The 72,089-nt window shown below is 45.5% G+C and overlaps 1 protein-coding gene and 1 long non-coding RNA gene across 2 annotated transcripts; one reads left to right on the forward strand and one right to left on the reverse strand.

Moving 5' to 3' along the window:
* Positions 1 to 33,422: 33,422 nt before the first annotated feature.
* Positions 33,423 to 38,439, forward strand: LOC126546061 (putative nuclease HARBI1). The gene is made up of 4 exons (XM_050194134.3): positions 33,423 to 33,558; positions 33,632 to 33,774; positions 34,842 to 35,010; positions 37,634 to 38,439. Exons 1-4 carry the CDS (start codon positions 33,469 to 33,471, stop codon positions 38,330 to 38,332), a joined length of 1,101 nt encoding a protein of 366 aa, XP_050050091.3. The 5' UTR covers positions 33,423 to 33,468; the 3' UTR covers positions 38,333 to 38,439.
* On the reverse strand, positions 38,436 to 39,443 carry LOC140215203 (uncharacterized). Its single transcript, XR_011892144.1, has 2 exons — positions 39,371 to 39,443; positions 38,436 to 39,148 (listed from the first exon to the last, which is right to left on the reverse strand). It is a non-coding gene; the product is annotated as an uncharacterized lncRNA (long non-coding RNA).
* Positions 39,444 to 72,089: the final 32,646 nt, after the last annotated feature.

Genomic DNA, 72,089 nt, shown 5'->3' on the forward strand with positions numbered 1-72,089 from the left:
CATGTAGAAGGATAATTCGTTTTTCTCGGCAACCACTGCACCAAATTTGACAAGGTTTGCTGCATTAAAAAAAAAAAAAAAAAACTTCAATTCTACTGACTTTTTGTTTCGACTTTTTCATTTAGGTTACCAATTCTTTATGAAAAATTTTTAAAACAATCACAAATTTTCAGAAAAGGATACTATTAAGTTTAACACTGTAACTAAACAATGAAAAATAATATCGCAATTCTGTGAATTGCACCTAATAGTGCATGTATACAGCGGACAAAATTGACATGTTACACATGAATCTCAAGAAATTTAGTATCATGGAAATATGGCTTTTGTAGAACCCTTGTACACAACGTAACCAGTTCACGTAAGATACAAATTGTCATAACAAGTTTGTCTGCTTTGACTGTTATAATCGATGCCGTTTACAGAACCGCGATATCTGATCTTGATGCAGAGCTATTAGCTTTTAAACGTCGTGCTTCTATTCTTTTGCGAACTTTCGAAATTTTGAAGATATTTAAACAATATTCAGACCCTAAATAGTAATTCCGTTTACAACAGACACCAGAATTTCACTTTCTCTTTCAAGTGCAACAAATTTCAAGAAAAGTGATCGAGGAGTTATCTCAGAAAAGCGTTTCTGCGTTTTACATGTACTTGAATACGCCACGTCGGAATTAGGCCCGAGCTAAAGCTTCCTCTTAAACAATTTGTCGAGGTCTCAAATACATGAATAATAACTGCATTGCCATTGCCAAAGATGCTGCAAACAAATTCTGGGACGCTACACACTGTCAAAACAAGTAAAATGTATTTTTTCATGAAAGAATATACTCGTATGGTGCCAAAAATTGTGCCCAGAATACCTGATGTCAACGCTTCCATCTTTTCTATTTAATAAGTAAAGGAAATATCACACGAACTTTAAAACTATATCAGTTCGAAACCAGCAAGGCAGTGCATACCGCTGCTATGAAAAATGTAAAGGCCATGAAATTAAGAAGCTGAGGACAAATATTGTAATGAAACTCTGTCATTCAAGAACCTTGTTTAGATTCTTGTACAAATGCAACGGCCAGGGAAAAATCTTACTGACGCTGTTCTTTGTTCCAATGTGTTGCGCAGGAGCACCTGTCACCAGTCGTGTATTGTGAGTAATTGCACTTAAATTATAGTCGGAACAGAGAGCACATATAAAAAGCAAGAGTAGAGTTCTGCAGAATATACGAGGGTGAGTCAAATGAAAGTGAGCCGATGCGAATATATGACAAACGGCGTACTTTATTTAAAAGTAGTCTCCATGACCATTTAGACATTTGTACCACTGACTAACGAGTGGCGTGATTCACGTCGCATAGAACTCCTTAGGTTGCTGCTTCAAAAAGTCTATAACTGACTCTTTTACGTCATCGTCCGACACGAACCTTGTTCCTTTGACCTGTTTTTCGCGATTGCCCCAAAATGTGGAAGTCGCAAGGCGGCAGGTCTGGGCTGTATGGCAGATGTTGCAGCGTTTCCCACTTGAACTTTGCCAGTTCTGTGTTAACCACATCAGCGACGTGGGGCGGGAATTGTCGTGAATCAAGATGACTCCATTCGTCAAATTTCCACGTCGTTTGCTCTTGATTGCGATACGCAGCCGATCCGGCGTTTCACAATATCAGAAACTATTGATAACCTCTCTAGGTTTAGCAAATTCGATCCGTAATGGCATCTGAAAATCGAAGAAAAAAAGACAACAACACCTTTCCGGCGGAAAAGACGACCTTTGCTTTCTTTGGAGCGGTGCCAATTAGAATGTTTCCACTGTAAGCTTCGCCGTCGTGTTTCAGGCTCGTAGTAGTGGTACCATGATTCGTCCCCGGTCACAATTGCGGGCAAGAAGTCGTCACCCTCATTATGATACCGGATCAGATGAGTCAAGGCAGCGCCGAACTTCTCCGTCTTCTGGCGGTGGTTGAACATCTTGGGCATCATTTGCGGACACAAGAGCCGATAACCGAGATGTTCATGAATTATGGCGTGAACCGAACCGTGACTGATGTCCACACGCTCTGCCAGTTCATCGATGCTTATCCTCCCTTCTTCAGAGATCAGAGCATCAACTTTGGAATTTGTTGGGGGTGATTGCACGATGGCTGTGGCCCGGCCTTGGATCGCCTTTGTAACATTCACGTCCTTCTTTGAACCGTTTGCTCCAACGCTTCACAGTGGCCAATGAAATGAAATGTTCACCGAACCCGGCAGCCATACGGCGACAAATTTTTTTGGGGGAAACACCTTCAGCTGTCAAAAACCTCATGGCACCACGCTGCTCAACTTCTGGAGCACCCGTTACGTCACGCAACCATGTTCAACCTAGTGTATGAGAGCATTAAAGAACATTTATCCTCACACCTGCGTGTCACTGTTGTAAATGAGAGATACCTGTGTGCTACGCGCATGCCTCGCAGATAATGAACCGAACCATTATTGCGCGGGGTGGGTAGGCTAACTTTCATTTCACTCGCCCTCGTACATTAGAAATGCGAAGATACAATGGCATATACAGATGCGAAGATACAGCTTGATAAAGTGCAAAAAAGTGTCACTATAGAACAAAGTTCACTGCATGTATACACAAAACCTGGCAACAAGATTTTTAAGCATACGCATAAGTCTCCAATAAATTTACCTATCTAAGAAAAAGTCGCTGTATATAATGCGTCAAACAAGGCAAATAAACATGTTGCGCAATCACAGATTCACAGAATCCTAGAACCCGCCCCCATTCCATCCGCTCTCCCCGATGTATCGCGCGCGACGGAAGGCGGCGCGCTTGCTCCCCGCTTTTCTCCTTTGCGCACCCAAGACTTAGCCACCATCGTCGGCTCACCCATTCCACCCCGCTACCGCGAAATCCAGCCAGAATTCGCAATGTTCGCGGTGAAATGTCTTTTCGAGCCCGAAACGGACATTCTAGACAAAATCCAGAATGATTTCCGGCGCCGGAGATTGCTTTGGTCGGCCGTGCATGGACAGCTCGAAAAAATGTCGGGGGGGGGGGCTCAAGCCCCATAAGCCCTCCCCCCCTCCCACTGGCTACGCCCCTGGTGGTTGGGTAAAGTGTACAAGTATCTGCACCTGAAAAGCGTGGACAGAGTGGAGGAAGAAGTCAAATAAGTTGGCAGTCAAGTACAGGATAATTGAAAGTGTAAATTGACAACCAGGAGTCATGAGAAAAAAAGTGAGACAAATGAGATAGTCAATTAGATACTAATATCAACAAAAAAGACCATGGAGATTTACAAGAATGAGCAGAAAGAAATTAGAAAGGGAAGCCTGTAAGATAACAAGAAGGGAAGTGCATTGCTCTTTGACACTCGAGCTGGTTGCTTAAGCACAAAAACATACCCGAGTAAATATTCGCAACTAGATGAAGCATGTGTATGCTGCAGCAAATATCCGGAGAACACTCAGCACATTCTAATGTAATGCGAAGGGATTCACCCAGTGAGACGCGTACGTAATCTGCAACTTCCAGAAGCGCTTGGATTTAAAGTGGACGGAAGCGTCAACCGGTCAGCTGTCGAGATAAGCAAGAGACGTTTAGAATATTTAATGGGAAAAAAGCAGTATACATATCGTATACCTCAGTAGCTCAAGCAGGCTAGGTCATCGCCCCGTTTCAAAGGGGATGCCAATAAATGATCATCATCATCATAATCGTCTCGCATCCCGCAGGAAATTTGCCAAATTTTGTTACCAAAGCCGTTAATTTACTTTGTTTACAGGAACCTGCTTGTGAAATTAGACGTCAATTCGAGCATTGTGTAACGTGCTTTGCGACGTCGGCCATTTTTGGTACCATCTTTCAGTAACACCTACGGATTTTCGCGTTATGGGGCATATAATGTTCTCGCATTACTAGTGAGAACGTTACTGGCGTGTGCTCTCCTTCACTCGCGAGGGGGGATGTTCTACATGCAAACGTTGTCGCAGAGAATCGCCTCGGTGCGCTATGAAATACGATACGCAGCGGTCGCATTCATGTGAGCGCGGCTGTGAAGCTTTAACATTCGACTAGTGACGATAGTGGAGGGAGCACCGCAGGCGTGACTTGTGCGGATGGCTTGGTTGCCGCGATACATTCTATGGATAAAGGAAGCAGAGTAGGCTACTTTAAGTCTGCAGATGGAATACTGGGCTTCTTCACAATCTTATGAAATCACGCCAAGTGCGTATAGAAAGGACCTCTGAGCGTTTCCATCATTTCGTCCTACATGCTATAGATAGCTGCACAATATAGACCGCCGTCTTTTTATTCTTTAGACAGCTCCAAACTTTGTTTGACCAACCGCCCATAGACAAATGATTTTTTTCTTCATGTTAGCGGATGTCAACTCCCGCTAAGCCTTTCAAACGATACTCCCGTGACACTGTGGACGATCAAATGTACATATGCAGTCATCAGCACACGTCGGCACGCAGACGTGGCTCACACGGGTAGCCCGACAAGAGGCAACATAGTCGCCCAGAGGACAAGTGGTTTCTTGCTCTGCACTACATAACGCAACAATTAAAATGACACAGAAATATGTCCTCGCACAAGCAGTACGTTAACAGAGCTACAAAAAGAACGTATTCCGTGTATATAAGACTCAGATGCGATTGAAGCGCGTTTGCGTTGTTTCTGTAACGGCAGAAGACTAGCGGACATATAATCCGGCCTTAGCAAGGAGTGATTAAGTGTTGTGTCCCGCTTTTAGGACCGATAAATTCTCTCCTTTAATGAAAGCGAAGCACGGAACCTACGGAAGCCGCTTTATCTAGAGGTCACATTCGGCTTCCAGCAGTAATTATGAGGCAGAATTGGCCAAGAGCGTAGTTACCTCGGAAACTTGTGAATGCAGAACTATTGCCAGGGTATAATAGTCAGGTACAGTTCCCGACGCTAATGCGTAACTGCCTTTTATTACCTGCACGACGGGCTCAAATGCACGACTCACGGCGCTCGACGATAAATGACTTTCAACATCGCGTAATCGCCGGCAACTTAGACATTAGTCGTTACGTATTCATGTACTTATGTTCACATATGTTACCTCCCCCGCAATTAGTCCTTCGAAAACTACAGCGTGCGCCGGAACATCTGATCTGAAAAAAAAAAGTGTGTGTATGTGCGCGCGCGTGCGTGCGTGTGTTTTTGTGCGTGTGTACCACTGAGACTGATGGCGCTGATATCGGGGTAACGGGGTATTTTCCCCATAGTTCGCAGGCTCTCTATACATTTGCTGGAAAAAGTAACACGCGATGTGTACCTCGCTGGAAACACATCGTTTTCATGCCTTTCACGATTCTCTACAGCCCCTAATTGTCGTCTTCGCATTTAGAACAACAATTAAGCACTTAGATAACTGGTTTCATTTATGGATTTAATGCCAGTGGCTAAAATTTTACTAGTGGTTTCTCAACAAGACTAAACTACACGCACTAGATCTAGTTCGCCTAGAATGACTTATGTTTTTCTGAAACTCGATCGGTTCGTACATATTGACACGTGTACTTAATTACCTTTCTTCAATGACCACTTTTCACCGGCTAAGATATGCTAAGCGTTATCTCCCAGCGCAAGACGCTCCTTAATGTATCTGAAGTTTCTTGAATGTTATCGCTAGTTCTATCCGTAGTCTGCTGTCACCAAACCTTATGCAATCTCATTGTATGCGCGACGCGAATTGTGTAGTACTTTCTGGAAGGCACGCGGGCACAAGCGATTACGCTGCAACCTTCGGCAAGCCATGTGTAAAAGCCGCCGCCATTGACCCGCAGCTCAGAATTCCACGATTGCCAACTGTGCTCGCCGCTATCATTGTGCTTCAAGTGTCAGTTGCGTTTGTGGGCACCGGTTTTTAGGTAAACATACCTGGTGGCGAAGCTAGTTTCCATAGAAGCCCATACGTTCAAAATCTGGTGGTTCATCGGCGGTTCATAAGGCTCATTTGTGCCATCTATGTGACGTGAGAACACTTCGGAAGAAAAAATAATCTGACGCCATATCCATTTAAAACAGTAGTGACGTCTTTTTGTCTCAAAGGCGTGAAATTTGTTTTTGTGGCATGCCATTAGAGCTACAGGGTCTGTTCTGAAAGTAGTTCTGAAAAGTTCTGAAAATATATATATATATATATATATATATATATATATATATATATATATATATATATATATATTCATGAGAATAGTACAAACGATTAGAATTTTTTCAGGGTAGCACCCTTCCGCATCTACACACTGCTGCCAACGAGTTTTTCAGTTTTCGTACGCCTCCAGGAACGCCTGGACCGGAATGCTGTTTAGATCCCTCGTCACGGCCTGTTGAACCGCCTCTACCGATTCGTGATGGTTCCCCTTGAGCGTCGATTTTATTCTCGGGAATAGAAAAAATTCTGGCAGGGCCAAGTCAGGGCTGAGGTAGCGTTGCCACCTTGTGCTGGGCAAGATACTCCACGAAGCGGAACGCTATTTGGTTCGCCGCGTTGTCATGATGCAGCCGACAATTGTTGGCTATGGCTGGGTGGACACGAAAAATGGGTTTTCGCAGTCTATTCAGGACTTCCACGTAAAAAACTGCATTAACTGTTTTTCCGGGTGGTACGAACTCCTTGTGGATGACTCTATGTCGATCAAAAAAGCAAATGAGCATGGACTTTTGCTTGGATTTGCTCATTCATGCTTTCTTGGGGCGTGGGGAAGAAGGGGTGTGCCATTCTGAGATTCTGAGCTCTGCTGCTTGCTCTCCGGGTCGTAATCAGACACCCACGTCTAGTCACCGGTCACTACATTGTCCAATAAGTCGGGATCCTCATTCAAATGATGAAGACGATCCTGGCAGATCGCTTTCGGGTTGGCCTTTTGCTCCTCTGACAGTCGCTCGCGGCACGAACTTCGCGCACGCTTTCCTCACGGCTAAGTTTTCTGTCAGGATCTCAAAAAGTTCGGTTGAGGAATGCTCAAGTCATCAGCAATCATTCTGATAGTCATCCTACGATCACTATACAGTAAAATTTTCACACGGGACACATTTTCGTTGGTCTTGCTGGTCGAAGGGCGTCCGGAGCGGTCATCGTCTTCCACTCTTTCCCTACCTACTCACAAGAGCTTGTGCCACTCAAAACCACCTGATCTACCCATGGCAGCATCACCGTAGGCCTCCTTAATCATGTCGTGAGTCTCTTTGCCCATTTTACCAAGCTTTAGATAAAATTTAATCGCGTATCGCCGATCCAGTAAACGCTCCACGATTCTCCGTGACAAGGCGTTTCGACAGGGGTCCACAGTACAAGCGACCTGCTCTCTTGAACGTCGAGGGCCGACTGTCAATTTTTCCCAGCGTTCCCAATATCCCCCTTCACCGATCCTGCGCGCACAGACCGCCTCTCGTCCGCCCATTCGCCCAGGAAGAAACCAGTCCTACTACTTTCAGAACAGACCCTGTATACATTGAAATGCCCTGCCATTCGACTTGAAGGGCGTTTCAAGCTTTCAGCGCGGAAAGCATTGCAGTAAAAGGACAGCCGCACGGGTGTCGAAATCACATCTTTGTACCGATTATACTTTCTTTAGAAGCCAACGAAAGCTTTGGGTGTAGAGTGCTGGTACCATCGTCGGACGCCAAGCCCGTCGGCCAGCGCAGTCGCATGAAAACCGCTAAAGCAAACATTTCTCTGGTAGTCGTCGTAACTCAGTACTTTCGACTGAACAGGTTAAGGAACGATAAAACTACCCAAGCCACCAAATTCAGACAATCGACCCGCCATGGTTGTTTAGTGACTTTGGTGTTGCGCTGCTAAGCACGAGGTCGCGGGGTCAAATCCCGGCCACGGCTGCCGCATTTGGATGGGGGTGACGTGCGAAAACACCAGTGTACTTAGATTTAGGTCGTGGTAAAGAACCCCGGGGGTCAAAATTAATCCGGAGTCTCCCACTACGGCGTGCCTCATAATCAGATAGTGGTTTTGGCACGTAAGACCTCATTTTTATTTTAAATTCTGACAAACGTCGACGATCAAATCAGCACAACGTGTGAGGGGGGCGTTGTAATAGGTGCACTTTACGAGCGCGCCTTTCTGTATACTTCAAGAGCTGCATTGGATTGAAAATGATAGCGACGTCGATGCCCCTTCTTATGGTGGGCGCTGAAAAAAGGTTTTTATCGACAAAGTAAAATAGAACTGTAGTTCTTTTTTCTTGTCGCACATATAGAAAATTGATTAGGAAATTTATTTTCCTTGAACGAATATAACTGTGTCTCGTTTTAATTTAAAAAAACGCTGTTTTCTTTCGCAATGTTAGTTCTTTCCTCACACAGTCGCGGTTCAATCGCTCCTCCCATAACCACCCTTGCTGATATCGGTGACATCATGATGTTCTGAATCGCTTTTTGACCGAAGTTTCGCGACCTTTATGGAACGACCTTGCCAGTTCGCCCAAGAAAAATTTAGTTTCGTATTTCACAGTTTTGCTACTGTGTTCTTCACCGTCACTATAACGTTATATCTCGTGGAGGTTGCTTTTGCGTTCATGTGCCGGACGTCCCCGCAAAGCGATGCCGCAAAAATCCGATCCCGTAGCCTGAAGACAACACCGACGTCGCCGTGGACCATCGGGCTAACCGCAGACTGCAAAACCTGCCCCTGGACATGGACTTCTACCCTAGCAGACCAGAAAGACGAACACTAAGTCAGAAGGCATGATGACAGCTCCCGCGTCACCTGCCCTTCTGCAATAACCTCGGGAGCCAACGACCTTTCGTGGATCATCGGCTGAAGACCGAGAAACCTGGCTGGAGACCTAGGAAAGAGTAGCAAAAGTAACTTAAACTGCGAAGACAAACTGCACCATGTCTATTTCCCTTTAGATGACTCTGCTCGGACGTGCTTTGAGAATCTAGAGTCAACCTTAACGCCATGGGACCTGTTTCGCAGCAGCTTTCTTCAGGCCTTTACATGCGTCGTACGGAGAAAAAGAACTCAAATATTTTTAGAACGCCGAAAGCAGCTACTTAACGAAAAACCCGTCTTCGTGACGGGAGAGATGAGCCCCCCGTTTGGGCATGCTGACCCTGACATGCTACAAGAAAATAAAGGTCGTTTCCTGACGAGGGCTGTGAAGCAAGACCTGTTAGCCGGACTAATTCGGAACACACCGAAGGCCATCGCGGAATTTTCATCGGAAGCCACGGCCATTGAGAAGTCATTGGAAATGCTCACCAGATAATATAATCGCCGAATGGTTACGCGGAAGTACGAGGTCCAAGAACTTGGCACCGAAGAGTTGGGCGAGACCATGCGTGAGGAGCTACAGAGAATGTTCACGAAGTCACAGCTTTAGGTGGCCTCGATCGCTATCGTCGTGCGAGAAGAAATCCAGCGGTCATTAGGAGTTCCCGAACTGCTGCCAGAATCACCACAGCCCCAGCCTGAAGCTGGGGCTGTAGCCACCATTGCTCGACGTCAGGGTACGGCTCCATGCCCGCCCCAGGGCCCTGTCACTCCGCAATCCCATCGCCAGCCTCTGCCAGCGCCGCCTCCTATCCGCCCGCGTGTGTGCCCGCGCAACGCCCCAAGAAAGATGGACGTATGGTGCGCTCCGGACCACCGTCCGCTCTGCCACCACTGCGGAGAAGCTGTCCACATGTGCGACCAGTACCCATACCGTGAAATGGGACTACGAGGGTTCGTCGTCAAAGCGCCGCGTCCACAGCTAGGCGAACGATCACGAGACATCGCCGACTACCTCGCAGCCACTCAGTGGAGGCCTCGACGACCTTCCGGTGCGCAGTCACTAGGGCGTTACTTCTCGCCGCAGTGCTGACCATTCATGGGCCCAACCCATAGCCGGTCCATTAGTCAATATCCGAAACACTAAAAGAGCAACTGATATAGACACGGTTGCAGGTCGTCGAAATGCCGAAGATCCTCCACTACCGATAAGAACTCCGCAGGAACCATCCCGTCGACGTAGCGACGACACGCCGCCACCTGAAGGAAGCCTCATAGACAAGACAACACTGTTTAGCCAAGACTTGACGACACTAAATAGCATCACTGGAACAACGCGATGCAGCCGTGAGCCGACGCCCTAACTGCAACGCAAGACAACCAAGAAGTCACGGCCTCGCTCTTAAAACCTAGGAGTCGGCTACTGCATCATCAGTGGATTATTCGCCGCCAAGATGAAGAAAGTCAAGACTGCATGGAACGGCCCTCAAGTTCGGAGAGCTGCAGGACACCTGATATCGCCGACAAAAATCTGCACTGCAAGTATTACAGCTCATGACCGGACCTACCCTCTGAGGTCCTTGTTTTCCAACAGTGCACGTGAGACGTGATTATCGGTATGGACTTCCTGAGTGAACAGGGCACAATCATCGACCTGAAGTCCAAGTCGATGAGCTCTCTGAGTCGCCATGCCTTGAGTGTGCTGGTAGATCAAGTTAGTGTCCAGCCTCACTCCGGTATCATGATTTCTGTTGGCATCAAAACACCGCCAGACATAGAAGGCGCCGGCGCGGGCGACCAACAACTACTGGTAGACCGCAACATTTGTGTCGCAAGAGGAATCGATCGACTCCATGGAGGAAAAGCGAAAGTAATGCTGACAAACTTCAACCAGGAACATCTCAGCAAGGGCACGACGATCGCATACATCGAGGAAATTGCGCAAACCAGCGATGCGTTTGTCCTCTCGGATTCTGCCGCGTCTACCTCGACGGCCGTAATTCCCTAGTCAGCTAGGGCATCAGTCCGAGTCTCCCCATGAGCAAGCAGCAACACTTTAAAAGTCTTCTCCGATGACACAAAGGCTATTTTTCGATGCTATAGAGGATAGAACAAGCACCAGTTGCTAAGCCTCGATTAATAACCAAAAAATGCGCTCAGGCCCTCCGTCAGAGCTAGTACTGAGTTTCGACGCGGGGACGAGAAGTCATAAAGCAACAAGTCGATGAAATGCTATGCGACGAAATCATCTTTTTGAAAAGCCCCTGGGTGTCTCCTGTAATCTTGGTGATCAAGAAGGATGGAACCCTGCGCTTCTGAGTGGATTAGCGTTGGCTGTACAAGATCACGAAGAGGGACACATGCCCGGTCCAACAGTTAGACGACGCATTGCACCGGCTTTGCAACGCTAAGTATTTCTGATCGATGGATTTCAAGACTAGCTACTGGCAAATAGAAGTCGACGTGAGGGATTGCCAGAAGACCGCCTTCATCATGCCGGACGGCCTCTACGAATTCAATGTGATGCCATTCAGATTGTGCTTGGCGCCTGCAACGTTTCAGCGTGTTATAGACAGGGTGTTTGCAGGTATAAAGTGGCAGACCTGTCTTGTCTACTTGGATAAGATCGTCGTCTTCGCCGACAATTTCGACGATCACCTTAGGCGGCTTGCGGCAGTACTAGAGGCCATCAAGTCATCAGGGCTCACTCTATAGCCGGAAAAGTGCCGCTTCGTTTACGATGAGCTTCTGTTCCTGGGCCACGTCATCAGCAGATATGGAGTCCGTCCTGATGCGCAGAAGACATCTTCCATCGCTGTCTTTTCACAGCCCGCTGACAAGAAGGGAGTGAGCAGATGACACAAAGGCTACCTTGGCATGTGTGCCTATTACAGGCACATCGTCAAAGACTTAACACGCATCGCCGTGCCATTGGCATATCTCATAAAATCCGAAGTCGAGTTAAGTGGGGGAAATTCGCAAGTCGAAGCATTTGAAGAGCTCAAACGACGCCTGCATTCCCCACCAGTACTCGCACACTGCGATGAAGACACTGACAGCGAAATCCACACTGGCGCAAGTAGCCTAAGTCTCGACTCCGTCATAGTCATAAGGAAAGACGGATTTGAAAAGGTCATTGAACCGGCCGCTGTCGAAAGCGGAAGCAAATCATTCTACGACGGAAAAAAAGAATGCCTTGCCATGACTAACGTTGCCACGAAATTTCGCCCTTACGTATACGGCAGGCCCTTCAAAGTCGTAAGCGACCACCATGCCTTGTGTTGGCTGGCAAAATCAAAGGACCCTTGAGGACACTTTCGCACGGTGGTGTCTGAGACTCCAGGAATTTGACATCACCGTCGTCTACAAGTCTGGATGGAAACGCTCTGATGCCGAATGCCTACAACACGCCCACATTGACCTTCCGCCTCAAGACGACGAGGATGAGGACGCCTTCCTGGGAACAATAAGCGTGGAAGACTTCGCTGAACAGCAGCGAGTAGACCCGGAGCTAAAAAACCTCGTCGTGTATTTCGAAGGCAACACCGACAGTGTCCCTAGGACATTTAGGCTAGGATTGTCTTTGTTTTTCTTGCAAAACGATGTCCTTGTAAAGGAGAACTTCTCACCAGTCCGCGCCAACTGCCTTCTTGCTGTGCCCTCAGCCCTGCGTCTAGAGGGTCTGCACGTCGTATACATATTGATCCGACCGCTGGGCACCTGGGATTCTCCTGTATATTATCGACGATACAAGTGACGTATTACTGACCGCTCCTGACAGCCGACGTTGCCCACTACGTAAGGACATGCCGAGACTGCCAGCGACGGAAGACACCGCAAACAAGGCCAGCGGGATTGCTGCAGCCAATTGAACCACTTTCCCGACCATTCGAGTAGTTCGAAATGGACATGTTGGGGCCATTTCCGACGTCAGCATGCGGGAATAAGTGGATCGTCGTGGACAACGACTACCATTACCCGCTACGCCGAAACGAAAGCCCTACCCAAAGGTACCGCGGCCGAAGTGGCAAAATTCTATGCCGAAGAAGCGCGACAACTTGCCCGTCTGCGCACAAAGACCCAGCGCAGGACGGGCAGCCTACACTACAATCTTCTGGAATAGCAGCCCGGCGACCGTGTCTGGGTTTGGACTCCTATACACCGACGAGGACTTCGTGAGACAGTTTTGCGACGCTACTCCGGACCCTACAAGATCATCCAACGCACTGGTCAATGGGGTCGTGCCAGATAGCATTTCGCAATCACAGTGGCGCCGCGTTAGACTTGAAGTCGTCCACTTTAGGCGTTTTCGTGATTTGTATGCCCGCTGACGAACTCTGGGACTGTTTGTTGTGTTGCTGTTTTTTTTTTCTTTCTGAGGGTACTTTTATTTTTCGCTTTCGTGTTTGCTGCGTTGGGACGATTCTTTTTAAGAGGGGAATTGACACATGTACTCATTTCTATTTCACCGGTGACGGCTTTTTACCGGCTAATACATATTAAAACCGGCCGTGGTTGCTTAGTGGCTATGGTGTTCGGTTGCTAAGCACGAGGTTACGAGATCGAATCCCGGCCATAGCGGCCGCATTTCGACGGGGCCGAAAACACCCGTGTACTTAGATTTAGGTATACCTTAAAGAACCCCAGGTAGTCCAAATTTTCGGAGTCCCCCCCTACGGCGTGCCTCATAATCAGATAGTGGTTTTGGCACGTAAAACCCCATAATTTATTTTTTAATAGTTATCGCCCAGCCCACGGCGCTGCTTTATGCATCTGAAGTTTCTGGAATGTTATCGCTCGTTCTATCTGTTGTCACCGCACCTTGTGTAATCTGATTGGATGCGCGACGCAAATTGTGTAGTACTATCTGGAAGGCATGCGAGCAGCAGCGTTTACGCTAGAACCTTCGACGAGTAATATATAATAGCCGACGCGCGTTGACCCGCAGCTTAGATTTGAACGATCAGCGACTGTGATATATATATATATATATATATATATATATATATATATATATGCACCTAATAATATAAAAGAGGCTGAACTCAGCTGACAGCTAATTAGGCTTATTTTCTAACTTTGAAATTATGAGATGCTGATCCTTTCTGTTCTACTACTGCTGCTGGTCGGAACTGCCGTGTGACTCGGAGCTCGTGCCGTGTGGCTCGACCACCGGTTGTTGCACATGCACCGCTGACGCCCATTGTTGCAATCCCAGCGCTGGCACCGGTTGTTGCAATCGCGCCGCTGGCACGAGTTGTTGCATATGGGTCGCAAGCCCCAAGGGTAGCGTTGGCCTGGCGGCCTGGGGCACAACTGGAAGCATCCGAAGGTCCCGGCAAAGCATGAGTCGACTGCTAACAGAACAACTTGTTTATTCTAGCATCGCAAAAGAGCGGCCGGTCAGGTCGACCGAAGTGGAGAGACGGGAGAGCACGCTACACAACGGAAGAAATCGGAGCCTCTCTCTTGGCGTCCGGGGGCAGCTGCTCTTGTACTCTCGGAGTCGAGGGGAAGAAGGAACGCCTCGTCAGAGGCGCACGTGATGCGGGGCACGGACAGGCTGAGAGACACGTTGAGACGAGTGTAGTGACGCATCCGCCGGGCCGGCGCCGGTCAGACCTCCTTGCTTCACACTTGGGGAGCTCCTCTCCCCGGCTGCCGCGCTTTGACAAGCGTGGGCACCAACATGCACACACACACACGCACACACGAATACACGTGGCATTGAAACATGCCTGGACGCGCTTGGCAGGAGGCGTTACGGCAGCGTTGAACGGGCCAAAATGTCCGCCGCTTTGAATGAAGCCCCGGCGTCCGTTGCATCCGCGCCGGCTATACCGCGCGTCGTAGGCGAAACGTAACACGGTCGAGCTCCGTGCCAGATCAAAGTGGAGTGCGGTGCGGGGCACGCACGTGCTATCGTCGCTTACCTTACCCCTGTTTTCCATCTATTGTGGTTCTATCTTTTACTATATCGCAATATTCGCCCCATCAAGGCAAACTTCGGATATTTATTGCAGTCCATATCTTTGCGCAGGTTGTCAAGTTCCTGTTGACCTTAGCAGTTCAACACGCGGTCTTGCTGCTGGCGACACGCCGATGCTCCCATTTCCATTTCTAGAGCATGCTCACTTGTTGCGGGTTTTTGTATCTTCCTCGCTGTTTTGTTCTTTTTTTTTGTGGCCATTGCCTTTACGTCCAACGGGCCCGTCGGGCTGTCCAACGGGCCCGCGACGCGGCGGAGAGGCTCTCTGTCCCGACGTGGGAGCGGCCCGCTGCGCGCTAGTGCGCGCCCTAAAGGACCCTAATAAAGTTTTTCATCCATCCATCCATCCATTGCCTTTACGTTTCTTCAGAGTTACTGTCCTTTCTACTACTGCCATGCGGCAACTATACTATGTGGCATTTGCACATGCTCCTATTTTACGGACGTATACCCCGTAGTCTCTGTATACGGGATCAATGGTCACAGTCCCCTACGCCCACCTTTTGTTAGTTGTGTAGTCCGGTGCTGCAGAATGAGTCACCGTTGTAGACACGCTGTTCTGTGGAGGAGCTCGCGGGGCAACTGGATCCCTTCTTCCTCACCACGTGGTGCACTGCGGGTTGTAGGAGCCCGAATCTCCTGCAGAATCAGTCCTCTCATAAGTTTAAGTAGAATGCAGCTGGTGGTAATGTGAGTCATTGTTCTGCATATGCGCAGAGATTTATCGCTATGTCGCATAGGGTCATCCGAACTCTCCAGTTTGCAATGACTAAATAGTGTTCTCAGCTGCACCATTCGTCGCTGGATTACTTGATGGCGAAAAAGATAGTTCAACAATACTTCTTTGCATGAAGGTGCGAAACACACCTGAGGTGGATTGTCTTCCATTATCTTGCCTGTGTTTCAAGAAGAGTGTGCAAAACACTCTGTAGTTGCTGCTGATGTATTTGATCGCATTTGGATTGCTTGTGATTAATTTGAGTGCGCGTCGAGCACAACCTTAAATATTCTGCAGGATGGCCACGCGAAAACAGCGCGAATGTGTTACCATCTCTTTCCCTTAATACTCACAAACGAAGCGGAAGTTAAGGCTCTTGATTTTTTTTAATCTTTAGCTGGGCAATCTCTAATCGCTTCTTTAATTTCTTGATCAAGCTTCGCCTACCAAACGTAATATTTAATGAATAGTTTCATTTTGGACGCTCCAACAATGTCTTTCCTCCTGCACTAAGGAGAAGTCTTGTTCTTGGAATATATTATTTTTTTTCTTTATTTTTGCTTGACAATTCATGATTTAAGGGTCGCCTGAATGAAATCATCTTGATGGCTTCATTCTTATCATCGCCAGATCAATAACGTCCTTGTCACCACATAGGTTTTAAAATGCTTTTGATTTCATTTTGATTTCTTTTTATTTCGCAGGTAAGCTTTTTCTTCAGCTCTTGTCCTTCGCCATGTTCCCCTGCGCGGATACACGGCGTGTACGTTCGTCATATCTTGTTACTGCGCCCTGGAATGAAGACTATCCTTGAAAAGATGCAGGCTACGGACCAACAAACATAAGAATTATCACCATTAGCTCATGGAATGAATGAATGAATGAATGAATGAATTTTCAAGAACTTGGCTGTCGCCTAAGTGAACAGCGGGGTTCTTTGGGAGGCGTTGAGATGCGCGCCAGGAGGCGCCTGTCCGATTCTCTTTGTCACGTTAGATTCGCAGGCGAACCCCGGCAGGGAGAGTAACACCTCCTTGGTGCGCCTGGGCTCCGGGGGTGTTGACCATGCCTCGTATGACTGAGCAAACTTCGCGCGTTTTTCTCAAATGCCCCAACCACTGGCACGCGCTGGAAAGCTTCGGCGCGCGCCGAAGGGTCAAATGCGTCAAAGCGTCGGTCGGGAACTCGCTGAAGCGGAACGTCGCGCAGCGATTATGTCTACTGCCGATGCTAGAAGTTTGCCGGCGCGCGGCGAAGCTGCGCCGGCATGCACCAATGAGAGGCTGCGACGCCTCGCAGGCGTCAACCAATCGGAGGCTGCGGAGGCTCCGGCTGCTAGGGCTGTAATGGCCGACCGTGCGAAGGCGCCGGCACCGACGATCGTCCGAGTTTTTTGGACGCACGACGCGCGCGACAGTGTTCCTGAAAGACAGTGTTGTAATAGTAGGCCGACAACGACACGATCAACCGACCGACGACCGTGGGTTGTGGCAGTGCGACGTGGATCCGAAGCGACTTCGAACGACGCCGACTAATCCAACCTGCCCACTGGGTTCCGCCGGGCTCGGTACGATCGTCTGCTAAAACAGCCAACCGAATCACGATTGCCGCAACGTCTGTGCTTGTTGTATGTGCATATTGTTCTGCTCAAAACGAATGGAAACACGTTTACGAGCTCCGAAGTCTGGATAATCAACACTCGCCTATCGCCGATGTTGTTTACGTTACGCGTAGGCCTAGCGCGTCCATCGAGTTCGTAACTGGCGAGTGAACGAACTCACCTGAGAAACTCTGTCGAAGGAAATGAATTTTCAGGTCCGTTTGGTGCTGCAGTGATTTAAAATATGGCACTCTTGACTTCGTGTGACCTGTGATGTGGTGAATGAACCGTGTGGAAGTTGGGTTGGTCAACCGCGGCGTGTTTCGTGTGGTGTCGGTTGACTCAAGTTAAACGGGCAAGCTCTGCGCTGTTTCCAGTGGTAAAGATAACTTCCGAAAGCGAAATACACTAGTAGCCGAACTATTGGAAGTACTTACATAATCAGCCGTGCCGCCTGTTTCAGCTGACACTGCGCTCTTCTATTCGGCATGTGAATCCAGTTCAGTACAAGTTCACTGTACTCATTCACTCACTTCTTTCTAGTGCGTCCGTCTTTTGGGCTAGTTGGGCAAAAATCGCTCGTGAAGCAATCAAGAACACTGACGCACTGAAGCATACGTGACAACGCAGTCATGTTTGAGTCAGTGTGTCGTTATAGTTGAGCACTGCAAAGAGAAATTATCTGTTTGCAACGTGTGCCCTGTGTGCAGTGCATAGCAGGACCTGCATCATGCAAGACCTATGCATGTAGCAGCGTATACCACGATTGCTTCGATGCCCGCTTCAGAAGCAGCAAGTACTGAGTCAATGAAACTGTAATTGATTTTTTATCTCACTTTTTGCTTATGGAAAGTGTAGATGGTGTGAGTGCATTGTGGGGAACGTGAAAAGGTGTCATCAGTGTTTTGTGCAGTCAGTATGCTTAAACTGCTGGAATGCCTTCAGCCTCTACTAAAATGTTTCTTGCTGCGATACTATAAATTGTAGTCAGGACAAAGAACTACTCAAAACCAAGTTACTAATGCATCTGCGCAGAATGTGTTTGATTAACAAGTTAACGCTTCCACAACAACAATATGCCGATGCACAGCATACGTGCTTACAATAAATACATTCCGTAAAGGTGAACGACTGGGCCTACAATATCAAACTTTGTAGTAGCACCGTAAAAAGTGCTGCCATGCGTATCAGCTACAACGAAACTGCTGCACGTCCAACCTTCTTCCTTGGAGGCACTTCTATAAAGACTGTTCGGGCCCTTCCCGTTCTGGGTGTAGCATTTAGCTGTTCTCTCAACTTTTCCGCATATGTCACCAGCACTGTATGTAAGCACCAGCCCTTTCTTGGGTTTGTGTCCCGTGTCTCCCTTCCCTGATGACCTAAGGTTTTCCGAGCACTCTACACTTCTATCATTCTGTCATGACTTGAGTACTGCTCATCAGTATAGTTCCCGTACCAAACTCGCGACGCTAACAAGCTTAAGCTTGTACAGCGCCGGACAATACGCACCCTTTACTCCCGTCTTTTTGGTTGTCACAAGCTCATGCCAGCCTTCGAGGATTGCCTCAAACCCCTCAAGTAGCACACCCTGCAATGCCAACGCAACATTGCACTAGTCTATACTGCAGGGTGTTTGACGTCTCTCTGGACAGCACTAATCTTTCTTCAGTTCGTCTGAACAAGTGGTCAGCACATCCCAAGCCCTCATCACGCCTCTATGGCCCGACACCACAACTCCATGATTATATCTGGCATGCAGAGCTTTCTCTCCACCCCACTGGCGATTTGGATTCTCCTTCCTTGGAACCAGACTTCATTGGCACTCCTGTGTGTTGTGCACCTGTCGAATGTGTGCGTGTGTGCCGTGCTGTGTTATTGAGCAAGTGTGTGTGCACGTGGAGGGGAAGGAAGTGTCTTCTGCATCCTGCAAATTCCTGCTTTAGATGGCTGATTATCAGATGCTCTAACATACAGGCATCAGCCTTCTTTTTAGTCTAGTGTGCCAAGTTACCACTAAGATTATTATTATTATTATTATTATTATTATTATTATTAGAATCATCACTTTGACCACATTGATTGTGTTGAAGCCAGCGTGACACATAATTCAAAATATTTCTGGAGCTTTGTGGGCTCTCTCTTCTAAAAGGAGTGCCAAAGATGTACGTCTTCTTCATGAACATAGTGGTGTTGTATCGAACACTGCTGATGCCTTTGCAGAACATTTCTGTTTGCTATATGGTGTGAAATCTGCTTAAATAACCTTCCTTCTCAGTCTGGCGCAGTGTATGCTAACAGTCAATGACAAGCTCGTTTCCAAGTATATGAAGTGCCTTAAACTTTCCCTTTCTTGTGGTGTTGATGGTATTTCCTCCACAGAGCTTAACCCTTTGAGACGCTGTCTACACAATTGGGCACAGCAGGAGCGTGCATCAATAGCAAAAGCACTGATGAAAGTAATGGTATTTAAAATGTGTTTCATACATCTTGAAACACTTATTATTGGAACTGTGCTGCAATTTTGAATAATGTGCAGAATGTTTTAACAAAATGAGTGGGAAGGTAGACAGACGGCTGGGTGTTGTTACTCTGTGGCAGTATGTTGTATGTAGCGGGTTCACTTCTTTCATTGTTTTTTACAATGTCGTGCACCAGGCATAATTGTCAAGTGGCTGGATAAGTGCTTTTCAAGCTTTTCAAAACACGAAATAGTACATGTTTTCATATTTTGTGTTCCTGTAGTGAGTTTTCGCATGGAGTCAAAATTTTGTAAACTTGACAAAACTCGCTAAACAATTGAAAATTCTTAATATTTGCTGCAGCTGTACACTTTCTACGATTCTGAGGATGCAAGAGATGTGGTGAAAGCAACTTTTCAATCAACGGGATAAAGTAGTGTCTGAAAGGGTTAAGACGTATGGAAGCATACTTGTTCCTCGTTCTCACAAGCATCTTCAATAGTTCCCTAAAGTCTAGTACCTTTTCTAGCACTCGGAAGGTAGCATGAACATTGCCCATGCACAAATCAGGTGCTAGATGTGCAGTTACTAACTGCCGACCTATATCTATCCTCTTCAGTGCGTCAGGTGTTCGAATCGATATGGGATTCCTCGCTTTCTGTTAGTGCTAAGAGCATTTTAATAAATGAACAGCATGACTTTGTGTGCCGACATTTCAGACTTTCAGATTATTTCAGACTGTCAACAGTGTTCACCACTGCATCGACTTCCAAAAAGACATTTTTTCACTCTCAAACTGGTGCAGAAGCAATAAGTACTCTTAAATGCTTCCAACACTATGGCATTAAGTTATATGCACAAAACGCACCATGTGAAATTTTGATACACCCTACGTGATGCTCCACTCCTTAGGGTCGATGAAATGAAAGATCTTGGTGTGCAATTCGACAAAATGCTAAGCTTCTCTTCACATAGATAATTACACAATATGCCCTTCACGTTCTTGGAATTGCATGCCGTATATTGCATGATTTCCACTCACCTGTTGTGTTTCTGAAATTCTGCTGTGTGCCTCCAACTACTAGAGTATGCCTCTGTAGGAGGGGGGTGCAGTGAGCAAATCTAATTCTGACCTCATTGAACGCATCCAGAATAAATTGATATCTATTTTAAAGCACCACTTTTGCCATTATGGCGACCACAGTTGAGCCTTCTCAAATATACTTCAACTCGCACCTCTAGATTCAAGTCTTAATTAATCGCACCTTTTGTTCCTGTATAAGGTGGTCCATGACATTATAGATTCCTTAAAGCTTCTTGATTATATGCATTTGTTTGTGCCGCAACAGTATAACAGGTAGCATTCCACATTCGTTGCCTGGGTTTGTTACAAGATGGTGCTAATAAGACTAGACTCCAAAACATACTTCAGAGTTCATTTCCTGTGTATTGTGTATCTGTAGATAATCACATAGGATTAACTCCCTTTTACTTTTCCGCATTTCCGTTTTTCCCAATTTGTTTCTCTATCTTCCATTTTTTTGTCTACTACATTCATGTTTTCTCTACATTTTGTCTCACGTTAAGTGCACCAGTACAAAAGCTCTCTAGCTGTTCCTGGGCACTACAATAAAAATTTGAATGATTGATTATTATCGTAGTATAAAACTGTGCTTTTTAAGTATGTGCTAGTATACTATTTTTGTGCAGTAGCTTTCGTGCAATTAAAAAAAGGGCATAAATTAAGAAGAGAGTGAGAAACGTAAGCGGCACAGCACTGTTTCCTCATTTCGCAGAAGACCTGGTAACAGCCGCAGTTGCATAGAGAGATCGAGGGAATGCAATCGATGTTGAGTGAATTCACGTGTGTGCCACTTTTCCAATGTCAAAAGAGTTCGCTAGCTTGCCTAAGTGTTGGGCTGCGTCGGTCCGCGATAAAGGTATAGAAACAAGGGTTGCTCCTTCGTGGGCTTTCCTAGCAGCTTCGTCAGCGAGGTCATTGCCGGAGATACCGCAATGACCAGGCAGCCACTGAAACACGACGTCGTGTCCTTTCTTGATCACGTGATGGTGCATTTCTCGTATCTTCGACACGAGTTGTTCACATGACCCGCGACGAAGAGATGACAGAAGACATTGTAAGGCCGCCTTTGAATCGCAGAATATTGCCCACCGATTAGCCGGTTGGTTATTAATATAATCAACGGCACCTCGGAGGGCAACAAGCTCCAAACTGGTCGATGTTGTCAAGTGAGAAATCTTGTATTGGATGCTTAGTGATCATGATGGTATAACCACTGCGCTGGTGGAGCTGGTCTGAGTGGAAGAACCATCCGTATATATGTGGACTTGATCAAAGTAGAAAGTGTGCAAATAATCCAGAGCTGCTTGCTTCAAGGCCAAGGTAGGCAGGACGGTCTTCTTTCTTATCCCTGGAACCGTAAGACGCACTTGAGGTTGCTTTAAACACCACAAAGCTGAGGTTGAACGTGCTGAGGGTGTGAAGCCCGATGGTAAGGAGGCACAATGGATGCTGACCTTGTTGGAGAAGGAGCCTGTGGTCGTCGTTCTGGCATGAATTAAGAAAGTGCAATAATATGCTATGTGCCTGATCATATGCATTGTGCTATTAATTTCTTCTGAGTTTTAATAATGGCTGGCTACTGTATGCAGTGTTGTGCAAAAAAATAGTATGCCACAGCAATTATTGCGTGCCTCGCAGAACAAATTGAATATATCTTTCTCAGTCAAAACATCATAGCAGGCTGAAAACAATAAACTGCAATTTTTCTTTTTGTGTTGACGAAGTGTATAAATTGTGAAAATAACCTGTTTATATATTTCTTATACTATGCAAATGAGCTGCTCCCATACATTCAAATAAGTGCTTCAATAGTACGACTTGGCAAAGAGCAACGAAAGACTCCTATTAAAACCCTCTAATTCTCAAGCTTTTTTTATCTGACAGTATGTCATTTCATTAATGTAAAGAAAGGCAAACTTGATATGTGGAAACCAGTTACAATGGAACATGACCCTTACACTGTGAAAATGTTTTGTAGCAACACACTCAATGTGAAGGCCTCTGGATGCCGTGTTGATGCATCAAAACAACCTAGAATAATAGAGGTGCTCCATGGGCTAGATTTGGCAGAATCAAGAATTGGGGGGAGACAAGATACGAATTACATACATTTTAGCTATTCTAGTTTTTTTTTTTCTGTGAGTGCTACAGGTGTTTCAATTCGTTTGTGCTGATTTTCTCAGAACCCACTTTTTCACGGTTCTTTCATGTACCAACAAGCATAATTATATTGACACGGATGCTTTATCTGTGTCCGGTTACCGTATTTCACCGGCTAAAAAATGTTAAACGTTATCGCTCGCTGCACGATGCGCCTGAACGTATCGGAAGTTTCGCGAATGTTATCGATGGTTCTGTCTGTTGTCGACGAACCTTGCTAATCTGATTGCATACGCGACACGAATTGTGTTGTAGTTTCTGGAAGGCGCGCGGGCACCAGCGAATAGGCTGTAACTTTCGACGACTGCCGTATGCAAACCGGCGCGCTTGACCCGCAGATGAGATTTTCTACGATTGCCGACAATGCTCGCCGCTATCGTTGCGATTGAGCCGGCACTATTTATTTACCGTCACTACTACGTGGCAATATTTCCAACACAGATTTTTTTCAGTTATACATTGCACGCCTAATTCTTACATAATTGGCTGTGCAATAAGCTACCAAAAAATGAAATGGTGCAACAGTTTTTGATATATGGCATCGTCGTGCAGGTGTTTGGAAAGCGATCTTGCAGACAGACGACGCGCGAGCGCTGATGTCGATATTTTGTACACTATTGTTACTTCAGAAATAAAAAAACTGTTGCGGCAGGTGTATATTCATTATTCAAACGTGTTTTTTATATCTAAAAGCACATACAGATCACTAACTTATTGTTTCAAGCTTAGTTTACAGCAAGCTGTTTTAGGCCGGACTTTGACGGATGAAGACGGAATAGTCCAGCAACAGTGCGCCGCAGCCGAGGAGCGTGCTTCGGCGCGCGTCGGAGCTTGTCTCCAGTGGTTGCGCGCCCTTTCCCTCCAGCCGAAGCGAAGCGACGCATTCGCTTGCCAGCGCGCGCCGAAGCTTTCGGCGCGTGCCAGTGGTTGGGGCAAAAGAGGGCGGAGGACCTTGCAGGCCCCACAGAAGGTGTTTAACGCCACCGTCCTCTCAGACGGTGCCATTGTTGCACTGCGAGCAGAGGTTCAGAAGGTCGGCGTGGGCAGCAATGCCGTCTTGCGTCGTCTTCGTTTCGCTCGGCCACCCTGAAATAGCAGCACATCCTTGGTCAGGGTGGCTGCGGTGCGGGCCTTGTGAACTTCCGCCCCCTGTGGCAGGCCTTTCGGTTGGAGTTGCTCGAGATCGTGTCCCGTAATGTATTTTCTCATTTGCTTCTTCTGCGCTACAAAGATAGCTGGGTCTGCGTCTATTAGTGGTGCTACCGGTTGGTCGGAAAGCGAGCGCGGCGTGCAGTTTTGCGCGCTCGCAAGCATTTGGGCAACCTCGTTTCTTATGATCAGGAAATAAAGCTTCAGTGCTTGCATGCAGTGTGCTTACATGCTTTTATTTGTCATGCCATGTTACGACGGCATGAAGCTTTTTGAGTGACTTCTGCGGTTGAGCAGTCAATGACAAAAATGACGTCGGCCTTCCTTGAAATTGTGAATATCGGAAAAGATGCGTCCATTATGCAAAAAAAGAAAGAAAGAAAAAGACAACCGCGCTCGCTTGCTATTCCGCTTAAATATTCCATGGGTTTAAAAGAAAACAACATCAAGTCCTGCATATCTACGCCAACTGAAAGAGTCTCTTCTAGAAGACTTGTATTCAAATTTTACCAAGGCTTACACAAACTATTCTATTAACGAAGGCAGCATAACTGCGGCGTTTTATGGCACAGACTGAAGCACAGCGTTCTCTAAGAATATATTATACGGCAACTTCGACATCTGCGCAACTGTTAGGCATCAATGTGGTACTGAAATATATGATCAAAAATCTTAAAATGCGAAAGGCTGTTGCCGTCCTCAGCTCCCGTGGGGCTCTTCTGAGCCGGTTGTTCAGTGCCAATTCTGACTTAGCTTTGGTTTTCAAGAAGCCCCATGAAATCTCGTCTGAGGGAAGAAAATTATTCAGACCCAACGAACGTCTTGGAATTCATGTGAAGCGAAGGTTGAGTCAAGCGGTGTGTATTAAATCCTATACTACTACGGCAATGCGTACTATCGCATTTGCTTTCATTCTATAGAGGGTGCTACCTGATCAAATGTTTTTTGCATGCATATCCACGTGAATGGTCGCAACTTTAATTTCATGCTAGTCACATGTTGATGCACTACGCCCACTCAAAACTATGCCGAGCCCCTGATCAGGCGCATGGACAGTGTGAGACATCTACACCGAGATGTCATCAGGAGACGAAGGCGATGTATGACGCTGGTCGACGGAAGAATGGCGATGGCAGGTATATGAATAGAGAAGTACGACACACATGTCGCTATATTTAAGAATTCTTCACCTCGTGTGCCAAAGTGGCTCATGCGCTTTCTGGAGGATCAGCCAGGAATGGACATATACACCCAGTGGCCCATACCGAATGGCTGAATCAAAGAAAATAAAGTAAATCAAAGAATCCGTTCAATGTAATGCGCTGTTCCATTTAAGAAGTGAGTCTGTTTTAGAGATACCTATTAGCCGACTTTGTATGTTCAATTTTTACGTAAAAATTTAATATTTTTAATACTCAGAAGACAGGATCGTTTTGTCGGTCAGCATACAAGGGTTAAAACGCCCATTTGCTGGTAGTAGCATTCGCAGCACATTTAAACTTGTTATACTTGCTGTACTTTAAGTAATATTTAAAAATAGCAGTCTCATAATGAAGCCTTCAGAGACATGCCGTCAGTGGTGGCATTCATGAGGTGAGGGGTGATACACGGTAATAGTTGGCTAATTAATAAAATTCCATTAATTGACTTTTAAAGCTTGAGTTGCAGCAGCCTCATCTTGAATGGGAAATTGCAGTGAGCTCTTCGTACAAGCCATATCAACTTTTGGATATAGAAAAATGCGATTACCTACGGAATTGTGGCACGACGAAATTCGGTTATCAGGGCGCGCGAAACCGAAACTCCAGGAGGCTGCAGCGAACACAAAGCCGCACTCCCGTGCACTCTTAGGCAAAGTTACACCCTTTGGCTTGCCCCTTCTGCCACACAACAATAATAGTTATCTGCCTTGATGCGTTTCCTTTCTTTAACGCTGCGAGCCCGGTACTTTCCAGTAACGAACGGCACGCGCGTTATCACCATAGAACAGTTTACACTTTTTGGAGTGCCCCTTCTGATAACGCGCGTGCCGTTCGTTACTGGAAAGTTCCGGGCTCGCAGCGTTAAAGAAAGGAAACGCATCAAGGCAGATAACGATTATTGTTGTGTGGCAGAAGGGGCAAGCCAAAGGGTGTAATTTTGCCTAAGAGTGTAGGCGACGTTCTGCCTATGTCTACCAGCAGCGTGCAGCCAGCACGCTGCGACAGCTACGAGCACGGAGGCGAGGCCGGAAGCCTATTTGACTTAGGCTCAGCAACGCATTTTCACTTATATGATCCATCATGTGGGTATATAAAATTCTTTCAATAAGATTTACCGTATTACCATTCACCATATTGCCAAGACTGCAGCCAGCTCCCTGTTCTATAAGTAGTGGAATTTTTTGGCTGTCCACCATTCGGGTGGAACATAAGTATATATTAGAGAATAATTCACGCTGTTCAGCAGGTCTTTAGGAAACCTGGCCATCGAGCGGGATGGGTAGCGCGCACTTGTTTCTTCTTGGGCTCGCCTGCTTCTTCTCTTGCACTGAACTCACTACTACTGGGTGCAATATGCATGAGTTAGTCGTGGCACGGGATGCCAACGCTTGTGCTACGATGATGTATAAAACGTACGACCGTGTTCAGAGGTCCGGATAGAATTAGTGGCAATGGCACATACGCACAACGACATGATTCCGATACCGAGACACTGTACAATATGTTAAAACATATGAATGTGCTTTAAGTTCGTCTTCTACAAACGCTGGTCAAAGAGTAGGCATCGTTCGTGAAACGATGACCGCTGAAGCACGCACGTACGTTGAAACCGCTGCGGGTCTAGTAAATATGCGGGGTATGTTCAAGTGGGACTAAACGCTTCGAAATTTGTACCGTAGAGTTTTTTTTATTCATTCGGACTTTTAGAATTAATGTTCTTCATCCTTGCATGTGCCGTAACAGCAACGACAGATGCTGAAAGACGTGATTGCACAGGCACGCCTTAACTATAAGGCCTAGTTAAAGGGAAGCTGAAACGATTTTCAATTTCCATGAATTGCTGGGATTGGGAAGAACAGACCTAACAATTTACGGTTCCGTAATTTTTTCTTCGTTTTATTAATATAAGGGGTGGAAATCGCTTTCTAAATCACCCCCGCGGACACGCCCCCATCGCTTCCCGGAGCGCCGGGTGAGGTGGTTGCCAGAGGAGAGAACCAGCGAGAGTGACGTCACTGGCGGGGACCGAGCTGCCGGACCGGCGTGCTGGCATGTGCTGGCATGCCTCTTTCCGTCCTGCGCTTTACTGAACGACGCTATGAGAGATCTGCCGCCGCCGCCGCTCACGTTTGTTTTCTTTTGCGATTTTCGTAAACTGTTCTTTCCTTCTGTGCTGCGTGAGTGCCTACAGCCAAGGGCGCCCAACATGCCCCCGTTCTGTGCAGCATTCGGCTGCGCGAACACAGGCGGGCGAGACGATGTGGTGTTTCACAGGTTCCCGAAGGACAAGAAGCTTGCAGCGCAATGGGTCAGTGCGGTGAGGAGAGATAAGTTCGTGCCGATGAAATCAACTGTGCTGTGCTCTTCATCTTCCATCAATACGCAGCACATGCAGGTGCACCTAGTTTAATGAAAGCCTGATTAGGCCCACATTGATGCACTCGAGAAATGCGAACATTCGCAGCCATTAACGTCTGGTAACACAGTTTTAGCGTAGCCGGATAGCCTTACGACAAATGCATAAACGCGTTGTTGCTAGCGTTGCTATACTCCGTTTCATACATCAGGTGCAACGCTGTGGAGGCTTGAGATACTTCCTGCAGTGGCTGCGTTCGCACTTAGAAAAAGTTCGGTGTTTCTTGACCCGATTTTTGAGAAAATTTTCCATATCTAAGCTCAGTTCTGAATGAAAAAAAGAAAGAATTTACTTATAGAAACAATCCGTGTACTTATACGGCTGCTAACACGTTCTTTTAAATCAGTTTGATTTTCGGTATTTTTTAATTGCAGCCCGTCGCGGCAGCTTCACGTGCATGCTCGCGCGAGCAAACGCCGCTGGCACGCTGCGAAGCATAGACGGAAACGCGCGCAGTAATAAATTTTGTTGACCGGACTTCGTGCGTAGCTTCCACAGCGTTGCACCTGAGGTATGAAATGGAGTATAGGCTTGCCTAGTGACATTCGACGTACGGTTGCAGTTATCGTGTTTACCACACGGCGGTGCTAAAACTGCCTAATATCTTTATGTCAACGCTAGCATGGAGCACGCATACCGATTCTTGATCGAGCCACAATCGCAAAGTCGTCGAACCATAGTATGAATATTGCACATATATTACCTCTGGCCATCTCTGGATTTGTATGATAAGCAACTTCCATGACTGTACCCCGCAGCACTGCATGTGCGCGCTTTGAAACGCGGCACTTATGTTCGAGATCGTGTATCAACCCTCAAAAAACCACGGGACTACTTTAGACAAGCAGCGGCAAGGTGCTTGACATCGCGGAATTGCACTCGTGTTTACAATCTAATGAGAAGTTAGTGCTTCGGCATTCTTCTAGCAGCAAGTTACCAGTGACACTTTAGCGCATTTTTTCTCCCGGCATTGGACCCTGCAGCTACATGAAAAAAAAAAAAAAAAAAAAAACATACGTACCAGCTAAGATTTCCAACGCGCGAGAAGGTGCACACATCGCTCTCGCTGTTGGCACACTCAACATCGTCGTTGCCGCCGCTGCCGCCGCTGCCGCCGTTGCCGCCATCGTTTTCCGTATCGGCTGTCGGTTCGAACACGTACGGTGAAAATACAAGCTGTCCGAGACAGCGAGAACGTTCCATAACGCTTACAACTAACTCAGCTATGAAGCCAGAACAGAACAGCGTGCTACGCTCTGAAACGGCGGTGCCGACCGGAGACTGCCGCGAAAGACGTCACAGCGGCCCCGACCAATCACGGGCAACAGCGGCGTTCGCGCGATGGCCTGAGGCGCTGGTGCGCGTTTTCTTGGAAAAACAGCCGCTTGCGTTTGTTTCCGCCCTTTTTGAACCAGATATTCGTGTTCAGGGGTCTCAAAACTGTAGAATGCCGCAGAGAACTCATTTCTTTCGAAAAGTGTTTCAGCTTCCCTTTAAGTGCCACCCGCATGGACACTCTTGTTGAAATATTGCAGTGTTCGTGAAATAAAAAGGCGAAGCACTGTTGCGCATGACAGACCGTACATCGTGGACGTTGTGCGTGGGGCATCAGGTCCACCCTTGCATCCTACAATCCTACAGTGTTCTTACAATGATGACAAGAGCGGGAAAACCTCAGAAACACGGAAACCATGGCTTCGTCGAGCTGTGGTTCAACGCACTTGGAATCTGGGTGGTGGCGAAATAACATGACGCTATTGTTGCGCCGACACCACTATCGCCTGGGCTTCTCGGTGGGCACAACTCCGCCTGCGGGGAGAGACCAGTCACCATCAGTTGGCGTGGCGCGCTTGCCTCCTGGACCTTTCCTGGCGGCGGTGAGTGACCGGCGACGAGAAGGACGGGTGCGAGCAGCTGGGCTGTGCGACTAATCGCTAGCTGACAGGCGAGGCGGATAGCCGATTCTGCCGTCGCTGCCAAATCACACGGGAGGGTGGGCGGCAATCCTGAGATACCGGAGCTTCCCTGCTCGTCGGGGGGTGCATTCCTCTTTGCGAGCTGCTCGCCGCGGCTGTGCCTAGCTGGCGTAGCAGGCTTCAGTGGTCGCATGTGCCCCTAATTGATTGAATGTGACTGCAGTTGGAGGCAGGATGATGACAAGCCAGATAGTAATGAATAGGATTTATTAGCCGCACTTAAGTTTTATTTTATTTTTCTGCTCTGTTGTCGTTTAAAGGCCAACCGTTTGAAAGATGAGGTTGACTTTTAGAAGTGCACCTTGAGCTCCTTTCTCCCAACTAAAGGAGCACTGACTGTTCTGCGTACCAGTAGCGCTGTGTTGCTGCAAGAATAAAAATTTTCGCGAGCCTGAGCAAACAAAAAAGCTCTTACATGACGTTTTAGCTGTCTGTGACAATGGAAAGGATTCTAAGAAGGCAGATCTGTGCTCACGTCTTTGATCCCACGTTGGTTATTTTTTTCGCTTCTTCACCGAGACTTCGTTATTCTTGTATCCGCTTTCTTACAGACAGTCGTTCATTCAGAAAGAAAGAGAGAAATACTTTATTGATCAGCTTCGCTCCAGGTAACCTGTGGCATCGCACTGTTAAATGCTATATTTGCATAGCGAGAAAGAGAGAGAGGAACTCTAATGTAAGAAAGGTAAGCAGGTCGGCCTAAGTGGCTAATGCTTGCTACTCCATGCTGAGGGAATAGGTTTGCACTTCAGGGAACGATAGGGACAGGGTAGGAAGAGCGAGAAGGTTGGTAATATGAAGATGACAGCTGCGCAGTGCTGTTTTGACACAACACGTACACGTACGTGCACGCTTCACAGCATATCAACTTTGACAGAGAGGGGTCCAGGCTACTGGCGCATAACCAGTACACCATCTATCGGACGCATGATTTGTAGAGCTGTTCTCGCGACAGGCAAACTTGAGCGAGAGAGCAGATGCTGCAGGGCGTGAATTATTTCCTGTGACATCTAGTTGATGACTAAGCTAGACAAGGACGCCTCGACGCACTCTCGTCGTTCCTGATGATATTCCGAGTTGCGTGTGATAAGCGTGGCCGTGTATTCTTGTACAGGCCTGTGCTTTATTGCCTTTACGTGTGGGCTCTGAAATCTGAAAGTGAATCGGGCATCGTTTTAACCTTTTGATGTTGGATCGGCTCAACGGGAGCCAGGAACTCCGCTTTGGATCCCGAGCTCACTTATATAGACGACACAGCTGCTTCCTCCGACTGCGTATTGACGGCGCCGCTTCTTTCTCTCTGTAAAACCGTTCCTGCTAATTTGTTGCCGCATTGTCATCGCATTTTTTATCCAGGGACAATCTTTCGAGTTTTCCTCATGCGGGGCACCCCAATAACAGCACTTGGCTGTCCTTACTGTTCATAAAGATTGCTAGTGGCTGCCTGTGTAGCGGAAGCATGCTATCTGGTCAGTCTATGCAGCGCTAACTGTGCCCAAACTTAAACACTTGTGACATTGCAGTGGTCGGGGCACATGAGCATGCACCGGGCGCTACAAACCACGGGAGAAGGTAGGGCGGCTCCCTCGAAAAGAAATTTACGCTTGCCGAGTGGCCGAAGCGATGGAAACCAGCTATCTTGACTTGCAACTTTTCGGCGCTAATGTAAATGACCCCATCCGAAGTGACTCGGGCTCTAGTGCAATCGCCATTCACAAGCTCAACATGTGTGAGTATGGAGATAGTTTCCTTCTAAAGTAGCTGGTGTTTCCACGGTCACTACTCTTCTTGACAATGAGCCTTGTTTCGTTTATCCCTTCAAGGGCCACTTTTCTAAGGTTAGCATTGAAGATCTGTCTGTGTATGAAATTCAATTTCTTTGTGATGTCGAAAGGCATATAGGAAATGGCATAATTTGTAGGAAGTGGTCTAGCGGGAATTTAGGTGTTTTCACTTGACTGTTTTGCCTTCCACAATGGTTTAGGCGCTATCGGTGTCCACAGCTTCACTGCTGGAGAATCAGGAGGATCCAGAGACCGACAAGACGACGTGTCGAGTATCATATTACAGTGATGAAAAAATGCGAAGCGATGATCCAGACGAAAAGGCGCCGTGCTCTCCTTCATCAGTGCGGACGACTTCCTCTTGGAAAAGTGTGATTAGACCACTGCTAAAGAAAACCATCGTAGCATGGCTAGAAACTACGTTCGCTCACATCACTTGATCTTCCTATCTTTGCGTAGTTAAAAAAAAAAAAACACAAGCTGAATCCAACAAACGAACGCTTCCATTTTATCCTGATTATTTTTCCGGTGACGTAGCCTGGAGGTAGCGGAAGATCGGGGGCACCCCATGGGGTGTTCCAAGTGCTCTCAAGCTAGGTTTCAAGTCGCCGCGTTCTGCGTGGCTCTTTCTTCAAGTACATTGCTTTGGCTCTTGTTAAATGCGGTAATGCTTGAACATTCTTATTTGTAGAGAACTAGTATATCGCCTGACACAGGAAAGGACATTAAACCGCAGAGTGACCATGAAAATTGTACCTTTGGAAGTAACAAGTTGTTCGATGCCAAAACGTATGATCCTACAATCAACCGCTTCTCTTGGTATAATAATCAACGACACCTATTTCAATGATAGATGTATGAAATAGTTTTCACTAGATCGCTGGCAGCATAATTAAAACCACTGCGCAAGGCATAATGTATGCAGGAATTGTCCTGTTAAAGGTCCGAGGTTGTGGATATGAATCGCGTATGTAGCGCACAACGTCGATAAAGTAAATGGTTTTTTTTTTTTTTTGCCACTCGTTCGAGTTGTAACACTAAAAATAATAAAACATCGTATTGCTCGCAGTGCTGGTTCAAAAGCTGTCAGGTTGATTGTGTGGTATGTCAATGCTACGTTACCAAACTCCTGACGCAATAGTTCTGCGGAAACCCGCTAGGTGGAGGGAAGTAGTTAATAAAGGGAAATTGAGGCCTCCACCCAATCGTAGCAATTGCTACAAGGAAACCCATACGGGTTGCTCGAAAGAGAAGCCTCGCAGTTGAAGAAAAATTCATCCTGGTCTGGGACGAATTTTTTTTTCAACTGCGAGGCTTCTCTTTTGTGGAATCCGTATGGGTCTCATTTGTAGCAATTGCTACGATTGGGTGGATGCCTCAGTTTCCGTTTATTACCAGGCTCCTAGTGAGAGTTTAGATAGTTTCACTTTTACGCGCAAGCGTACATGATCTCGTCTATGATATCAGAAAGTTTAATATCGGTTTCCATTGGGCGAACAGGTGCACTTGAAACTGCGCTCAAAGTGCTCTCGCGAGTTCCAGCGCCTACCATTGGTCGAACAGGAGTGCGAGCGTTGTGCTTCAATGGCAGAGGAGGCGCGCTTTGACGGCGCCGAGAGCAGCCGAGAGCAGTCCGAGGTGCTCCGTCGTCAGCGGCGGAGTAGCAGGGAGAACGAAGGAAGTCACATGACTTTTTTGACGTCACTTCTGGTTTCATCCCCGGGAAAGCCGTGGAAAAATGGCGGACGGTGGTAGCGGTGATAGTCGGCCGGTGCCAGCAAGCGTAATGGCAGTAGCTAAGCGCTGCCGTCTGGACGAAGAGTTGTTGTTGCTGTTTCGAAATATGGGGTTTTACGTGCCAAAACCACTTTCTGATTATGAGGCACGCCGTAGTGGAGGGCTCCGGAAATTTCGACCACCTGGGGTTCTTTAACGTGCACCTAAATCTAAGTACACGGGTGTTTTCGCATTTCGCCCCCATCGAAATGCGGCCGTCGTAGCCGGGATTCGATCCCGCGACCTCGTGCTCAGCAGCCCAACACCATAGCCACTGAGCAACCACGGCGGGTATTGTTGCTGTTTGATGAAGACAGCAGCTGTAGCACAGATTCGAGCACAAGCTCCTCTTCGGACAGCAGCGGCGACGACGAGGATTTAGCATTGTATGAGCAGATGTTCGAGCAGCTTTTTACCCCGCCGGAGAAGCGACCGAAGGTCGAGTCGTATGTGGAAAAGACGGTCGCCGCTTATTCGAACGAAGAGGTGAGTTGTTGCATCCTACTTAGAACCTGTAATCAATAACCAACCTGCGTTTTTTTTCTTTGTACCTCACTAGTATCGCAGGAATTTCCGATTGTCACGGTCGGCTGCAGATTCCCTTGCTGCTGAGTTCGCGAAATCGCCGCACTACCCTTCAAGAACTGATCGCGGAGGCCTGCCCCCAAAGTCGCCTCAAGAGCATGTGCTGTCCTTTTTGTGGTAAGATATCGAAATAAACGTTAATAAGGTATATTGTTGAGCTAATTGGTGCATCAATAACTTAAAACCGGCCTTATAGAAGAACCAGACACAAGGAAGAAACACACAGACGTGGATGAAGCTGCTCGTTCACGTTTGTGTGTTTCTTCCTTGCGTCTGGTTCTTCTCTGCTGCCGGTTTGAAGTGATAACATATCGAAACTATTTACTAATAAAGAGAGAAGAGTTGTGATTTAGGATGAGTGATTGGAGGCATCTGATGACAAAAGCGTCACGGTACATCTAACCTGGCGCGAAGCATGAAATTGAATGCACTAATACACCGCGTGAGGGTTTACCAACCGATTCCTCAAATGCTTGTGATGGCTGGAAATTGCTTTTACAGGTCACTGCTCTTCTGCATGCAAAGGGCTCAAGGGCTCAATCTTTCCACCTGTGAATGTAAATGGGTTTGATCACACTTAATTCAGTGTGCCCAGTTTTTTTTATTTCAGCTCGTGCCTATGGTTTTTAAAGGTATTTCAGGGGAGAGAGAGAATTAAACATTTATTTGAAGCAGTGACTTGTCAGTCGAGGTGGGAGGGTTCCTTATTCCAGGAACCCTCTGGCTTGGATCGCCCTCCGGGCCCGGGCGACGAGTTCGCGCTGGTCGACCAGGTCAGGCTTGGAGATCGCAGCCTCCCACGTTTCAGCGAGGAGGTTTTGGTCTGCGTCTACTGGGGCTGCTGGTTGTGCCGCTGTGATGGTTTCTCGGGTTTTCTTACATTGCAGTAGGAGGTGCGCAAGGCTGTCTGGCACGTTGCAGTGTGGACAGGTGTAGCTGTATAGCGTCGGGTGGAAATGATGCAGTAAGCTTCCATGGGTAAAGGTATTGCTCTGGAGTCGCCTGTAGTCAGTGGGAAAATACCACATGGCTGTACCAAAGGTGCCTGATGAACACATGTGAAGCTTTTTCAGACAGCTGGGCAGATGCAAATTTTTCCTATACTTCGCTGCAATGCTTGATGGTAACATGAGATGCTAGTTTAACAATTTCGCATTATTAATAAATTAACCCATTTTTTGCAGGTATGCTGTCAATAAATCCTGCATACGGGATGTCGCAGGGCGATTTGAGGTTGGGGAAAGCACGCATCACAGGATGATGTACCGCGTCATGGCGTTTCTTCTGGACATCGCACCCCGCATCGTGACCTTCCCAGATGACTTGCAGAAGCTTGCTAATGCGTTTGAACAGGTGACCAAAAATTCTCTACTTCTGATTTGCGCCGTGCATAGGCTTTGACGTTAATCAAAACAGCATGTCACTTGCCATCTATATTACCCTTTAAAGCTGTCTTTTCACTTCATCATTAGTGTTACCCTTCAGGTCAGAGCCCCCCAGGCCAGGGAATTTAAAGTGACGGACTGGGATGCTTTCCGTAAGCTCAGAAAGGAGGACACTGGCAAATACGCCAGCTTCAGCGAACTATTCGAGACACTCAGAGCAGATGTTGAAAAGGCTACAAAAACTATTCAAACCGAGCTCGAGGTTTCCAGGATGGACCCGCACCTCGCACATCTCTTGGAAGCTAAAGCCTCTACTTTAAGCCTCTACAGAGGCTTAACCGGAGGTTGCGAAAGAGGGTTGCCGCACTTAACAGGGAGATTGAACAGTACTGCACCGAGTTAACTAGGCTACAATGGGATGAAATCTGTTCAGCAGTCGATGGGCGCATGCGCACAGGCGCCACATCAACTATGTAGCCTCGGCCCTTAACTGCACCAAAACCGAAAAGAATAAGCTTAACATTCTCATGCGCAAGAGCATCAAAAAGGTACTCGGGTTACCAGTAACCACTTGCTCGGACAGGTTAAGCAAACTTGGTATGCACAACGACATTGATGAAGTGATCGAAGCGCAGGTCACCGCTCAGGTAGTCAGACTCTCGTCAACCAGGGCAGGGAGACGCATCCTAGGCGAGGCCTGCATGGCTCCAAGAATACTCAATGAACGGAAAATCACATTATCCAGGGAGGCATGGGCAACCTTTGTGGTCAGCCCATTCCCTCGGAATATGCACCCGCAATACAATGTAGGGAGGCGAAAAGCCCGAGCACGGGCGATTTTACAGAAGGCCAGCGAGAATCAAGATTCGACTGTCTTTGTCGACGCGGCTCCGTACGGCAACTCTAGCACGTTCGCGTTGGCAATCATTGACGGCAAAGGGGAATTACGCTCCTCGGCCTAGGTTAGGTTTGCTTCGAGTAGAGTCGCGGAACAGGTCGCCATAGCCCTGGCCATGACCGACCCCTCGCGCACCAACGTTTTCACCGATTCACGAGCGGCCATCAAAGCTTTCGAATCGGGTAACCTAGCCCAAGAGGCTGCCTCCATTCTGGAAAAGAGAACAAACCCTGGCACTCACTACATCTCTTGGTTTCCCGCCCATATGGGTGCGGACGTTCATCAGAACATACCTAACCTCAACGAGCTTGCCCATCACGTGCGCGAGATCTAACGCGCCGCGGCGGCATGGAGGCCTTATGGGGACAGGATGAAATCCAGTAGAACGATCCGCTCCTTACTTTTCACGAGATAACATCTCACTATCGGCTTGGCAGAAGGGCCTATCCTCTTCCTCACCCGAAGTTAGACAGGTCTCAGTCAGTTTCACTTAGAATGCTCCAGACTGGCTCATTCCCCTCGCTGGCCTTTCTCAGCCGTATCTACACAGACGTCGATTCGAGCTGTCCGGACTGTAATGAGATTTATTGTTCCTTAGCGCACATGCTCTGGCAATGCCCCGCGTTACCTAACGGCCCTCTATCCAGCGAAGCCGACTGGGAAGAGGCACTCCGGAGTCCATCGCTCCAGACACAACTAGAGGCAATCCAGAGGGCCCGAGAAAGGGCGGAACATCACGGTATTCCTGCCCCGACTTGGACGCGGCCAGCGGCTTCCGCGGGTCCCCGATAGGGGCCTCCGCTGAAGCTCCTCAGGATCAAATAAAGTTCATTGTCTGTCTGTCTGTCTTCCTTCACGAAACACTTGTAACTCTGAATGTTTTTTGTTATACTTGTTCATGCTTACACGCTAATAATTTGATCTTCTTTGTTATCACTAGGCTGTAATAATTTTTTTTCACTATCTCTTTGTGTGTTCTGCTGCTAATGTATTGTTGGGGGCCAGGGGCTCCTCAAGCCGTCCTAGAACGGCTTGAGGAGCCCCTGGCCTCTTGTACACCATGGTGTATGAATAAAAAGCCTGAATGAACGAACTGTGGATGCATTTCATGCCTTCCTGCACATGTAACAATGTCAATGGCTGTATGTTGCTACGAGGGGACTTAACATACCTAACTAAATAAAATACACATCTATACACTACTTATAATTTGGATGTCTATGTTCTGACCTCCTGTTACTGAGCATTAGCTGCAGTCTCTTCACACATTGCCCTAATGCCGTGATTGCTTTGCTGCATGCATGTGTATGCCAGTAAGGTTTTGGCATCCGGCAAACAATGCTTCCATATTAGTGAGGGCCATTGTTTTAATATAACTGTGTGAACAATTGGGCTTGTCGGTCATGCTGGGCAACATGCAGGCCATCATCATTTGTAAACGTGTTTAGCAGACTGTTACAACCATATAAAGCCAACAGCCAAGGAAAGCATGGGGGAAATGAGCTGTGTTTGAAGCTGAAATGAGAAAAAAAGGAGGAGAAAGAAAAGGGGAGGAAGGAGGATGGAAAAATAACTTGCCACCGATGAGACCCGAGGCCACGACCTCCACATTATGCATGTGTTGTACATGAATTGTGCTATAATGACGGCTATCAATCCGGCTTCTCGTAACATTTTTTTTTTCAACTTCCAGGTTTCAGGGTTTCCAGACACCATTGGCTGCATTGACGGGAGCTATATTCCTGTTAGGTGCCCTGCTGGTAAGGTGCGGTCAGTGTACGTGAATAGGCACCATTACCCATCCTTGACGCTGCAGGCAATATGTGATAACCGGAAAAGGTTCCTTGATGCCAGCACTGGTGCACCTAGTAAAATTCACGACTCTAGGATCTTTCGGCTTTCAAACATTTCGAAGAAATTGCCTCAACTCTGTGCTGGAAAATACCATATTCTTGGGGACGCTGCATACCCATCTCGAGAGTTTTTGATGACTCCCATTCGAGACTATGGAAGCCTGAATGCCTCTGACAAGGCATTTAGCACCAAACTTTCATCCACCCGTGTGCTAATTGAAAACGCATTTGGGCAATTGAAGGGTAGATTTAGGCAGCTACAGCGTTTGGACCTCATGACTGTAGAGAGCATGTCAAAATTTATTCTCGCTTGCTGTGTCCTTCCCAACATCTGCATAGACAACGGGGAATCATTCCATAGTCCACTTGAGGACATGCGTCTGAGCTCCCAGGTTAACAATGATCAGAGCCCTACTGCAGATGAAGTCTGCAGCGGAACATATAGAGAAGAGAGCCTCTTACGGGCACTTGCAGAAGTTAAACGAGAAAAAATTAAGTCCAATATTGGACTGAAGAGGAGGTACCCACAAAGCCTGTAGTGATGCAAACACAGGGCTAAACATATGTTCAAAGCAATGCTTCGTGATGACCATGCACAGAAACGTTTTTGTCTTGCACGAAATAAACACTCATAAAAACATGTTCATCCAAAGTGTACTGTTTTATTGCTTGAGCCCCAAGGCCTCACGGATGAGCTGAAGTTTATCTTCGTGCATTTTGCGACGTTCCTGGCGTTCTTGAATGCGCTCAGCTTGCCGCTCAACACGCCTCTTCTCCTTTTCTTCTTCTCTCTTTTCCCTTTGAGCTATTCGCTCTGCGCTTATAGCCCTCATTTGATCAAAAAAAAAATTGCATCTGCTGCATACGACTAGTACTGGCACGGCATTCCCTTTTCCTCACCTCTGTTGACCCTTTCATACTTTCACCACTTTCTGAATTGCTCGACGGAGCACTGGACATTTCAGGCACAGGTGAAAGTGGATCAGCTGAGCTGTCAGAGCTTGATGACGTTGACTTGTGGGTCACTCCAAAAGAGTCCCTTTGAATCTCTGGCTCGAGACTGTCATCAATGCTTTGGATTTTTCGCATTTCATCGTCAAATGGGACAGGATGAGGTGCAGCACCTGATTTGTTGTTGTTGTCACTTGCCCTTTTCTTCTGCCTCATTAGTGTGTTATAGCGATTTCCACACTGCTGTGGCGTCTAGTTACATCCAAGAACCTCAGCCAAATCCTGTGAAACCTGCTTAAAAAGCATCTTTTTGTTTTTAAACTGTTTGAATGGGCCCACCTGCGGAAAGTACTTGTAATAGTAATCTAATAGCAGTTTGGTTTCTCCTGGTGTCCACTCGGGAGCTGAAATATAAATGCGGATACTTTACTAAACACGTCGAATTCGTCAAGCAAAGCAGGCAGCACAAGTTCGACACTAAATACAAAAACAGCGCTGAGACGGGACAACTGAGGAGGAGAGGCGCGTTTTGATGAATGAGGACAAGCGCTGTCTCACTCCTCTTGCAGCGCCGTTTTTGTATTCAAAGATGTACAACAGCTCAACTTTCCGTTATACAAGCTCACCTCCGCCGCCTCTTTTCACTTCTGGCGCTGGCTGCGGTCCCCTCTCGCCCACGTCCGACGCAGCGGTGTTCTCTGCAAGTGAACATAAAAGTTGCAACTGTAAAAAATGTACCGAGGTGCCTACTCTGTGCGACCTGAAATGGAAGGTCCTTTTTTTCTTCAGATTACTAAGCGTCTGATGTTTGCGACGGACGAAGCATGTCATCAGCCCTTGCTGTGGGCAAAAATAAAGAGGCTTGCTTTGATTACTAACTCTGATGTTACAGTACGGATATTAACGGCTGCGTTCTCGCCCGTTGTTGCCTCACACGCCGCGACGTCCCCGGCCGTTATCCTAAACACTCCATTCGCCGCAAAAAATGGTAAGTAATAAAAGAAATTAATGAAAAGAATCCTCAAATATGTCCCCATGCATAGTAGTTATTGTCGCTTACCGTCGGGTATCTCGCCAACGTTCTCAGGAGTGGCCAAGGCATCGATGACAGCTGTGGTGAGCACAAAATGAGATTGACGCTGCTATCTTTCACAGCTTATTTCTGGGAGAAACGACGCTTACCTGATGCTGCGGGTAGCGGTGACTCCTTTATCATAGTCATGAACAGCCGTTGTGCTTCTTCACCCATTGTCATGCTAAACACAGCGACGAACGCAAGGCCGCCACCGAATATGCTGCGCGCGCGCGACGGAATGCAGGCGCAACGAGAGCGCGGGAAAAGTTTGGTCGCGTGACTCCTGACGTCACATCCTCCTCATCGCTGCGTTGCTCTCGGAGCAGCGTGAATGTTCCAGTCGCGAGACGTGAACCCGCGTCCCCGCTGCTCTCGTGCGCTGCTCTGCCTGCTCGCTGCTCTTGCTCCTGTTCGCCCATTGGAAACCGGTATAAGTCGGAGGCCGCCGAGCTGGGAGAGGGAAGTGAGCGCCGGAGGAGGAGGGCGCCTGGAGTTAAAGAAGAGTATGCGGCGGGGAAGGTACGGCAGAGTACGCGGCGGAGGGGGGAGGAGGGAGGCGGTGCGTCGCGGAGGGGAAGCGTAGGCGGAGGCGCGCTGGGTTGACCCTCCTCTAGCAGTTGCTACGGGTTCTGTGTGCGCTATGGATGCACCGCGTTCGTCTGGCGATGGAGCGGCCGAGCGCCCAGCGAGAACGGCAGAGCAGCAACGCGAGCGGCGCAGACTAAGCCCGAGTCCACTGAGTCTGAAGTCATCGCCAAGTGCCGTTCACGAGCTGAACGAGACCGGCACAAGGCGCGGGCTAGGCATGCCCAGGAGGCTCCCAAAGAACATGCTAGGCGGCTTGCGACAATGCGGGTGTGTCAGGCAAGACGGTATAGCTTATAGACTCTCAAACAGCACCCATACGCTTGCGCGTGATTCGCGATCACGAACTGAAACGTCACTAGAATTTTTTGAACTAAAGCCAAGCTCTTTCTTTTCATTTCAAGCAAACGGCATTTTGCCACTGAGTTGAGCTGCACTTTTTTCTGCTTCTCGTCTCAAAGTGAGAGATACTCACATTCGTCCTGCAAGACCATGCAAGACCATGGACCTGCATGACCATGCACACAGTATTATTGGACTTGAGTAATCGACGGAAGAAATCACTGCATCACGGCCGCTACACTGCGTGCCCTTCAAGACCGTCACTTCGGGGGCTTTTTCAATCTCTAGTAAGTATTCTGTAGCGTCAACGGCACAAATCCCTACGTCTGTACGTTCAATGACAATGAGAACGAGTCGCAAGTAATTACTGTTACCTGAAACCCTAACTAGGGCGCTCCTTGTGTGGTTTGTTTTATAAAACCATACATTTTTCTTCAGAGAGAGAAATTATGGATATTTGGGACTGAATGATGCTGTATGGTCTACAACTTACGATGGAAATCTAGATTTCCCTTTTTTTTTTAAAGAAGCAATTAGCAATCACCAGACGGCAGCCTTGCCGCTGCAGTAGAAAGTTGTACAGCTCGGTTAAAACTGTAATCTGACGAAAAAAACAAAAACAAAAAAAGAACAGTGAACTCGTAGAGGTTTTGCGCGTTCAATCTCAGACAGTGCCAGATTCTCTTTCAACCGAGAAGTCCCGCAAAAAGTGTGTATGGTTAGTTTCCGTGAAGGCATATGGATGATTGCGCACCATACATTGGTAATTATTTAATCGTAAAATTGTGCCACACCGTAAGGCGTCTTTCTTTACGTACTGTATTTGCTGTAGCTGCAGCTATTTCTTGAGTATACCGTGCTTTCGAATGGTAAAGTCGAGCTCCGGGCAGGCGGAAGTCTATTTTTAAAGAAGACGTTAACTTACGATTTCTGTAATGAAGTGGAAAATTAACTCCGGGAGCTCAGTGATTAATTACTTGGCAAGTGTCAAGGGAAAGCTTGCCGCGTAAGTGTAGCAGATTAACGAACCTGCAACTTGTAGTAGGGAGGCGGGTAGAAAAAGAACGTTAAAGTAAAGAAAAACAGCGGATCGACCGCACCTGGGAACGGCAGTGGTCTCGGCACGAGCAATACGCGGCGATGGCGAATCCCTTCGGACAGGCTTGGTGGGTCGTGTTAATTGCAGATGTCATGCATTAGTCAGTTCACAAGCGTCCAGCGGCGTTCTTGGCTTGATACCTAATTGCTGTATGGATCTCTACCTTTAAAACCTGCGACCGACCACTTCACTTGCGTAGTGCGCTGTTAACGGCAAACGAGCATGGTGATGCTAAACGCTCGATCTCAAATGTGTGCTAGAACTGAGCATTGTTCGATCGATCCCATTGTACTGCGTAAAAATGATTTGGATGCTATCATCCACTCCGAATGCTATCTACGTAAGAAGCAATTATTAATTTTAATAGTAACATAACTAACTAATGAATTCAACATATGTTATATCAATTTATCTGTTTTACATACTGCAACCCTGCAAGGGACAGAAGTGGGCACAATAGAGAATTCGCAGATTGATTCACGAATGTTAAACATCCCCCAACTCGCAAAAAACACACACACACACACACACACACACACACACACACACACACAAACACACACACACACACAAACACACACACACACACGCACACACACACACACACGCACACACACACACACGCACGCACGCACGCACGCACGCACGCACGCACGCACACACGCACGCACGCACGCACGCACGCACGCACGCACGCACGCACGCACGCACGCACGCACGCACACACGCACGCACACACGCACACACAATCATTAAGAGGAAGAGAACGCATACTTCCATGTCAGAAATACCAATCAGGTTCGTGAATCTGCTGCATCAGCGCGGTTCCTTTGACACTTGCCAAACTGTTAGCATGAGTTCAGTATAGCGTAGCTTAGAATTCATTGACATCCGACACAACCGACGCAACACTTTAATTCTTTATGTCGACCACCAAGCTGTAGGCACTTAACACTCGCTAAAATATTCTGCTAGAAGGTATCGCGACCTCTCTCCTCACGCATTAATACATATACGTAAATACAGCTTTGATCACAGGAAAATTGATCTTTGAGATTGAAAGTTTGAAAGGGTATTTAAAATAAATAAGTTATACAATTACAAAATACACACTTTTGGCACCAAACAAATTTGTTAAAGGGTCCCTAAAATTCTCTTATTTACTTTGGGGAGGTTTGCAAGCCCCAAATAAACGTTAAAGAAAAGGAAAGGTCGCAAAGGTCAATTGCCTCGGGATAAAAGCTGCATTTGCGTAAATGTATTAATGCATGAGGGGAAAGGTCGTGATAGAAAGGCCATGGTAACTTCTGATAGAAGTTCTCGGTGAATGTTAAGTGCTTACAGCTTGATAGCCGAAATGAAGGATGAGTGATATCGTGCAAGAATTTCAGAGAGTCGAGCGCAAATGTAGGAAAGTAGCAAGGCGCCGGCCGGCCACCGGGAAGGGCCTCGCGCCTTCCGTGGTCTACGGGAACTCGTTGCGGCGACTTAAGCGGCCACAGCGTCCTGCTGCTGAGCACGAGGCCGCGCTTTCGAGTCCCACTGGCGGCTCCCGCATCTCAATGACACCGAAATACTCGGGTACATGCCCGCATTGTGGTGTGGGTTGAAGAGCTTCAGATGGCCCAAATTAATTCTTAGCCCTTCCTTACAGCGTGTCTCGATGCCTCAGTGTGGCTCTGGGACGTTAAGTCGAATGAGTAAATCAAACAGTCTTCAGGGGCGAAGCCGCAATAAGAATGGGAGAAAGAGGGGCGAAATAAAGTGACGAAATAGTCACAAAGGCTAAAGTAATTCAGAAGCAAGAACACGGGGCACAAAAAAATTTAAAGGGAAGTTCCGCATGCCGGGCAGTAAAATCAGATATTGAAAGAAGCAACACTCGATAATACCTAAAAACACTTGAAACGTTTTGCAACCCTCTGCGATAAACGTCATACGCATGGACGCGCTTAACTATCACTAATAAGGCAAAGTGAGTTTGGTTTCAGAAAACAAAACGTTGCGACGCGTCCAATCACGTCCCGTCGCACGGACAAGCGTGCTTTGTGACAGGCTAATGCTATATTCAGACTACGTGCGCTACGTACGGATCGTTCGCACGGAACGTAAGCGTAAACGCAAAAAGCGCAACTACTTTGTTCACACTACTGCTGCATTTAGCGGAAAGTACGCAACAATCGCAACCAGCCTGGGCGTAAATGTTGGAGTACCCGCTACTTTTACGACAGGCACAGATACGACTGTTACGACGCCGCCAATGCACGAAGCAGTTTCGGTTTGCATCTTCCGGTCACGGAGCTTCCGGTCTCCCCATATTCCGCGTTTTCATCCAGTGACCGCCTTCCCAGCCATCCGGCGTTGCAACGCTGTTCCTTGCTGCTGCTGCCGACGCCATCCGCGTTTTCCCGGGTTCGCGCCGAAGGCGCGCGGTGTCCCTGAGTGCAGTGCGGTTTTCCGGTCTCATTGTGTTGCGTACATTGCCCGTGCCTAGTGATGATGCTAAGTGCGGAAGCTTCTTCGCTGTGCAGCGATGAATAACTAATTGAAGAAGTGGGACAGAGGCCGTTACTCTATGACCAGCGCCTGAAAACTTTGGGCTTGAAGAGCCTCGACCTGCGCTAACAGCCGCTTGCTGATCGGCGCCATGTTAAAAAATGCGAAACGCGGCTGTCCCAGAACGGTGATTGGCCAGTCGTAAAAAACGTATCTTATCGAAAGGCTCAATGTGAACGTAGGCGGTTGCTAACTGCGTAAACAGTCGTTCCAGCAGTTGCGTAAATTGCAATAAATACGCCACTTATAGCGGATGCGGCTGTAGTCTGAACGCGGCATAAGGCGACAATTCTCTTTCAGGAGCTGTGCGCGCAGCTTAAACAAAAAGGAAAGTACATCAGTATCATATGTGACCTAGAGTATCACGCAGAGTACAAAGGAAGAAATTTCCGCACGCACATATTCGTTGGTATAAACGCTTTGACACCATTACACAAGTCGACTTGTAGCTTTAGCGGGCAGTTAGCAAATATAGTCGCATTATGCCGACTATATGAAACACCATGCACGCACGTCTGTGCCTGAGTGGTGTTTACTGATGAACAATTATGTAGAAACAGAGCATAAATTTGAAGAAGGTTATGGCGATAGGAGCTCAGCGTTCTGTAGCGCAGCAGTTGCCGATTCTCCTTCTGCACCTCGCTATATTATTATTATTATTATGATTATTATTATTATTATTATTAAACTTATTAAAATTATTATTAGCATGGTCATTATTATTAATATTACTACTACTACTACTACTAAAATAATAATACTAAATAAATAATAATAACAAGACAAGCTGGAATTTGCAACGGTGGTTGCTGCGGGAATTACACGACTTCTTAGCTTGTCGACCAGTGAGCACTCTCACCGCGTTATTTAGGCAAGACTACCCCAGCTCACCGCTACGCTCTTACTTTAAAAACAGTTGCACCCTTTGGGGTGCATATCTGCCACACAACAAGAATCGTCATCTGCCTTGCTTGCGTTTCCTTTCAATTCACTACTTGCAACTCTTGAGTAAGCATCATGGCTCACCCGCATCATTATATTCGCACTGAAGTCAGAACGGCCGGGGTTTAGCTTAAAGATATACTGCCACGCACTGCAACGTACTGCTGACGCCCACCGGATCCTTGGTCTTCACTGGTGACTTCAACGTGCATCACCAGCTATGAACCAACAAGATTGACGGCAGCCTAACGTATCGACGGAGCACTTGCTTTGACTTGACTGATTTCCAAGCACTTTGCTGCGTGCACAGACAGTGTTCCCCCTTTCCCTTCCCCCAGTGTAGGGTAGCAAACCGGACGCTCGTCTGGTTGACCTCCATGCCTTTCCTCTCTTTGCTATCTCTCTCTCTCTCTCTCTTGAAGACACCGCGCTCGCTACTTTCCTGTCGGGAATGCTATGTCATGCTGATAACGCGCATGCCATTCGTGACTGGGAAGTACCGGGCACGCAACGTTAAAGAAAGGAAATGCGAACAAGACAGGAGACGTTTATCGTTGTGTGGCAAGATACAAGCGAAAGGGTGTAATTTTGCTTTAGAGTGCGTAAGCAAATGTACACCCTTAGGGGTGTGTATTTGCCCCACAACGATTATCGTCATCTGCCTTGCTTGCGTTTCCTTTCTTGAAAACGCCACGCCCGTTACTTTGCTGTCGGGAATGCTATGTCATGCTGATAACGCGCATGTCATTCGTGACTGGGAAGTACCGGGCTTGCGGCGTTAAAGAAAGGAAATGCAGACAAGACAGATGACGATTATCGTTGTGGCAAAAGGGTGTAATTTTGCTTAAGAGTGTACCCCCGGTCAACGCTAGTGCGCGTGCATTGCTGCTTGCTGCGGGCTGCCGATCAACGCAAAAGCGTCTGCCTTGCCACCCTGCTCGCTATAGTAGTCGCTTCTGGCTGCTCTGTGCGAGGCGACAACACATGCTGGCTGTTTCAGAGACAGTTACGGCGGGCCTCGGGCCACTTCGGCGCTTCGCCTGGCGAGCGTTACTCATCGTGCTTGTTTCTACTAGAATTCCTCCGATGAACAGATTTCCCGGACTGCTACCGGATTTGTCGGCTTGTTTCTCGGCTGGCTGGGTTTTTTTCTCTTTGATTAGTTTGCTGGGTAAAATGGGAAAATGTGACAGCTGCATTTCTTGTCATAAGGCGCTGCCTACCGATGGAAAAATAATGATATGTGCTGAATGCGAATTTTCGTATCATCTCGGACATTCATGCTCTGGAACAGCAGCTAATACGTTCACTACCATGGGTCAAGCTAAGAGAGATGCGTGGTTGTGTAAAACGTGCCGAAATAACAAGCCATTAAACAGCGCCACAGAGATTGCTCTTGAGGAAAACAGTGGTTTAGAGTCATCAATGTTTGATGAGGTAAGGGAAATCAGAAAACAAGTTTGCAATCCTTGCCGGTTCTCCATAACAAGGTTGATTCTCTCCTACTGCTGCAGGAAGAGTTCGCGGGGGTGTAGAAATTAGTTAGGGAACTTGAAGGATCGGTGTCGTATTTGTCCGAGAAGTACAATTCTGTTTTGAAAAAGCAGCAGGATTTTCATGTACGTCAAACGTCTTATGGTGCAGAACTGGAAGCTCTGAAAACAACTGTGTTAACTCAGTCAGCACTAATACAAAAACTAGAAAATAAGCAAAATGAAATTGAGCAGTACGGCAGACGAAAGAATATTGAGATTCACGGTCTGCCAGAGAAAAGCAATGAAAGCTTAACACAAGAAATTATGCAAATGGCAGCACAACTGGAACTGTATGGGCTTTCATCTGACGACATTGCGGCTGTACATCGCTTAAAAGACAAAATCGATGGTACAGCTGTGTTCCTGGTGCGCTTTAAATATTTAACTTGGAAGGAAAAATGGTTTGAAGCGCGGGGAAAGTTGAAGCAACTACGTGAAAGTATAATTTCCTAAGATCTACGTCAATGATAACTTGACTAAAACTAACCGTGATCTCATCTGGAAAGCCAGAACGAGGGCAAAGGAGGAGGGTTATCGGTTTTGTTGGACGAAAGGGGGCAAGATCTTTGTGAAAAAAAATGAAACAGCGTCGCTTTTTTGAATCCGTAAACACGCACGCCTGGAAATCACTGCTTATCCAGCATGCGTTTTTCTTTCAGCGAACTATCGGACTTCAGTTCATCGAAAATAGAATTTCTATGCAATTCTGATTAAAATTTCACCGCTGTGAGCATTAATATTTGAAGTCTGCGGATATACGGGGCCGAATTTCAATTTCTGTCTGAGCCTGCAGCTGGCTTTTTAGACACTTTTGTAATAATAGAAATCAATGTTTTACTGCCTTGCGTTGATACATCTACCTTGCAGGGCTTTTCCGCACATCGTGTTACACGAAGCGGGCGTCGTGGCAAAGGCATTGCTGGCAAACGACAACTATGAAGTTTCTTGTGCTGATGCTTCTTTTGTACACGCGGAATTCATGATGGTCAAAGTTTGCAAGAGGTCATTTTCTGTACATGTCTTATCGATTTATCGACCACCCTCATGCAGCCGTTCACGGTTTCTTGTAGAGCTTGAGGAAACTCTGCGGCAGTGGAGCTCAGTGAACCGATTCTGTGTATCGGAGACTTTAATATCGACACTTTATGCCCTGAAAAAGTGTCTGTTTGCGATTATCTATCCCTGTTGTCTGCGTATGGTCTCGAACGTACAATTAGAGCTCATATTAGAGCGGAATTAGTTAATAATAGCCTAGTGCAATCCTGCTTAGATCACATAGCGGTCAGAGCTCCCAACTGTGGTCATGTACTATTGTACGAAGGTTGGCTGACCACTACTTTGCAGCATGCCGTCTTGTATTACCGGACGCGTCTGGAACGCCGTCGGTCGGAACTGCACCTGGGTAGCGCAAATGCATTGTATTAATAGTCAATCAATGCAATCTTAATAATCTTATCGTTTCGTTTGACTGGGCATCCTTAACCAAAAAGTTTCGTCGGGCAAAATGTATGAAGGGTGCTGTACGCAACTAAATTTTTTTTAGTTACATTGCACGCGGCTGGTAGCTAAGCCGATAAGAATTGGTCCCTGCTGGATGAACATGGAAATGCTTGCTACTATTTCGTATCCAGATACCTTGTGGAAACGCTGCAAAGCAAAACCGAGAATCCAAGCACTCCCATTAGAATACAAGTCGCCAAGAAATTGAGTTGTTGCTCTTATGCGTGGCGCCAAACACCGTTACTATGTTTAAATAAATTCCAGCAACCTTGAAATAATGTAAGCAAAACTTGGTCTTTGGTAAATCATCTCAAAGGAATGAGTTCCAGTAAACGGTCTGTTTTTGATTGTTTTCAGCAACCTCGCACAGCAGTGGCTGATGCTTTCAACAGGCACTTTATAAGAGCGTCTCAAAGGGCTGTCTCTCTATCCACAAACACTCGATCGTTAGTGCAATCCATATTTGCGTTAGCTTTTCTTCCGAAAATTTGAGGTGTGATCTGGAAGAAATTCTCTTCAGTTTCAGTCCTACCAAGTCCCCTGGATATGATGGAATATCATTACAGATCAACCAAAGGAATTTCAATGCTCTGTCAGATATTATCCTGCATATTGTCACGTTGTAGTGACGGTGAAGAAAGCAGCAAAACTATGAATGACGAAACTAACTTTTTGTTGGGGAACTTGTGCCCACAAAAGCAAATTACACTCAGTGCACAACGAAAGCGGCGAACACGGTCGGCGATCGTCGAAATCTGATCAGCGGGTCAAGCGGGTCGGCATTTATACACCAGTCATGGAAGGTTCCAGAGTTATCGTTGGTGCTCGCGTGTCTTCCAGAAAGTTATACGCCATTCGCGTCGCGCATACATGCAATCGGATTACACAAGGTTCAGTGACAACAGACAGTGGATAGAACCATCGATAACATTCGAGAAATTTCCGACACATGCAGGCGCGTCCTGCGCTGAACGATAACATTTGTTAGACGATGAAACGCGGTCACCCGATAGACATGCACTATACGTGTTAATATACTGAATGGTTTTTTGGAAAATGAGGAAATTGCCGAATGTATAAAAACTGCAGTTCGTTTACCTTTGCCTGGTATTCTGGTAACTTGCCTGGTAACGTTTACCTTTGCCTGGTAACTTGTTTGTTTTCGCTCCCCACTCAAGACTACTGTTATTAACATGCCTCTCTGCTTACATGAGTCGGACTGTGTTTATTGTAAATGTGCGCCTATGCCATATGTGGATTGTGTGAAATATCTCGCAATCTATTTCGATAGTAATTTATCGTGGCAACATCACTTATCACTTATTTGTTCTAAACTGAGGTCAGTAACTTGGCTGTATTGCACCCTTGTCTGTAAAAAAAGATTGTAGCACATGCACTAGGTTACAGTGTATTGAGATACGGCATTACTGTTTTTGGCTTCTGTTCGGATCGTTGGAGATGCAGGGTAGACCGGATTATAAAAAAAAAAAACATTCTTAAATATGTTGCATATAATTCCCCAATAGTAACATTTGCAAATATTTTCCGTGAACTTGGCCTACCGAATTTTCATTCATTACTCATAGAAACAGTTGTTAAACATTTCTGGAATTCCCCTTTCAAACAAAAAAGTGACGCCGCAGAACAACTTAGAAAACATGTCCGTTAGGTAGTTCCTCGTTCAGCCACAAGGTATGGCGCGGCCAGACGCTGTGCTTATGTGCCTGACATATTTACCAAATTACCAGATGAAATTTTTAACGCGTCATCAAAAAGCACGCTAAAATACTTCTTAAAGCAGCTGTAATAAAATTAACCTCTTGAACATTCTTGCATCGCAATATTTACCTTGTCAACGTCTTTTGTTATAAGTGGATAACGAAATGTTGTCTTGTTCTTTTCAATTTTTTTGCCATTCATATTTTTATTATTCTTTTCCTACATGTCTCATCAATTTATGTATATTTTTTGCCTTGTTTATCATATTCATAGGCACGGTCCTACAAGCCAACTGAGGCTTAGACCGGCCTGCTTGTGTTGTTTTGTATATTTTGTGGCAATAATAATAATAATAATAATAATAATAATAATAATAATAATAATAATAATAATAATAATAATTATTATTATTATTATTATTATTATTATTATCATCCCAATAATAGTCGGCGGGTATGTAATCGTCTGTTCACTGATCGTCCGTGTAATGACAGTACAGTGACGTTTGCTGCATTGAAGGATTATTTTGCGCCAAGCGTACATTCCCCGTCTGTGAAACCGGCTAGATTATGTATGTCGCCGAGAGGGAAGCGAGCGCCGGAGGAGGAAGACGCCTTGAGGTGTAGAAGAGAATCGCTCACCGGGGAAAGTACGGAGGACGGCGCTGAGGATGGATGGATGGATGTTATGAGCGTCCCCTTTGGAACGGGGCGGTGGGTTGCGCCACCAAGCTCTTGCTATTATACTGCCTAATGTCCTAACTAAGTTAAACAATAAAAAAGACAAAAAACACTATGAACTCCCACAACCAAATTTTTTTATCCCCTGATGCGAACTGTGCTTTTGAGCACACGGCAAAGCAACGCCACCTACAAGAAAATCCGGGTGGGGTTGAGCGAAGCGGGGAAGGAGAAAGGAGGCGAAGCGTCATGGAGCTGTAAGGTGTGCGGAGGCGTGCTGGGTTGACCTCCTCTGGCAGTTGCTATGGGTTTTATGTGCGCTATGGACGTACCGCGTTCCTCTCGTACGATAGGCCGAGCGCCGAGCGAGACGGACGGAGCAGCGACGCAAGCGGCGGCAGGCCGAGCGCGAGTCTACCACCCCGAAGTCGCCGCCAAGCGCCGGGCACGAGCTCAACAAACCTGGCAAAAGACGCCCGCTTGGAGTGCCCAGGAGACAACAGAAGAGGAAGAAGGAGAAAATGAATAGTATCGATAGTACCTTACCAAATTGCTTGAAATTGTAAAGACTGTGCATTTCGTTACAATAACTTAACATCTTTCCTAATGGCACGTTGAACTTAAAAAAAAATAAAAAAATGGACGTAAAACATACAAAATAAAATATGGGCCTTGAAAAAACCGCAGCACTTACACACAATCAAAGTGTTTTAAAAAAATTTTACGCACAATGCACAAAAAGGGAATAGCACGAATACGCTTACGCGTAACCCGTGTTCACAAAGGGAGACATCACTGTAACTTTTTTAAATTGTTGCCGACGGCGGCGTATGCCCTAGCAGTGCCTACCATGCCTGATTGCTTTATGGCGTGCCAGAAACTGTTGCCCAGTGATGGGCGAATTGCAATTATTCGTACCATCTAGGACAAGCATGCTGAAGGTTTGTTCTTAACACACCTTCCTCCATGGTACAGACTAAGCGGGACGCCTGGATTTGCAGAAAAAAAGAAAGAAAAGCCAGGTTCCTTTTCTCAGCCGGAAACAGCAATTCTTAGAGCCAATAATAAAAGAATTTCGGCCCTAATCGAAAAAAAAATCAGGCACATTAAGAGAAACCTGCAAGCACTTCCAGTTCTTCATGTGAAAGTTCGCTCATTGTTGCTTCTTAAAGTGTAATTCTGACCTGCCGTGGTTGCTTAGTGGCTATGGTGTTGGGACGCTAAGCAGGAGGTCGCGGGATAGAATCCCGGCCACGGCGGCCGCATTTCGATAAGGACGAAATGCGAAAAGACCCGTGTACTTAGATTTAAGAGCACGGTAAAGAACACTAAGTGGTCCAAATTATTCTGTAGTGCCCCACTATGGCGTGCCTCACAATCAGATTGTGGTTTTATAAAAAAAGAAAACGTAAAACCCCATAATTTAAGGTGTAATTCTAGAATTTGGCTAAAACAGTTGCTGATCTTAAGGATGCTGTGATAAGGTGCAGTCTCAGCAGTACGAAGCGACATGCGGACAACTAAGGTCATATGAGAACGCCGTGCAGTCTTGAGGTAAGGAAATTGAAAAACTGAAAGACTGCTCAGGCGCTCCTGCAGCAGTTACAACAGGAGCAAAACCTGTCTCAGCAGTACAGCCGAAAATCGTACATGAAAACACATGATTTACTGGTGTCTTAAAATGACAACCTGGCAGTTGTGCTAAACGATCTTGCTGGGAAATCAGAACTTGATAACCTCTCAAGTAGCGATGTTATTTCCGCGCGCCACCTGTCCAGTAAGCTCGACAAAATCCGGCGATCCTTGTGCGGTTCTCGACGATAGCAATGAGAGAATTTTCATTTATGGCTCGTAGCAAATAAGGTGGTACTTCAAACCTTCCAACAGCATTTCAAGGTATCCGCTAAAAGTCCGGCTAGGACTATGGTTGCTGATCAATTATCTGTGTGGCAGAAAAGGAAAAGCTTCCACAAAGACGATTCCGGGTGATCCTGCACACACGGATGAAATCTTTAATCAGCATTTTGCACGCGTTTCAACAGACCGCTGATCATCAAGGGTTGGTCAATGCACGCTCAGTAAAGCTCTACGGGCGTCTGAGTTTTGCCCACGTTATTGATTGTCGAATTGCTAGTTTCAGACGGAGCAAATCCTACAGCGTACGCGGAATGACAATATTCCTTCAACTAAACTTTGAATATCTTTCTGTTATCCTGCCTTTCATGAAAAATTGATTTATAGTTAGGGCGTCGTTACTAAACAAATTTAAAACGGCAACTGTAAGGCCGCTGTTTAAAGCAGACAAAAAAGGAGCTAATGTGGAAAGTTATAGACCAATTTCTAAAGTGTCAATCTTTTCTCAAATACTAGAAAAAATTGTGCTGGAGTGTATGACTTTCTTGTTAGATAAATATTGAGTTATTTTAAATCACCAGTTTGGTTTCGTCTCTGGCCGAGGCGCCACTGCGCATCTTGAGGAATCCTTTTATGAGTTGCATTAATCTTTTAAGCAAAAGATATTTGCATTTGTCTTCTTCATAGATTTGGCTAAATAGTTCGACACACTGAGCCACAAGATTCTACTAAAAAAAATTTACTTCCTCGGTTTCAGAGGGCCATTCTTTTATTTCTTAAAAGGTTATCAAAGCAATCGCTAGCAAGAATGATGCTTAGAAAGCCAATTGTCCTTTTGCAGGAGATTAAAAGTGACAGCAGGTGTAGCGCAAGGTTGCATTTTATCACCGCTACTTTTTAACATTTGATAAAATGTGAAAATGATGTCACAGTTCTGTTAATTGCATCTCATAGTACATCTAAAGCGGACAAAATTCACGTGTTACACCCCCATGAATGAAAAAACATTAGTAACATAAAAATACAGCTTTCACAGAACCTCTGTACACAACGTAAAAATTACGTCATGTATAAGTTGACATCGAATTTGTTCGCTTTATATGATCTAATGGACGCCGTTTACAGAACCTCGATAACTATTCTTGGTGCAGAGCTATCAATTTGTAAACTTTGTGCTTCTATTTTTTTGGAACTTCCGATTTTTTAAAAATTCTTTCAACAAAATTCAAGCGCTATATCGAAAATCCGCTTCCAGCAGTCACTAGGATTCCACTTTCTCTCTCAAGTGCAACAAATTTCATTAAAATCGGCACAGGGTTTATCTCAGAAAAGCGTTTTTGCGTTTTGCATGTATTTGAATAGACCGCGTCGGAGTTGGGCCCGAGCTAAAGCTTCCTCTTAACGCGAAAACGTTAAGGAGCTCGTGTCGCAGATAATCTGGCGTCGGCGTCCCGTCTCTCGAGCCACCCATACCCAGGCCACCCATGTGACGCAAGGAATTTACCGAATTTCTCAAGCTAAAATACGTGGAAAAATCGCAAACTACGACATGCACACAGCCTACAGACATGATTGCTCTCAGATTGTAATTTGACTATACGAGAAAACATAATTCTGTTACGCGAAAACTCAAAGCACTTGTAAGCTCAAACTCTTTTTAACTGCTTTTTTTTTTTGAAAACTCAAACCACTTTTCCAGCGCTTCCACATTTCACAGACCGCCCGCCATTTGCGCACTCCGGCGCGTGGGTGTCTCGGGGGCCACGGAGCGGCGCACCCGGTTCCTTGCAACAAATCCAGATGGCTCTCGCCTCCGCCGCATCGCGGCCCACGCAAGAGGCCGTGTTTCCACCACAAAGCTCACCTTCGTGCATAGCGTTCGCGGCCAGCGTTTCCCGGTAAGCATTATGATTACATACGCTCCCGTTGCCGGGAAGCGTGCGAAGCAGTCAGGGATCTTTGAATGCTGTAGCGTTCCACTCTTAAAGGTGAAGCTTAAGCGTCCTCCTATTTTTCGCTATGTCTTGTCAACGCATACACTTTCCCTCAGATTAGCAATGTCGCGCATGTTATGACGCTTATGAAGTTCAGTTTGAAAAGTAGGTAGAAGTAGGTAATACTACAGTAGATTCAATTTTGTTACCTTGTATTTTGAAAAATAGGGTGCGGTGCGATCGCAGTAGCCCAAGTTATCAATTGCTGGTAAAGCACATTCCTGGAAAGCACTAAGTTTGCTTAGTGCTTTTCGTGTACAGTTGCCCCAAACTAAATGACAATATCGTAAGTGGGGGTCAGAAAGTGAGGTTATAAATAAGGAGTTTCTGTTTTGGTAAAAGGAGTTGTTGACATCTTCTCAGGACACCTAAGGTTCGACAGAGTTTTACAAGTACTTCATGGGTGTGGTAGACCCACAGCACATGTTCATGAAAGATTATGCCAAGTGCCAGTTCTTTTTTTTTTCTTCAAGGGGAAGTTCTTTATTTGGGCAAAACAAATACAACGTTTGGCCGCAATGTAAAGCACAAGGAGGGCGTAAACCTCCTAAGGCCTTTACCTCGCTGCAGCCGCAGAAGTAGCAGTTTACAAGTATCAATACTAATAAAATCAAATACAACTATTAAGACAGAAAACATCAAAACTGTTTGCAGCAATATTTTAAATTTTAGATTTTTAAAACTTTTAAGTGATTTAGCGATCGGCGAAAATTCAATGTGGTCGTCACAAAGCTGCAAATACTTAGAAGGCTTGCATAAAGTTGATATTGAGCGAAATGCAATTGCTCTTGTTTTTGGGCAGTTGATGTCTAGAAAATTTGCAGAGACCATGAATGATGCTTTTGTAATGGTACGCTTGCTGTGTCTTTAACTTCATCAATATCGGAGCCGGTGAAAAATAAAGTGGTGTCACCTGCGTAGATTACAAACGACATGGATCCGTCTAGTTTGGTGATGTCGTTCGCATAGACATTAAATAACAATGGCGCCAGTATACTGCCTTGCGCCACCCCACATTTTACTTGAACAAAAGCAGGTAAATGTCGGTGTATGCTAAGAGCTCGCATTCGATTACTTAAATAGCTCTTTATCAAATCCAGTACAATGCCACAAATTTCATAGAAAGGTTTTTTTTTTTCATAGCAAGCCATGATCGATTCTGTCGAATGCGTTTGAATAATCAATGAATATTTCAAGTGTAATTCTTTTAGAGTCGATGTTTTTTAAAATTGTTTCCTTCTGAAACCAAAGCGCTGTTTGTGTACTTAGGCTATGCCTTAAACCATCTGGGCAGGTAATACTGGACCATATACTGGGCTTCTCAATAATAACTGAAACGAAGGAAATCTAACAGAAATAATTTTTCAAGTGCTTTGGAAAATGCTGGCAATATGGATATCGGCCTTTAACTACCTAGAGAGATTTTATCACCTTCTTTTATAAAGTACTATTACTTTCGCTGTTCTCAATCCTTGGGAAAATAAACCATCCGATATTACAGGGTTATATATAACAGTTAAACATGGGAGAAGTAAAAAAATAACGAAAATTACTGGACTCATTTATATTCCGTTTATATCTTTGCATTTATTCCGGCCACGGTGGCCGCATTTTGATCGGGGTGAAATGCGAAAACACCCGTGCACTTAGATTTAACTGCACGTTAAAGAACCCCAGGTGGTCCAAATTTGCAGCAGTCCCCCACTACGGTGTGACTCATAATGAGACCGTGGTCTTGCCATGTAAATCTCATAATTTTAATTTTAATCCTTGCAGGCTGACTTTAAGGCATTTGAAGATCGTAGAAACTTCGTCCTCACATGTTGGAGGTAGAAACAGTGATTTTCGCATAGGTTCAGGTATGTTGCATATAGCATTTTGATTACAGATGCTTAGAACTGAAGTTGTAAAAAATGTATTGAATTTCACGGCAAGTTCAACACCCTTATATGTCTTTCTATAATAATTGCTTCCAAATCATGAGCTGACTTCCCTGGTTTTAGGAGTGACTTTAGTCTACTCCACATATGTTTGCTGTCACTTATACCATCCGTACTGAAAATGCCCCGTATTCCCCATAACTCCTATATCCAATAACATCATATGACATAGGAAAAACGAGTTTTTGTATCGTATCCTATATGTTTCATATCGGATTATTGGATACAGGAGTTATGGGGCATATCGACTTTTCAATAGGGATCAAACAAGGGGGCATAGTAATTACGATTTGACGGTCAAATTTGTTTGTGGAGGTCATTGCTATACTTCTTAAACGCACACAATTTATAGAGATCTCTACAGGTAAGGGAAGATCAGTATAGTTTATTTTTTTACATCTATCATAATAATTAACTTGGACGTCATCTATGGTTTCCGTACGTTTTTTGGGATTTGCTAATAGTTTGCAAGGAAAATGTCTTTTTTTTTTGTAAGCAGAGTAAAGATTTAAATAAACTTATCATAAGCTTTATCAGGACAAGGGAAGGATAAAACCAGGTTCCAGTCTACTCAAGCAATTTCATGAGGAAAGTTTTCTAGAGCGAGAGCTTATCTGCTGACACATTGTATTCAGTGAAGTCTCCTATGTTTGAACAGAATGGTTATCGCTTAAAAAAACGTCAACAGCATCGGACAGCAAGCGGCTCTACTGACATATTGCATTTAAGCAAGTCTACTTAGTTTGAGCAGGATGCTTACTGGTGAATAAATAAACAGGCATATGATCACGAACAGAGACGTCAACAACACCGGACAGCAACCGGCTCCGAGAGAGATTTGTTATAAACAAACATAAAGTAGTCGCAATGCTTGCTGGTGTACGTGTTGTAGAAAAAATAACGTTATGTAACATATATAAGAGTCCAAAAGCATAGATTCTCTTTGTTTAAGATTATTTGTCGGCACATCAACATTATAATCTCCTCCGAGAACTAAGGTGTAGTTATTGGCAGCAACATAAGAAAAAAACTGTTTCTACAAACACAAGAAATTCATTATACTTTACAAGGTGGTCTATGCGGGTGATCATCTTTAGGTTTTATGGAATTTTTAAAGATCGCCTGTGACAGATGGCATAATTCTTGCCCCTGATCTAGATTATTCGAAGAGGCGGACATTATCAGCACAAGAAATCGAAACACATATTCAACCAATTAACAAAAATCACAAATTATTTCCTTAATTAATTCCTTAATTTATTACTTTACGGCCCATATTGCAATTTACGAAGTATAAACATTCAGCTTGCAGTACGTATCGACTTGAAATGAATTTCCAGGATGACAACAGTTTCGAGATATTGTTTCCCCAAAGTGTGGGACGAAATACAAGGGGGTTCGAATTACTTTTGTTCTTTAATGCATAGAAGAGCGTATTGTTAAAAAAGTAACAGTGACAGTGCATTGTGGTGGCGAGTTTGATTGCGGATATCTTCAATCTGGCGCCATACTGGAAGTTAATTTCAAGTAGGTACGGCTGATAAAGTCATAGGCTACAGTTTGTAAATTGTAATACAAGGTAAGTAATTCAGAAGGTAATTAGCTGTTTGTTAATTAGCTCAATAGTTGTTTCGAATTCTCTTCGGACAGTCCTGGTTAACCTCCCTACCTTTCATTTATCATTTTCTCTGTCTGTCTCTTCGCAAGTAATGTCCGCCTCTCTGAATAATCGAGCTCAAAAACTAGAAGTATGTTATCTGCAACAGGCTATTTCTAAAAATTCCGCAAAACATAAAAATGATCACCCTGTATATTACACTGAACGCATATGAACCGCGCCGAACGAAACTTCAATCTCGGCTGTAGTACGCGAGAGGTAGTCTAAATATTGAAAAGTAACTCCCAGCTTCAAGCACAGGCAAACACCACCACTTCTTTTAGAGTTTAGGTTTTAAAAAATTGGCTGGTAATCATCAAGCTGCACGACAACAGACGTATCGCAGCACCATGTTTTGGTCAGCGCGATGTCTATAAATTTGAAATAAAAATCTCCCAGAAAATGACAAACTCATCTTTATGGCGCATAGACTAACTATCTAAATGCACAAAATAAAGGCGGGGCAGTACCGGTCAGCTACAAGAGAGCCAAGGTGTCGAGGGGCAAAACAGGAACCAGCCATAATGGCTAAAGAAATATTAGATTAATACGATTCATGGTGCGCTTTTCAAAGTCAGCTAGTTGACTAACGACATAGGCAGGGTCCTTACGGATGAGAGCTTTTCCGTTCTTGTGCCACATGTACATGGATGCGTTGTCCTTTGCCCACTTTCTGGTATTAGTCAGCAGCTCTAGACTGGCGCGTGTGAGATTTTGAGGTATAAACACTGATGGCCGTGCCATCTTAAGAAGTTTTCTTGGAGAACTCATCCGGAGGGGTTTGATGCAGGAATCGCGCAACAGCACTTGGTTCTTTGCCTTCTTTAGAGAGAAGCCTGTGCAATGCACCCTCCGAGTTCGTAGTTACTTTCGGTACGTTAATTGCCCTCACCACTTCGTTAACCTTACTGAGCAGATTTTCACTACTTGACTTCTGGATGACGGGGAATTTCGAGGTTAAGACTTCTTCCTCGCCATTCGGGGTCATTTACGGCTGCGCAGTAGTACATTTTACCTCGACTTGGTCAATCCTTTTGCTGAGTGTCCTGATGTCTTCATCACAGTCATTATTTCATCTTATTAGTTGACATCAGGGATTCTTCAATAGCATCAACCTTCTCTGAGAGTGGGCCTAAGGAGTGAAGCTTTAAGTTAATACTTAAAAGAGAGGCTTGCAGATCAAACTCATGACCAGCCATCCTGTATGGCACTCTGCTAAGCCTGGTGCAACCTGTGGGGCATTTCCAGTTTTCACGAAGAGATTCAGACTTTATCCTTAATGTGCCTTGGGTCGCGCCTGAACATTTACTTGAGTGGTAGACATTTGCGCACTTTATACATTTCAAAAAGGCCGTGGCTGAGACTGCTTTACCACAAGCCAAATATTCACTAGCTGGGACAGAATCTATACTTACAAAGTACAGAGCACCAATAAGGCGCAACACCAAGGAACCAGCAGCACCCGGAAGCAGCAAACTGAAAACAAAAGAGACTGTAATTAAGAAAACGAAGCCAAGCAATAAAAGTTTGAAATTCCGGTTCTTAGGTCCGTCCCTTTGTCGCCGCTGCTGCGGCGGAATAAAACTTAACATGGCGCAGTCACACAATATACATTTGTACTAAGCTCAGGCGCGTCACTTGCTTACTCTTTACATTAAATCTTTCCTACCGACATCTGTGAAAGCAAACATTAGACATGCCCTTGCATACTGCATACTTTGTTACGGTGTTAAACTATTTTAATTTTGTTCTGCTCCTTGGATGTGTCGGAGTAATGACAATTTGGAGAGTATGCTAAACTCTGCGCACAATTTGTCTATGACTGACAATGTTAATTTGTTCTTGTCTCTTGGTCTCCCCTCGCTTAAATCTATGTTTATTTAAATAGTTGTTTTACGACACTTCTGGAACTTCGAGTTCAAACACTATTATATTTCTCCCAGAGCATTACGGAAAGTCCCACGTTACATGGTACCCCATGGTGTAGCTAGATGTCGCAAAGCCAGAAGGTGTGTTCATGCTCTCCAAATCTTCAGTGATATCCCTGATAATGTTTTTGGATAGAAGCACGAAGCGTAGCTTAATGAGTATGGTTAATCTATTATGAAATTTCATAAATTTTCTGTCTGACTTCTTTTTTTTATTCGTCTCCTTGTTAACTTAATGTTGCAGTCAGCTGCAACGATGTGATTTTTGTTCGAGAATTGTAATTGAGCGATTTTTGTTTGATTTTCGTCTTTTCGCTCGCCGATGTTGCCGGGCCTAGTCACGCAAACCTCTTTGTTGGCTTTGACAGGCCCGGTATGTTATGTACGGCACTGCAAGATGGAAATAAATTATTATAATTGTGTTATTAGCTGTGTTATATTGTGTTATATCACCGCGCTCCTGTTTAGCGTGCGGATCAGTGGCGCGCAGCAAAGTAATGAACTTATGGTTTGTGGGTAGGAAGCGCTGCGTTCAAGCTTTTACTTTATAAATCACTTTTTTATTCACTCCTCACCTATTGTTTATTGGTATGGGGCTCCATAACTTCTGCGAACTTTCAAAAACTATACCTGATGCAAAAGAAATATATCGGAATACTTTTTAACTTAAAGTATGATGCGCACCGGTCAGGCACGTACCCAGGATTTTCTTTCGGGGGGGGGGGGGGGGGGGGGCAACCCAAGGTAACGTCTATTATGCAAATGAGGGGGGGTTACTTTACTAGTACAAATGTGAATAATGCCCACCATTCGCCATAAAAACGCGTAAACCCACAAAAGAGAAATGAAATAATGTGTATGTTACAGGTACGCCTCTGCAATAAACATCTCTTTTACTTGGCAAACAAGGAACTACGTCAAATGGACTTGCGCGGGAAAGAAGCGCAGGAAGAACACTGCCAAGAACAAGCAAAGAAGCCAAAGTGTAAAATAAAGATTACTTTAGTAGAATACAACTTCAAAAGAACAGCAGTTGGAAAGCAAGGCACACATTACGCGCGGAGTGGTGTTAATTCGCCAGCCGATCACAGAAGCAAACAAAATCGTCGTCATGCGGCGTTTTCAAAATGGCGTCGTGCTTGATAACTCCGGAGCATCTGCTGTTCTTGAAGAGTCTTTTCAGCGGCGGAAGCAATGAGGTGTGCAACAGGCATGGACAAAGGGTATGGAGCCTAGCATTTGACTCTTCAAAAGTCTGCGGTGCCGTTCATTTCACTGCTGAACCCGTTTTACTCAAGAAACTTCATTGCAAAGTGAAGTGAAACTTGACAATAAATAGTTGCAGCAAAGCAAGCATGTTATTTCAGTTCAATAAAGAATTTGGCTTTGGCCATTCCACTATAATAAACGAGGCAAAAGGTATAAAACTATGCGCGAATAATTGTATTTTTGTGGTTACTGCCTTATTTGGGTAACAGGAAATGTTTTAAGTACGAATTATTTGCAGCCTCGCGGAGGAACAGTGGCTGGTGGTTATGAGGGCGTGGGCGGGGCTTCACTGCAGACTTAATTTGCATCCGACTACAGTAGCGTTTTTTCAATTAGCTCTGGAAGAACTATAGATAAATATATATTTGCGGAACAATCACAGCTCTTTTGCATCCCTTGTTTATGCTCTACCAAGTTAAGTGCCACAACCGACTCGTGTTGTTATTTGGGACGTTACGTAACGATGCGTGGCTGCCAGTCCCGTACAACCACGTAGGGCGCAGGACGCTGTGATTCTAGACGTACTACGCCCACCGCGTAAGCTTAGAAAAAGCTGAAAAACACATAAGCCTAGCAGAGAAGTGGCTACGTTAGGCGGATCGAATGATAACTGTAGAAGCGTCATTAAGAACACACGGAACTGTTTTCCACTTACTTTTTCTGTTCTAGCTACTTCCTTATTAAACAAAAAGATGTTGATCCATAAATATTTTCATAAACAATGGTTTTATTTGTTAATTTTCGCTTTTCCTTCCTGTTTGGTTGTTGCCTTGGCTCTCTCCCTTAGTAGATCGCCTCATTTCTCAACTCGTAGCGACTTTTGTTTCCAGTTGGCAATTTTGCACGACAAGAGCTCTACAATTAGGAAAAAAACCAGGCGAGTTAACGGGTGACAGTCGTATTGCCTATGAGTTTAAGGGTTATTGCCGGGTTTGATGATGGGCGCTGTCTCGTATTATCTTATTTTACACCTTATCTAACCAATATCACGGGTATATGGTTCCGAGAATCTGTCAACGTCGCGGCGAGCCGTTATTCGAGAAAATAATGAAGCAAAAGGAAAAATTAAACGCAGTTGGCGTTTTCTCCGGCCGCAACTCGTTCCACGTGCATACAACCAGCTGACCACGAACCGAATCCCTTTCTTGGTCCCTGGATCAGTCTAAACGAAGAAGGTTGAACTAAAGAAACAACAGCGATGCGCGTGACCGTCGAAAAGACGGTGACAACTGAATGCATCTCTAGTTAATCGCGTGGGCACCGAATCGATGAAGAAACTGGCCTTCACACCCCAGGAGATGCCGATAACTACCGCCATCCAAAAGGAGTGAAAAAAGCAGCAAAATGTTGACCGCCGAATAGCTGTCAAATTTTAACATTGATATGGCGGCGCTTTAGGAACGTGTGTGAGAAGTGGTGGCGTGGGCGGGGAGAGGGGGGGGGGGGTATTAAAAAAATTAAATTGTAGGGTTTTACGCGCCAAAACCACTTTCTGATTATGAGGCACGCCGTAGTGGGGGACTCCGGAAATTTCGACCACCAGGGGTTCTTTAACGGGAACCTAAATCTAAGTTCACGGGTGTTTTCGCATTTCGCCCCCATCGAAATGCGGCCGCCGTGGCCGGGATTCGATCCCGCGACCTCGTGCTCGGCAGCCTAACACCATAGCTACTGAGCAACCACGGCGGGAGGGGGGGGGAGGGTATGCGTCCTAATTTCGGGGCACGTACCCCCCCCCCCCCCGCCTTGGGTACGTGCCTGGCACCGGTGAACTGTTTTAGCAGGCTGGAATCTTGCGTGTCCACAACCTTCACACTTATAAGTGAACTATAGTGATTAGGCGCGAAGTGAATGAAAATCCACATATTCTACGTGACCTTTCGCATCTACAACAAAACATTGCAACGCTTAATAGATGACATAAAGAAATATGGAACGTGATAATCCTGAAAACAAATTATTCCAAAGATAAGTTATACCACATAATGCCTACACTACTTAATAAATATGTGAAAGCAGGTAGATTTTCTGCAGTGTATACCGGTCGAATTGCGAAAACTGCATATGCTAGGTTTTTAAATTGCATTGCCTATCTGGTCACCCTTATACTTGTTCTTGTGCTTTATCTGTTTGTGAAAGTAAGGTATCGTTTGTATTTCTTTTTTTTTTTTGCTACATGTTGCATGTTATTGCAATTGCCGCTGCTGACTGTTTTGTACAAAGGTAGCTGTGGGCCTTCGTCAAGCTGCCTCTAGAGAGCAGCTTTTACCTACAGCTTCCTTCATCAGTGTGATGATGAAAAATAGACATTATTATTATTATTATTATTATTATTGTTGTTGTTGTCGTTATTATTATTTCAATAACTGAACAAATACTCTCAACTGTTGTGTCGTCTGTCATTCTGTAACCATTTTCTGCTTCTCCACCTGTGCTTTGCATTCTCTTCGTGTACACATATTTTTTTAACTTTTTTATGTATTTATTTATGGTACCCTCAAGGCCCGAAGGCATTACAGAGGGGAGTGGGAAAACGGGAAGCATAACAATGAAGTACGGAAAATAAACAATGTAGCGTGTTAGTAATTCCTAATTATACAGTACTATGTAATATCTTGCCTAATGTTTGTAAGTACGACAGACAATGTAAACAAAATAGCATCTTGATAATTCCTGTTAGTACAATGTTAACCAGTGTCGTCCTTAGTCGCTTGTAAGTACGGCAAGTAAATGAAATAAAATGTTAATAATTTCTAATTATACAATGTTAGCTAATGCCTTATGAAAGAGTTTGTAGTCGGCAATAGATACAATTTCACAATGAAGGTGGTTCCACTGCCGTGATGATCTGGGAAAAAAAGATTGACTGAAGGTGTTAGTGAAGCCTGTTTGAAGTCTGACCTTATGGCGATGATCGATGCGGCTCGATAGGTAATGAGGTTGAGAAATGAAGTTACTGTGAAGGGAGGAATGGTAATAAAATTTGTGAAACAGTGTCAAACGTGCTATTGTTCTACAAGGTGCAACTACAAGATGCAAGTGATGGAAGAGATAGATTGTCTTTCATTGATGTTACGCTAGCAGTACGGTTATAATTTGAAAATATGAATCGTACTGAATTATTTTGGACAAGCTCCAGTGAGGAAATAAGGTTTTCATGGTGCGGGTCCCACACAGCTGCAGCGTGTTCCAATTTAGGACGCACTAATGACTGGTAAAGTAATAATTTTAAGGATGGTGATGCTTTGGAAAACTTGTGGCTTAAGTAACCGAGCGTGCTATTAGCTTTACTTATTATGTACTCAGTGTGAAGGTTCCAGGTTAGTTTTTCTGTTATATAAACTCCTAAGTATTTGTACGAGTTAACGGGTTCTAGAGGAATTTTATTTAAATAGTAAGTAGGAAGAGTACTGGTGCTTCTCTGCACGCGCATAACTTTACATTTATTAATATTAAGTTCCATTAGCCAAGTGTTACACCAATCAATCACATAGTCCAAGTCAGATTGAAGAGCATTAGTGTCGTCGTTAGTAATTATTTCACAATATATCACGCAATCGTCAGCAAACAAGTGAATGTGAGATGTCAATGAAGAAGGTAGGTCATTAATAGAAATCAGGAAAAGTAGAGGACCTAGTACTGATCCCTGAGGCACACCAGAACGAACCTCAGTTAATAATGAATCATAATTATTCGCAGTAACAAATTGATAACGGTTAGTAAGAAAACACTCAATCCATTGTAGCAGGTTACTGTCAAGGTTTAAAAGACTCAGCATGAATAGGAGCAGTTTGTGGCCAACCTTGTCGAACGCTTTGCTAAAGTCTAAAAATACACAGTCGGCACAGGAGGCACGATCTAAAATACGGTGTAATCGATGACTGAAAGATATCAGTTGGGTTTCACATGAGAACGTTTTGCGAAAACCATGTTGAGCTGAGGTAAAAAATGAGTTCGAATCGAGAAAGTTAACGAGATTAGTAAATATAACATGTTGAAGAAGTTTGCAACAGGTGCTGGTAAGCGAAATCGGGCTGTAATTCAGGGGTGAGCTTTTGTTACCAGACTTATGCAACGGAACCACCTTCCCTATTGTCCATTGAGAAGGCAGAGTACAAGTGTTTATTGATTGCTGAAAAATATTAGTAAGTATTGCAGAACTGTATATGTTAGTGCTTTTCAAAAATTTACTACTAATAGTATCATAACCGGGAGCTGAGTTTAAAGGCAAGTCATCAATCAGCCTAGCAATACCTGCAAAGTCGAGAGCTATGGGTTGCATAATGAGATAGCTGTAGTGTTCTGTGTGTGGCGGATCAATGTTCAATGAAGTGGAAAAATTATTTGCAAATTATTCACTGAGAATGTTTGCGCAAGCTTCACTTGGAATAACTTCAACGGACTCATCTTTCAAGGTGATAGAGCTATCAGAAGACGGGTTAATGACGCGCCAAAACTTTCGGATATCTGTCGTAAGCATGTCAGGTAATGTATGGGATAAGTAATTGTCTTTAGCATTTTTTAGTGCAGTTAAGTACACATGATTGGCAGCGTTGTAGGTTTCCCAAGTTGTTTTACTTGCAGATGATTTAGCTAAGCGATAGAGACGTTTTTTTTTTCTGTTAGATAGGCGCTTTATATAAGAGTTGTACCAAGGGGATTCAGGATTAGAAGTGATGACGCGATTAGGAATGAACTTTTCAGTTAATAGGCGTACCTGGTCTACAAATATATCCCCATTTGACTGGACCGAACGGTTCTCAAAATCAACAAAAATGTTTGAATAAATGAAGATAGTCCAATATTGATGGCTTCAAAGTTGGCTTTCTTGTAATCGCGTATCACTTTCTTAACTTTTGTCCTTCTGGGATAGCAGACTTTTAAACCAAATGTTAGTAAGGTATGATCACTAATACCAGGTAGGTATGTTATAGAGGAAGCAAGCTCTGGTCGATTAGTTAGGATTAAACCAAGCGTGTTTGCGGTTCTGATTGGTGATCTGGTAGGCTGAGTCACAAGTTGGGAAAATGAAAACAGGGAACACAGTTCACCGAAATCTTTAGCCTGAACGGAAAAAGGTTTTATGGTGGGTGGATGCGTATTTCATATTGAATTTGTTAAATTAAAATTGCCGAGTAAGAATAACGGTGTTGTGGGAAGACGGGAAAAAATAGATTAATAGCATCCTGCAGCTCTTCAGTGAAAGTGGCAGATGACGAGGGTGAGCGGTAGCAAACGCTGAGGATTATCGTTGTGTGACCGAGAGTTAAGCAAGCCCACGTGGTTTCAAGTTCAGCGTTAATATCTATATGAAATAAGTTAAAATCTGTATTCGCTAAATTATTATTTTTTTACGTGTGCGCGTGTGTGTATGTGTGTGTGGGCGTGCGGCTACCCAAAAAAATAATTCCGTATTGGACGGCCGGGCGGACAATAAAGAAGTAAAAAATGCCCTTGATATCGCGAGGGTATACTGTGGCGAAACGCCGGTCATTATATTTTGCACTCAGTCTTTGAGCGTGATGAGGCTCAACGCCAACTTTGTGCCTGATTTGGCTATTGCTTGTGCTACCATGTCCCCACAACAATGTCTTCTGAACTAAATGAACGCGACGGCTCTCATAGCGCGCGTTTCTAAACCCTTAAAATGGCTCTTCATTAGGCTTAGCCTAGGCGTGGACGGTTTGGCCGCCTATAATTGGGTGAGTCTTACACCTGGGAAAGACAGCGCCTGGTCACGTTTGCAGAAAATTTCGCATACTAGCGATACAGTGAAGCCTAAAACTGAGAGTTAATAAGAAAAACAAATAAAGACGCAAAAGTAGGCGGCCCCTAGGGGAACATGACGGCAATCTCGGGCGAGGCACATTTTGTCGTTGTTTTCATGGTGACGCAAAAGAGAGCCGGTGGCGTGCTCTGCGAACACCTTGCCCATCCGAGCGAGAAAAGAAAGTGGGCCAAAATGTCACGAACAGGTTCCGTCGAGGTGCAGTGAAAAAGGACTCCCACGGAGTGCGTAAAGTTCAAAAATTCACACAGAACTGCGGTAAAAGAATGCCAGCTTAAGCGCGCAGAATAATGTTTAACCTTTACTATGTTTTATAAGGTAGAGATAGCTTAGGCCTTAAGTTGTCACATGGTATCAGAGATGTTCGCTGCCCGCGTTCGATATTTAAGCAGGGACTGTTTTCATTTATTGTACTTGATGTGTTTGATTCCAGCTGCTTCGATGATGTGATCGTGACTGAATTAGCCGCATTCAACGAGACAGCTGAAGCACTGGAAGATAGATTATAGGGCTAGTGAAATACAAGGTCCAATTACTTTACTTTAAACACAAGTGCGCGCATTAAAAAATTTCCCTAACATGTTAACGCGTGATTTTCCAAACTAATTGACTAAAGCGCGATATTTAACTTTCCAACTAGCGCATTTGATGGACTCATTGCAACTGCAACATGCAAAATATGTTGGGCGCATGCTGGACCGTTTCCCGACGTGTAATAACAAGTTTATATTTGGTGCTGCTTCTATTTAGGCTTTCGCTCATTTGAGTATCGAGTTCCTTGCAAGTGAAACCTAGCGGATGGTGGGAGAGAAAGCTACACTGAAGCAGCCTACTAGCTTTTACCACACGTTGCAGGAGCAATATCGTGGCTGTAAAATCATTGTGTTATAATCAATTTGTCCACCAAAAAGAACGCATATTGACACGTCGCTGATGGGTGTGCGTTGTAAGCGCAAGAACGTTGCAAGCTTACAATCATTTTGGCTCGGTGGGTGCGCCCGCCGCGGCGTGCTTGTCCTAATTTCATATCACCACGCTCCTGTTTAGCGTGCGGATCAGTGGCGCGGATCATTGGCGCGCAGCAAAGTAATGAACTTATGGTTTGTCGGTAGGAAGCGCTGCGTTCAAGCTGCGCGGTTCGTGTTTATCTGGACTGCACGCTCACGTTGCTGCCCTTATATCAATGCTGGGGTTTTACGTGCCAGAATCACGATATGATTATGAGGCAAGCCATAGTGAAGGACACTGGATTAATTTTGACCACCTGGGGTTCTTTAACGTGCACCTAAATTTAAGTATACCAGCCTTCTTGCATTTCGCCCCCCATCGAAATGCAGCCGCCGCAGCCGTGAAGCAAACCCTCGTGTTTAGCAGTGCGACGCCATTAGTGGCTGCGTCAGCGCGGTGGGTGCCCTTGTGACAAAGCACTCTCTGAAAACTGTCATTTATGCTCGAATATCGCCGTTTCTGTGCTGCATTCCGCCGCTCGAGTGCTCCAGAAACAAACGCGGTGATTTGCACGAGTGAAGAGCCGTCTGAATATTGAACGTGTTGCAGGCATCCCTGCTGATAGCTCGAGGATTCTTCAGTGGCTCAGTGCGCACACTGACACTTCATGCGACGGGCAAGACCGTCGCGCGCCAGCGTCGCATATACCGTTTAGGGAGGGTCTGTCCATTGGGCGCAAAAGATGTGTTCCTTCTTCGATCATGAGTAGCGCAACCTGCACATGTATCAGGGCAAAAAGGCGCCGTCAAACTTTGCGCATTTTTCTGCCCCTCTTGGGTTGCCCCGTGCCTCCCGGGTCCCTGGACTACGGCAAAAACGTAAACTCGCTCAGCTGTCGCGTTTGCTTGATTAGAGGTGCGCCGAAGTGGACCGATAGATGCGAAACCCACAAGAACCGCGCAGATAGGAGACAAAGTGGAGGACGGTGCGTTTTCAGCCCTGCTTCCCGTTTATTGAGCTCTTCTTGTAGGTATTATTTTTGCTTCTTAAGGTTTCCCCTATAAAAAGTGCCAAAGTTCATCAGGCTGCAAAATGTGTGCAAGTTGCCCAATATTTAAGCTATTCTGACTACTGATTGGAGCTCCACTCAGAAAGAACGACTTGTAATGGTACATGAGAGCAAATGCTTAAAAACGCCATTGAAATCGCTACCAGTAAATGGCACCATTTAAGTTGTTTTCAAATAACTAAGTCCTGTGCACTGATAATGTTCAGTAGTACGGTTATAAGCAACTCGATAAAAACTACACTCGGGCATCACACGCACCAAATTTATAACGCACTTTCTGTTGGCATCAGACCTTGTCTGTTAGAAACCGCGACTTGCTCACTACCACGTATCTCGCGGTTCCCTATACTTGCGAGGAAAACTGACCAAGCTCCCAAAGGTTATCATCCATTAGAACTGTTTACCATTTAGCGGCCACGTTCGCCAGTATTATCTCCGCTATCATGAGTGACCAGTCTTTGTTCTTGCAAACTGATTTAGCATGCATCAAATGCTTCCTGAATTTAGGGACCCGGATCCTCTTTATCCCACCGCAGTCGGTGGGTTACAGCCGTAAGCTATACAACACGCAAGCCCTAAGCATAAATTTTTATGGACATTGCATTGTTAGGAAAGTAAAGAATATACGACAGCAATTGGCTCAAAATGAAAATAGTCTTCATATTATGCTATTGCGCAACCTAAGGACCTTCTAACGCAGTTCGACAATTCTGTCCTACGGGTTAAATGTGGCGCAAAATGCGCTATAATATAAAGTCAATGTATTAAAGAAGATAATGCCATGATATGCGCATCAGCTGCATTGGGGAGATTAAGTTAGACCGCACGATTTAAAGGAGCTAGTACTTGTGGCCCAGATGCTTATGCAAATGAAGGATATTTGAGTTGCAGTTATCGCGATAAACGTTCAACCTGCCCAATCGAAAACGTATCCATTCTGTTGCCTGAGGATAAATGGAGATGTTTCAGCAATCATTAAAATAACTGAAAGCTGAGAACTCCGCTGCCCGAATACCGAGTAACTTGAAAAATGGCCTGACTGTGGGCTAGCAAGGATGAGAAACTAATCATTCTGTGTGTTCAAGAAACTAAAGAAATAGTCGTGATAGCCGACTAAATGGGAAGTTCGTAGAAGTTAAGTGTCATTTAGATTAAGTTCTATAGCTATCTTGTCCCGCTTCAAGCCAGCCTAAATTTGAATCTCATCAGAATTCAATATTATCACAATTAAAAAAGCGCAAGAAAAGTGTTTTAATATTTATTATTAATATTTTTAGCGTAATCAACTGAAGTATTAGTAAATCGAGCAATAAATGAGTACCGACATCAAGACGCAAAACAATAAGCTCATTTCACGCTACTTTTCTAACCTCCGACCATCTTCTAACTTTATGTCTGCATCTGCTCCTTCGCCTCTACCGTTCTCCTCGTCCTGCTGCATTGAAGACGAGTAGTGCCATTTTAACCACATGAATTACTTATGCTAGCCTGTAATGACGTCAGTGGGTAACGCTTTGCTGCTGCGATAGAATTGCTCTACCGGGCCCATACCCACAAGAAGTTCGTACTTAAATAGTGTTCGTAAGAGCGAATTCCAGCAGCCAATCCTTATGATAGACATATTAACGAAGGCAGCTGGACAACTGGAAAAATAGCTTACGAACGAAAATATTGGTGAATTCGGCCTCAGAATGCCCTCGAAGAGAGCTTATTCGCGCCAACGTTGTCGTTGAAGGGTTATCAAAATTTCTGGCAAAATTATTTGAGTCGCCTAGGAACATAGCTAACCTTATAGAAACGCTTTATGTTTTTTGGTGGCTCCTTTCGTACGGTTCTTTCGAAGTCGCGGTAGCGAAAAAGGCGGAGTTGAGGGGGGGGGGGGGGTGAGGGATAGTGCGTGGATGTGCGACTGCCTGGCTGTGAGCTGTTCGTGCGAATGACGTTTACAGTATGATGACTGCCTCTGCTGAGAGCAAAGCGCTTGCCCTCTTGCCCAATGCTTTATACGCGAGAAGACATATATACGTACGCCGCCAGCTTCTGTAACTGCGCGCGGTCTCCTTCCATCGAACCGTTACGCTTAGAGCGAAGCATACACACGCGGCCTATACTAAACGTGCAGTCACTACTGCTGTCTGGGTGTTCCGATCGTGCTCCTACACGCGTTCCTATAGACGCCTAAGACCAGATTAACCTTCGCAGCTCGAGCGAGGTGTTGCGTCTATTTGAAGCGAAACGATCTCGGAGCGAAGGTGGTCCGCCCCGGCTGCCGTTCCGAGCGCCGATGGAGCTGTCTTATCTCGAGCCTGTCACCATCGGTTTTGAGATTTGACGGATTCTAAGTTAGACAACCTTCTTCCGCGGCTGACCCGAGGGCGCACAATGGTCGACGTGGATCGCTTGCTTGACCGGCAATCGGACACGGGGTCTTTGTATTGGGGTAAAAAGCAGAGCAAGTAAAATGGCATATGTGGTGGCTTTGTTTGTCTCTTGTAAGCCACAGACGAGGTGCTTCGCTCGCGGTGCTCCTCGCGCACAATAAGCGGAGCATAGCTTTGTGCGTTTGTTCTTAAACTCATGGTTAATTGGCTCTTTTAGTCGTCGGGGTTATATCCCGGTTTTGATTCGGTGTATAGTAAAAAAAAGCAATAGAGCAGGCACATTCTATAATCCCCGCGCAAAAACTGAATCAACAGCAGATGCTAACCCTTTAACTGGCAAGATAAGAAAGACTTGGCCTAGAATATTATTATTGGTTTATTTCTTCTTTATATTGCTCAAATACGCACCAGATGAAATATTGAAGAGTTTCTCTTAAAACTAAGCGAGATAAAGTAGGTCAGTATTGGTCAATAGTCAGTATGC

This window comes from Dermacentor andersoni, chromosome 1 (genome assembly GCF_023375885.2).
Source record: "Dermacentor andersoni chromosome 1, qqDerAnde1_hic_scaffold, whole genome shotgun sequence".
NCBI lineage: Eukaryota > Metazoa > Arthropoda > Arachnida > Ixodida > Ixodidae > Dermacentor > Dermacentor andersoni.

Bases quoted from the DNA above. Each gene is read 5' to 3' on its own strand.
- LOC126546061 (XM_050194134.3), top strand. From the start codon at position 33,469: ATGTTCGAGCAGCTTTTTACCCCGCCGGAGAAGCGACCGAAGGTCGAG. The intron at 33,559-33,631 runs GTGAGTTGTTGC...GTACCTCACTAG, and splicing joins CCGCTTATTCGAACGAAGAG to TATCGCAGGAATTTCCGATT. The intron at 35,011-37,633 runs GTGACCAAAAAT...TTCAACTTCCAG, and splicing joins TTGCTAATGCGTTTGAACAG to GTTTCAGGGTTTCCAGACAC.